Source organism: Epinephelus fuscoguttatus, linkage group LG7 (assembly GCF_011397635.1).
Source record: "Epinephelus fuscoguttatus linkage group LG7, E.fuscoguttatus.final_Chr_v1".
Classification (NCBI taxonomy): Eukaryota; Metazoa; Chordata; class Actinopteri; order Perciformes; family Serranidae; genus Epinephelus; species Epinephelus fuscoguttatus.
In genome coordinates, this window is record NC_064758.1 from 36,379,990 (window position 1) to 36,440,937 (window position 60,948).

General features: G+C 39.9%; 5 protein-coding genes across 6 annotated transcripts; all 5 read left to right on the top strand.

The window, feature by feature from the left end:
* The first annotated feature begins 597 nt into the window (after nt 1-597).
* Nucleotides 598-2,174, top strand: tcf15 (transcription factor 15). The gene is made up of 2 exons (XM_049580873.1): nt 598-1,268; nt 1,842-2,174. Exons 1-2 carry the CDS (start codon nt 792-794, stop codon nt 1,902-1,904), a joined length of 540 nt encoding a protein of 179 aa, XP_049436830.1. The 5' UTR covers nt 598-791; the 3' UTR covers nt 1,905-2,174.
* Nucleotides 2,175-16,056: 13,882 nt separating this feature from the next.
* On the top strand, nt 16,057-24,448 carry LOC125892223 (uncharacterized). The gene is made up of 5 exons (XM_049582064.1): nt 16,057-16,124; nt 16,266-16,401; nt 16,563-16,779; nt 18,476-18,651; nt 20,666-24,448. The coding sequence occupies exons 1-5, from the start codon at nt 16,099-16,101 to the stop codon at nt 20,717-20,719; spliced, it is 609 nt and encodes a 202-aa protein (XP_049438021.1). The 5' UTR covers nt 16,057-16,098; the 3' UTR covers nt 20,720-24,448.
* Nucleotides 24,449-26,261: 1,813 nt separating this feature from the next.
* Nucleotides 26,262-42,404, top strand: slc13a3 (solute carrier family 13 member 3). Of its 2 annotated transcripts, none has more exons than XM_049581505.1 (13): nt 26,262-26,487; nt 28,763-29,028; nt 29,782-29,960; nt 30,776-30,845; nt 32,896-33,075; nt 33,170-33,295; nt 33,563-33,655; nt 33,754-33,858; nt 33,998-34,095; nt 36,539-36,651; nt 38,934-39,095; nt 40,913-41,050; nt 41,136-42,403. In XM_049581505.1, the coding sequence occupies exons 1-13, from the start codon at nt 26,380-26,382 to the stop codon at nt 41,316-41,318; spliced, it is 1,821 nt and encodes a 606-aa protein (XP_049437462.1). In that variant the 5' UTR covers nt 26,262-26,379; the 3' UTR covers nt 41,319-42,403. The 2 variants fall into 2 exon arrangements, with proteins under 2 accessions (XP_049437462.1, XP_049437463.1); XM_049581506.1 differs by having other exon boundaries at nt 26,337-26,487; nt 28,815-29,028; nt 41,136-42,404.
* Nucleotides 42,405-46,702: 4,298 nt separating this feature from the next.
* On the top strand, nt 46,703-49,831 carry LOC125891772 (osteoclast stimulatory transmembrane protein). The gene is made up of 3 exons (XM_049581268.1): nt 46,703-46,740; nt 48,307-49,306; nt 49,387-49,831. The coding sequence occupies exons 1-3, from the start codon at nt 46,703-46,705 to the stop codon at nt 49,732-49,734; spliced, it is 1,386 nt and encodes a 461-aa protein (XP_049437225.1). The 3' UTR covers nt 49,735-49,831.
* Nucleotides 49,832-57,462: 7,631 nt separating this feature from the next.
* Nucleotides 57,463-60,152, top strand: LOC125891559 (thyrotropin-releasing hormone receptor-like). Its single transcript, XM_049580929.1, has 2 exons — nt 57,463-58,239; nt 59,754-60,152. Exons 1-2 carry the CDS (start codon nt 57,463-57,465, stop codon nt 60,150-60,152), a joined length of 1,176 nt encoding a protein of 391 aa, XP_049436886.1.
* The last annotated feature ends 796 nt before the right edge of the window (nt 60,153-60,948 follow it).

Consider the following 60,948-nt stretch of genomic DNA (forward strand, 5'->3'; position numbering starts at 1 on the left):
CTTTGCTGTCTTCCAGTGTCTTACAGTAACTCAACAGACAGTTATTAGACCCACATTAATAACAGAAAATGCACACTTGGATACATTTGGTAAACACAACTTTGAATTTAAAGAGATTTCTGAACCAAACCAACAACTTAAAATTTCTAGTAGTCTAACCTAGAGTGGTCTGACCAAACAAGACTTTCACTTTTAATGGAGTATTTTTTTTACTATGTTGTTTTACTATCTTTATCTTAATATTTCTTCCACCACTGGATACAGGTATAACTTTTTGCTATACTATGTCTTGTCATACTACAGTCTGTTACAATCTATAAATCAAATAGAATCTACAATGGCTTCAAAACTTGTAAATAATGACACAAAAAATGCCAAAAGAAAAGGTGCTACTGTTTAATAGTTCTGCAGTTTAAACCACTTTATCCATTAATGTATCACTGTAATATTCATGTGAAATTATTGTGTATTTGTGCTTTATAAGAATTTGGCTTGTTTATGCTGAGTTCCTATTTGTGAGTCTCCACTGGAGAGGTTATTGTAACACTGTGTGCTGCAGGCAGCTCCTCCCATCCCGCTATAAGAGCCCAGCTGACCAGGTAGTCAGCGTCCATCCCTAAAATAGGCCATTTCAAACTGACTTTAAGAAAAGTCGGTCAGCTTTATTAAAAACCTCTTTTTCTTCACAGGTGTTACACGCAGCCTTTGTGCCATACTGAGATGTAGGATTGGACCCTGAGTTTGTTTTCGGTCTGATCTAACAGAGGATTTGGAGCCGGAACATTCTGAAGATGACTTTCGCCATGCTGCGGCCTGTGGCGACACACTTGATCTACTCAGACTTCACCATCACGTCTGAGGATGATGAAAACCGCAGCGAGAGCGACGGCAGCTCGGAGCAAAGTTACTGCGGCTCCACCGTGAAACGAAGGAGGATTTCGCGCAAACTGGAGGGAGAGGCCCCGATGGTGGTGAAACAGAGGAGCGCGGCTAACGCCAGGGAGAGAGGCAGGACCCAGAGTGTCAACACCGCGTTCACAGCTCTTCGGACTCTCATACCCACCGAGCCGGTGGACAGAAAGCTCTCCAAGATTGAAACGCTCCGACTGGCATCCAGCTACATTTCCCATCTGGCCAACGTGCTCCTGCTCGGAGACGGCGGCGCTGATGGACAGCCCTGCCTCGGCGCGGTTCATGCGCAAGGAGAGAGCGGGGCGCAGCAGCCGCGGACCATCTGCACCTTCTGTTTGAGCAACCAGAGGAAAGGGGTAAATGCTGTTTTACTCTGTATTCATAGTCAAAGCGGGTTAAAACCAAGTGCAGCTTAAATACAACTGATGTGTTAAATCTGCGAAAATTATCAAAGTGACAGGAAAACATTAAACCACAGCCCAGATACTTTTTTATTTTTGTCTCGATCATGCTTTTTCGGGAAGCCTTCGACTCATGCAGCATCTGTTTATGTTTCAATGGTAACCACTTTTGTGTAAATCCATTATTTTGTCTTGGAATGTGTGCGTAAAAGGCGCTTTTACGCACGGCACATGTCTTGGCGCTCGCTGTAAATTCCTCAGTCAGCCACAGATGTTTTTTTATTTTTGACCACTGTGAGAACTTCACTGCAGTGCAAAACATAATATGATACAGTACAACATAATTACTAGCTTCCTGAATTTGGACATTAATGTGACATCACACAGTGACGCTAAAAAATGTTGTTGATTTGTAGGTTTGACATGAATTATGTCTTTATTTCCCTAAAAATTACAATGACTTCTGGTGCAAGTAAAGTAAATATTGTTGAATCTTTATATGACTGAGACATTTCTTTTTTGTTACAGATTAAGGATGGAAAAGACTGTTTAAAAATGCGAGGGCTGGGTCCGCTGCGAATGAGACGCTGACTGAAGACCAGTGAATGATTAGCAACCTGAAAATCCTCAAAGACTTTCTCAGGGAAGAGTCAAAGCTGGTGTTACATATCACACACACACACACACACACACACACACACACACGCTGGATCAAATGATGGAACCAAAGAAGGGGCTATTTATACTTGACTGGGAAATTTAAGCATAAGCCTTTCAGAGATGCAGTGCATTTGTTTGAAAACTTATGAGTTCTTGTTCTTTTTTTCTTTTTTTTTTACCCTTCAAAAAGTTTAAATAAAATATATTTTATCAAAATAAAAGCAGTTATTTTACTGATTCCCAGGTTTGTCCTATGACAAGAAGAAATACACCAGTGTCATGAAAACAAGCTGTCAAACTGAAAGGAGTCAGTCATGTCAAAATATATTTCAGATTGTGGTGATGGGTGGGACACTGTTGTAAAACTAAATACATGCAGAGGTATTGGCTGAAACTGGCAATAGAAAATTAATTTTTATTTTTGTTTTTTTTTTAAAGGGTGCTTTATTGTACAAAAAAAAGCTCAACTGCAGTTTGGAAAATTACATAAATGACAAAATTGAAATTGAATTTCTAAGGAAGAAAGAAGAAACTTTATTTGTTTGACACCTAAATGCTGAGTTAACAAACTATATTTATCCTCAGCTCCTTTTGCAATATATATTTTTTTTATGACCGATTTAGTGGTATTGAATGTCTTTATGGAAATATGTCTGAAACACACACACACACACACACACTTTCCACTGTTTCCAGTAACGTTGCCAGGATGGTGTTTATGAAACCCACAGAGCCTCAGCAAAGGTTCAAGGTTTCTGGTGTCAGTGACTGGTGTATTTTTTTTCCAGAACTCACGATTGGTGTTTTTTTGAAGTCTGTTATCGATTAGTCACGGCAAATAGTAGCCCACACTCTGCTTGGAGCCCCCAACACAGCTGTTGGTATGTCAGAGGGATAAATCACTGCTGTGGGCCCAATGGACGGGGAGAGATGGGGTGAGGGGTGAGAGGTCACGGTGGAGCACAGAAGTGGAGCCCTGCTGACGTGTAATCATGTCAAATGACGCAAATGTAATGTCGATCCCGAAAATAACTTCCTGTGATTTTAATTTTTTTTTTTTTTTATGAGTGGATTAGTTCACGTATCAGCACATGTTGAGGACTCACCCTGAATCTGATACTCAGGCTGTTAACCACCGCTGTCATCATAGTAGAATTTTACTGTCTTATTTACTTTCTTAAAATCAGCTGCAAATATTTGTTGATTTTATAGTTTCATATTCTTTTGCAACACGGTCACTGCAACACAGTTAAATTCAGATCTCTTTCACTGCAACCCAACCAGCAGAATAAATGTTGGCTTTGTACGTTTCTGCAAACCATGGATATGTTACATTTGTGTGTTTCGTATGTAGCTGATAAATGTTGAAACTTAACATTTCCTTACATTTCAGTTTTATTTTGTGACAACACACTGGTTATGGCTGCAACTCATGATTATTTTCATTTTTAACTTTTATTCCAATTATTTTTACGATAAATCGATTAATTGTTAAGTCTATAAAATGTCCAAAAATGGAGGAGAAAAAAAGCTGAACACACTTTCCCAAAACCAAAGTGACGACTTCAGTTTGCTTCTTTTTTCCAACCAACAGTCAAAAACTGAAATACTCTTCATTTACTATTATAAATGACAAAGAAAGGCAGCAAATTTTTGACATTTTATGTTTGAAAAATGACTGAAATGATTAACTGATTATCAAAATAGTTTATTTCGACCAAATTAATTAATCGACTAATTGTTGTAGCTCAAGCTGTGGTAAATGTGTGGATATGTTTGAGCACAAAAAACACTTGGTAAGGGGACAGGAAAAAAATGTTTTGGTTTTAAAAACCTAGTTTGGTTGGCACAAATATGGCTGGAAATGTCCCGGCGTTTTATCAAAAATAACCACTGATGTTTGTTGGTCTTGACCTGTGGTCTGCTTTGTTAGGGTTAGGTAAAGATCATGGCTTGGCAAAAACACGACTGGAAATGTCCTGACCTCTCTAAAAAATACCCAGTTTGGCAAAAACATGGCTGTAAATGTCCCAGCTTCCTGTTAATAAATACCCCACTGAGTCGGCACAAACATGGCTAGAAACGTCCCAACCTTTTGTGGAAGACACCCATGTTAAATGTTTCTCTGTTTTGTTAAAAATATATCTGCTTTTGCTGGTCTCAAACTGTGTGATGTCTGCCGATGTCTGCTGTTTGGTGGCCCACTCGCCTTGGTGTCACGCCATCCACCATCCCTTCCTCCTGATGAGAAACTCAGCTCATAATCAGAACTTCTTAACTTTAGAGGCAATACCATACATATGAAACACACAAATGATACATATCTGTGGTTTGCAGAAATGTAAATGCGAACATGTTATTATGGCGACTGGGCTCTTCACTGGGAAACATTTCATAACTGCAGCCCAGTCTCTGCGGACCTCTCTCTGTCTTCGGTCTGAAAAAGACGCTGTAGCAATCGGTCCAACAGGCGGATTGCAGCTCAGACACACAGACAGCTGAGCCCAAGTTCCTGTCTGGCATCGCTTTGAATCACGCTGCAAACTCAGTCCTCAGAATGACAGAGGGAGGCTCCCCGGCGACACAGGAGGCTGTATGGAAAGTGAATTTTAAGGCAGTTAAAGGTGCATGCTGGGGGTCCGAGCTCCCCACCACCACCCCTCCCCCATCTGCCCTGTCAGGCTAATTGGAATTTGCTGTGCTAAGTCCTCCATGCTCAGGGCCCCGGGGCCTCCTCAAATGGCTCCCCGAGGCTCCCCCCGGCAGGAAGATGTCACGGAGGCACAGGAAGGAAAAACAACGCACAGCCGACCTCTCCGAGGAACTCTCTGTGCGGCGGGCTTTGGGTCAGTGCCAGTCTTGACTTCATCCGGTGCTGAGACCCAGATGTACAGCTCTCTGGTGATGCTCCTCAGTACGAGCACACCAAATACTGAGTTTTCAACCAATTCGGAAGTAGACAGGTTTTTTTTTTGTTTGTTTTTTTTTTGCCTCAAGATGACAGGTAACAAATTGATGGCGGAGAGCATCAGAGGAGAGGAGGGAAAAATAAGGTCAGCGTGGATCTGTTTAACATGTCTGACAGGCGAGGATCCACCTGGGGACCACTGCAAAGGTTTACTACTTCGCTTTGGTGAGTTTTCCCTCTTCCTCGGACGCTCGCATCTCTTAATCCCAAAAGAGGTTTTGTGCAGGAAGAATTTCAGCGGAGATGAAATGAAGCTAGACGGCAGTTCCTCCTCCTGCTGCCAGTTTTATGACCTGACATGAAAAATGACCTCAACTGTCTGAAAGATAGAAAAAAAAACAAGAATAAAACACTTGTTGCTTCGCTTCAATTATCTTTTTCTGCTATTTTATGCCATGTCTTTGAAGGATGAAGCCTGAACTCACCCTTTAATTTTACATAAATAAACAAAGCACATAAACAAAGAGGAGACGGAGAGAGATGCTTTTTGTTTCCATCCTGTGCTGCACAGTAAAAATCTCTTGGTTATAAATATAACACCAGTGCTATACTAAGTAAACTTTACTTAGCACCAATTGTTTGTTATGACCCAGTGTTAGTGTTTTTTATGCTTTATTTTTATAACGGTTCTTTACCCAAACTAAAATATAGTTATTAAATATAATTATTTTGGCCTGATGTTAAAAAACAAACTCAAATTTTACCTTTAAAACTTTCAGAAATGTACTGTCAGCTGTACATGTGACATTAAAAGCTCCAAAAATCTGTAGCAAATAGTGACATGTAAGCAGACATGTAAGTTCTGTACTTAAGTTAAGTTTTAGGCTACTTCATTATTCCTATTGTATGCTAATTTGTATTTCTGTTCCACATTTCAGAGGGACATGTTTTACTTTTCTCTGCACTACTTTTTTTACACTAAGAGTTACTTTTTACATCTAAAAAAATTGAATACATGTTTGAGATATGATTCAATACTTGACTACTAATCAGTGATGGAGTCTAACTGAGTGTATTTACTAAAGTACCTCACATTATTTGCACTACTCCTCTATATCTCAGAGGAAAAATATTGTACCTTTTACTCCACTACGCTGGTGACAGCTGTCTCTCTCATTTTAAATGTTGGTGATAAAGTGAAGAATGAAGTGTTCCTTTATAGGCTGAAAAAAAATCCTGTTTCTTCAAATAAATAAACTCTTTAAAACCCTCTTTGATCAGCTGGAAAATGCATCATCACAAAGATGAAAACAGCTGTTTTTCTGACACTATAAAAAGTTTTTAGAGATACCTGGTTCTCACAGGACAGCGACGCTTCAAACATACAATGATCTTATAGAATATGATGCATTGCTGCAGATTAAACTACCCAGCAGTTTATAAAGGAGTTAAAATTAGCACAACTTTAAACATCTGCAGGCATAAAATGCAGCAGTGCAGCAGTAATGTTAATTCTTAAACATCAGATATAATAGTAAAACACTGACAGGGAAAGTTTTACTTTATTGTGGTTAGGGTTTGAATGCAGGACTTTTACTTGTTGTGGATTATTTTCACAGTGTAATTATTTTGTTGAAGTAAAGAATCTGAATAACCTTCCACCACAGTTAATGATCTACGAAGTTGTTTACTATATATATATATATTTTTTTAGAGATTTACCAGAATAATGGTATACTTCTACTCCACTATATTTCTATATTTTATAGGTACATTTGGCAAATAATACAGGGCTTTTACATTATTGTATCGGTACTTCTACTTAAGTAAAATATCTTACAGGTTCTGTATGCAACATGTAATGCATTAATATAGCAGCAAATAGCCCGGCACTATTTGCTATGTAAAGATATAGTGGAGTAATGCTGTCCTGAGCAGAGAATGAAGTCATGGTAACACAGCATATCCTAGCTGTACAGGAGGATGTTATAATAAAGTGACACTAATTAAATATAATAAAATATTATACAATGTAACTAAGGAAAACACCCTTGGATGTCCATTACTCCCACTTACAGTGGTAGGAAGTTAGGGCTCATATCAATGGATACAGGGGCGGCCACATGTGCATGTAAGTGAATGTGTCTAGTTTATCGCTGCTGCTTTGCACTGTCCTCATACGGCAGTTACTGCTGATATCGGGACAGCATTGTGGCAGAAGTGTCCACTCTCCGGTTCCCCCAGTGAACACCGTTAGCTCTGTCAGTGCTGTTGCCGCTGTTTAGCACTGTTTATAGCTGTTAGGCGCTAGCTCAGCCACCTCCATGTCAACTCGGTGTCATTCTAAAGTCGTTGAATACCAGTGCTTGGGCAGTGACTTCGGCCATCACAAACTTGTGAAAAAAGCCATCTTTTCACTTTGGCGTGATACACGGGCGGTTGCTATTAATGTGGAATGGCGCTTGGTAGCCTCGGGGGAAATGCAACGGATGGTTGGGTGCAACAACCACTGACTTTCACCCCGGAGGCCTGTGTTTGCTTCCTGTCAGAATGAAAAGCCAATCCCTGTTATTTCTTTCTAAACCTAACCACACGCTTTTGTTGCTTAAACCTAACCACATGCGTGTGCTGTCTCAATGTAACCATGTGTGTTTGTTGAAGGAAAACATGTCAATTTGAAAGGACAGACACAGGAAGTGTCCATGCTCAGCAGTCAGACAGGAGTCAGGTTAATTTCCAGGGCTGGTACCTGCGGTTATTCCACAGGCTAGTTAATAACATGTCGGGCAGGAAATCCAAAGTGTGGGATCATTTTGAGAAGGTGAAGGACGAACCCAAGGTGATATGTAAACTCATCTTCATTGGTCGACTACAAACATGACGTATCATCTGAAACATGGAAGTAGCTACATGCCCATTAGCCCACAGCGTCATTAACAGGCGGCTCGCTCAGTGTGTGACGTGCACTTGTAGATAAAATATAGGCCTATATTAATGAAGGTTCATTAGTACGGTTTTGTATTTCTCTGTAATGTAGCACAGTGTTAACAACATTACTGATACTATTCTTTCTCACACCTTTAACGCAAACCATTGTGTTGCCCCGCCCAAAATATATCAGTTAATAATCAAATTAATATCTTAAACATGCAAGCGGGTAGTCGACTAATGGCCCTAAATGACGACTATTGGTCGACTCGGAAATGTCTTAGAAGGGGCAGCCCAAACTACTACGATCTGAATTTCTCTTAGAGCCCCTTTAAAATTCACCACTTCATGTACGTTTAAAAAGAGCTACAGTAGTTTATAACAGTTCACAGCCATCCCCTATTTCAGTTTGTTTAAATAACCCAGCAGTAATATAACATAACACTAACACTTGCTCAGAACAACCCAGTCAATGTCCCAGTGATTTTTAGTGTGTGCGGATTTAATGCTGAAAATAAACAAGACACATTTTACAACTATTTCAGAAGATATGTGTTCAGGACTGAGATGCAAGATGGCTGCACTGCAGCAATGAAGTTCAATAAAGTTTAATTGTACAATAAAGTTCATTTCGGAGTGAACCTAAAACAATGTTGAGTGTGTAAGAATGTCTCCTTTATGATACTCAGTGCTTTATTGTACATTACAGGCTGCAGTTTAGTGTTTGCAGAGAGTTATTTGTGCCTAAATGTAGAAGAAACTGACATAATGTAACATCTCAGCCCGTTCACGTTGACTGACTAACTGTTATTGATCTAAACAAACAGGAGAGGAAACATTTAGGAAACACTCCTGTTGAGCAATGGCTCCATGAAAACATCTCTGCAGATTAAACACAAATCACTGCTCTGACTGCTCAAACGTGTTCCCGTCGCTGCCTCCCCAAAACAAGAAAAAAAAAAGCTGAAATAGATGATCCAGAAACGGGAAGGATGTAAAACATTTTTTCAGCATCATCTGGGAGCGCAGTCCTGATTCCCAGATGGGTGCTTACCATCAGGATTTTGTAGTCTTGCCAGAGCGCTCTTGTTAGAAACAAACCTGCACATGGTAATATTTTTAATAGCTCCTGCTCTCACAGTCTGTTTCAGCATGTTTCAAACACTCAGTGGCTGGGGAGATGGCCCCTCGCTCCACCTGCATGTCAAAGATATTAATGGTTCTGAGTCACTATGTGGCTCAAGACTCAGATAGCTCGCTTCCGATTTTACTGAACATGACCACTTTTCCGAACGGAGGAGGAGGATGTCTGCCCGACAGTCAGCTGAGCCACTGTGGGGGAGAAAAAAGCCTGTCTGAGGAGGCGGTTTGTCTCCTCAAACATACAAGAACAATTGTTTTCATGTGCCAGAGAGTTTGGCAAGGCCTCCTTCAGACAGAGGGAGGATGATGGAGGGCTGTACACTGGATAGGATGGGCGGGTGTGGGGAGCTGGTAAGAGGAAATCCCCGAGAAGAAATTAGGGAACAATACAGATCGTCGTAACACTGTTCTGCTGCAGGCTCGGACAATCAACCTCCAGCATTCAGCAGCCTGCCAAAGCCCAGAGGCCGAGGTGAGACTGCAGTAATACAGACTGAAAGGGTTTTTTTTTTTTTTTGCTTCCTTAAACAAACAATTGAACAGGCAGTGTGATGCAGCTCCGCAGCCTCACAAAGACAGGAATCATTTCAGCCAGTTACAGCCACATTCAGTACAGAACAAATGTTATCAAGATCAAACAGGAGAAAAGATCATATCATGCTCTCAGGCATGTGTAACTGCATGTTTGTATTGTTTGTCAGAGTGTGTGTTTATCTAAATTAAAACAGGAACACCGGTTTTATCAGTTTACATATTAGGCTTTCTTTAGGTTGTCTTTGTTTTGGGATTTTTAATTTTAAGGTCGTCATGATCATCAGGTCGTTCTCTTCAATATAATGGAACTAGATAGCACTCAGCTTGTGATGCTCAAAGCGCCAAAAAAAATACGGCACGACAGCAAAGTCTCTTTCCAGAAATCATGACCTGGTTACTCAAGATAATCCACAGACCTTGTTGTGAGCGGTTTCTTGCAGGAACTATTTTTTCTTCTACCGAACTACACCCACCAACTGTATCACTGTGCAGAAGGAAGTGTGCATCCACTCACGTACGAGAGGCTTGTGACAACATGAGATGTAAACATCAAAGGCTACCGTTAGATAGCTCAGTGGTGCTAAATGAGCTATCAGTAGATGCACACTTCCTTCTGCGCAGTGATTGAGTTGGCAGGTGTAGTTTGGTAGAAAGAAAATAGTTCCTACATAACACTGCTCACAACAAGTCCTGTGGATTATCTTGAGTAACTGCGTCGTTCTGGATTCCAGTGGATCCGATCTTCCAATTGGTGGACGACCCGCTCTGCCTCTGAGCCAAAGCCAAAGTTTTGGACGTAAAGTCATAATGCAGCAAGTGGTCAATCAGCAATCAAAGACAGAGTCCCTCAGTTCCATCATCATCATGTTTACCATGCACATTAGCTTTCTGGCTGACATGAGCCACTTAGCTTTGCAGCAAATTGTAGTAAGCTAGATCATTATTGAAATATCATATCAATGAATCAGGTCTCCGCTGGACCACTGTGTTCCAAAATGACATGTAATCAATAATAAGATGATGTGTGGCAGAAAAAAACTGCTGTTGAACCATTAGGAAAGGATGAGTAAGAAAGTAAGTTATATTGGCAGATAGCTTCCTTCCTCTCTGGACTAAAAATGTATTTAAGATGTCCTTCATCCAAAGTGCCATCGGTATCCTTAACTCAGTGACAGTGAGCTAGTGTGATGTGTTTAAGTGTTTTGTGATGACTTTATTTGCTTGTCTTTCTATTTGTCTGCTTTTTACAATGTTGTCTTTTGTGTTTGGTGAGCTGAAGACAACTTTACACCCCTGGTGGACAATGAAGATATATTCTATTCCAGTGGTTCCCAACTGGTCCAGCCACGGGTCCAGATTTCTGCTTAGTTATAACTGGCTCAAGGTCCACATTACATTCAGCATCATACTTGTGTTTGGACATGTCACTGAGCTAGTGTGCTGTCTCTGCTAAGTAGCTGAGTCACTCCCTCTACAGCAGGAAATAGCACTTCAAAATAAAAGCTCTGTGCCAGAAATTCACTGTACATAAAAATAAAGCTTTTTAAGTTTTTTACAAACCTGACACGTTTCAGAGTCACTTGCGGCCTGTGGCACTATTTATTTATTTCAATCTACATCTTCTTTTTGTCAGACATTTTTCAGAACAAATCTGTGCTGTTCTGCTTTTGTCAGCAATACACATCTTTAAGGATGAGATGAGATGCAACAGGTCAAAATGTTAATGTATCCCATGTGTAATAAATGCTCTTAATTCTTGTATACTCTAAACTGCCTCTTGGTTCTCCTTTATCCTGTCCCTGTTATTATTGTTGCAGTTTTTCTCTGCTTTTATCACCATAATCATGTGCTGTAGTCTGTATTGTGTGTAAAATACAAGACTTTTATTGTCTAATTGTGTTTTTATTGTGTTTATATTTTATGTTTTTATGCTTCCTTGCTCCTGAAAGAATTTCCTCTTGTAGGACAATAAAGATTTGAACTGAACTAAGAAAGAATTGGCTTTGGGTTTTTTGGTGTTAAATTCTGGGTTAAATTTTTTTTTAAAAAGAGAGAGAATTAACTCAAAATGTCACCAGTCAGCCTCTCCTGCAGTGACACACTGGCACTGTTAGGGTCCATCAAAGAGCTATATATCTGTCAAAGCCCTGTAAACATGCACACAGTCTTCATGGGAAAGTCGCCGTGTACGGGGCCTGTGGGAGAGACGGCGGAACCATTGGGACGTTTCATTTCAGCAAACAGAGGATTTCCTCAATCAGAGGCTGAAGAGTGTGCAGTGAACAACCTTGCTGACAGAAACATGGAGACCTACGCTAGCAGCTGGGCGTGCTAACAACCTCTGGGATTTACTGTGGCGTGCAACACCCTTTAACTCCAGCATGGAGGGCCAGAATCAAACATATACATACACACATCACACATGCACTCACTCACATTTACACCAACAATTAAACCTTCAGAGAATCACAGCTTTGATGAGACTCATGCACTTCCTTTATATTTCCTAACAACACATAGTTTGTATAACAGTTAAACTCCCTCGTGCTTGGTTAAGATGTTTTGATGAATGCAGCACAGAAACATCTGCAGTGACCAATAAGTGAGAGAAAATGTGCAGTGTCATGCTTTTGCATTTCTCCTGCTGAGATTACTCCTTGTCATAAATCTAAAGCCGCTCACAGCTGCAGTAACCGGTGTCCACTATAGGAAACGGCAGAAAAACCCTCATTTCCACTGATGTTCAGTGTTAACATCAGTACATTTCTGCGTCCCTGCTCTCGCTGTGCCAGCTGCTGCTGAATGAGGCATTGTTTAATGCAGATGGTGGAATCCAAAGGCCTCACTCTTCCCTTTTCCATAAAGACAGCCTGCTATTAATAACCATATATCGACCTCTTTTGTCAACAAGAGCGACACATACAAATAATATGCTTGAAGGAGACAATGGGGAGTTCCCTGCGATGAAAACAACAGGATGAGCTAGCCTGTGTGTGTGTGTGTGTGTGGGTGCATGTGTGAGTGTGTGTGATTGATGTGAGCCTCCAGTATGTAAGACATTCAGTCTCCTGAAGAGACGTCTCACTGACCAGCTGAGTAAAATCTGTTTTTAGCAAACCCATACCATTTGTGAGCCCTGTTGCACAAATACAAGGTTTATTTCTTCCTCTGTTACACATGGAACATCTATTTTATTCACATATATATATAATAAACTGCCTTGATTCACATACAGCCTAACATTTTAAATTATCTTTATCTTTATTCTTCACTTGTTACAGTCTAAACGCCCAGTCCCGGTGTGGCGACACATTTTGACAAATAAAGGCTTGTCTCATTTAGACACTTGGTCTGGTTGCCAAGCAGTTCATTTTTTTTATAGGAGTTTTTTAGATGTATAAATGTGGGTTGTTGGCTACCTCAAATTATGTGTCCATTCCTCGATTACCCTGTAAGTAATTCATATTCCTTTGGTACATGAGGGTCCTCAGATCAAAAGAATCAAAGGGATTTTTCCATTAAAATGAATCCAAGTTGTGAGGATTGTTTGAACAGAATAAAGTGGCGTTGTGTCGGTATGCTGGGTGCTGTAACTCTCTCTCTCTCTCTCTCTCTCATGTGCTGTCTGTTGGAGCTAGATCAAATAAATGATTCATAATTAATATGTTATCTGAAGCCTAATTTTTATACAAATAATATTCATACTGGTTTAAATAAACAATTTGATTGTACAACCTGGTCTCACTCCAAAGTCGTTGAAATCCAACGCTTGTCCGCAGGTGGGAGGGGGGTGGTGGATGGTTCCAACAAACACCAACCTTCACCTGGGAGAGTGGTGTTTGCAAGATTCTAAAGCCAAACCCTGTTCTGTTTTCCTAAACCCAACCACGTGTGTTTGCTGTTGAAGGATGAAAAAGTCAATCTGCGGTGTTGTACCAACGTAGTGTGTTTATTTTGAAAGAGACTGTATGTAAACGTTAAATTTCCTGTGAAAACAGAAGTGTATTTTGAAAGAAGACAATGCATGTAACAGGCAGAACTTGACACGGTGTCCCAGAACGTCAACAACCAACACACCCAGGGTACCTTTCACGCTGAATCTGGACATGGAAAGTCCATGACCAGACACTGATATGTGACGAGATCAGAGTGAGAATGTGTTGGATTGTATTTCCCATCTCTGCTGAGCAACAGTTTGGTGTGAAAGGCCCCAAATATAGACCTGCTGATTCAAGTGATTTAAGCAAATAATAGCAATAGTTTTACATGACTTGTACAGTGTTCACACGTCTGCTGTCGCCTTATTGTGTTTTGTATGCTTGCTTACAACCCTTCAGACAATTTGTGGCCCTGGGCACAGATATGCAAAAGGCCCCACCACCTTTTCTATGTAGGAGGGAGACACACAGATTTGTGGTTATACCTTTTTTTTCATTGCAGGTCTTTTGTTTCTCTTTGTGATCATTTTGAGTCTCTTAGTACGTGCTTATTTCAGTGACATTTTGCAGGGGAAGACTAAGGGGCCCCTGATATCTCGGGCCCCTGTGCTTGTGCCCAATAGGCCCGTTCAATAATCCATCCATGGTTGCACTTGTAACCACACCCAACAGTAATGTCAATGCACCTGCACACCCTGGGGTACACTTCACTGCAACAAGGAGAGAAGTTAAGCTTCATCAGAGCTGCTTGTCAGACGTCAAATAGCTTCAGAAATGACTCACTTTTCATGTGAACAACTGAGTGCAACAGAAAGACTGTCTGACAATGTGTGTCATTATACCCATATTTAAACAATTATGGCATTTAGTCTGTCTCTATGACGACTTTGTGTCTAGAACAACTATTAACACAACAACAAGCATGGTCTGACAGCAAGTTGTATGAGCCACTTCTTTGAAAGCATAACTACAAAAATTAAAAGCCCAACAGCCAGAATTAATGTTGTCATTATATATTTCTTCAAACCACTGATGTGTAACATTTGCATGTTATAATGTAGCAGATATGTTTAAAACTTGATGGTTCTACAGCTCTGTGGTTATGTTTCGGTAGAGAAACTACTTGGTTATGTGTGAAAATACCTGCTTTTGGTGCCATTACAGCTGGAAATGCTGCAGATGTCTCGCTAAATAACAACCGGTGTTGTTACCTGTTTCTCTCGAACAGCTGTCTGCAGCTTGGCAGCCGTCATGGCAGTGGAAGAAGGTAGTTACAATGGACCCTATTGCACGATATTATGCACATATTGTCTTGTCACATGATCAGAGACTTGACATTGGATAACATCAACATACATGTTACCCAGCAATCATCATTGCATATCTGTATATAACAAAAAATAAGAAATTAATGATTTAATTTAACAATTTTAATTTGTTAATTTATACTTATAGAATAGTTGATGTACAGTTATAGAATAAGCATAGAATTGTGTTATAGATGTTATTGACTGTTTTACAGATAAAGTAAAAAAAAAAAAACATGACAGAGTTAAGTTTGCCTTTTTTCAAGGGCATAAATAGCAAATGACACTGTATTAACACAGGCATATGTTTGAGATGGAAATCACCCACAAGGGCCCATTCTCTGCCCAACACATTGTTGGAGGGTCCATTGTATCTGGGGCTCCCCCCACCTCATGCACCCCAGTGCAACCGCCCTGCCTGCACTGTCTATATTTACACCCCTGCGTTATGGCATCCATCATCTCCTCCACCTCCTGATGACTGAGTCACCTTACAGACTGCGTTGCTTTAGAAACGTTGATATGATATGTATAAAATGTACACATGTAACCTTTGCAGAAACGTCCAAAGCCAGTATTTTCTCCTGGGCTGCCATTAAACCACTGGAGGTCAGCAGAAACATGATGTTCAGTTGACGTTAAAGGAGCAATCCAACAATTACAGCACTGTACTTTCATAAGGTTGAGGCACTCACAAGAGACTTTAAACAATTAAAACTGAAGCAGCAGAGGCCGAAAAACTTTTTCTTGTAGTCTCTATTAAGATGCAAAAACATTGGATCCTACGGCTTCATTCAACTCATCATTCAACCCCCCTAAAACCCCAAAACTCTGTAATGCAACCTATTATAATTCTTTTTAAGTATAAGCTCAAATATTCTCTCAGACTTAAGGAATCTCCCTCCAGAGCCACAGAAGACATTATACACTGTTGTTTCCACCAGCTGACTCTCTGCACGCTGAACTACCTGTGTAATATTGGTGGAGCGCCCTTTAAGTTACTGTCTAAGCCAGTTTGCTGAAAAAGAAAAAAAATCTCCTGTGGAAAAAGAAAAAAAATCTCCTGTGGAAAAAGAAAAAAAATCTCCTGTGGAAAAAGGTCTGAACTGAACTGAGGGCGTTCAGGATGTGACTCAAAATTCAAATGTTTTGTTGCCCTATAGAAACATTTTATGAATATGAGTTACAGTGCTAACAGCCATGATGCATTGCTCTGAGTAACCACTTGGTGGTATCCTTTCTCTGACAATGACTCCCAAGAGAACCCCCAGTTCAAATGTGCCCCTTTTACAGGAAACTGTGAGCACATTTAATGTGAAGTGAGAAAGAAAAAACACCTGTTGTTACAGCCACATGAAGATGAAAACATGTCCCAGAAGGTTCTGTTCATTAAGGTGAGTTCAGTCTGATGTTTATGTGATTATAAAATTCAAGCTTGTAACATCTTATTGATATTTTATTGTTGTTTTCCTTCACTAGACAAACTAAAGTAGTTCAGTGTGTTGATGCTGTTTGTGGTTTGATTATCATAGCTGCTGCTGCTGCTGCTGCTGCATTACACAACCCAGAGTCAGTTTGAAATTAATGCAGACTGCAATACAGATGTTTCAGTGAAGTGCCCAGGTGTTGACTTGGGCAAAAAGGATTTCATCTCTTTGGCATGGTACAAGGTCAGTGAACCATTTCAGGATTTTAGACATGGGCCTAAATATTGTTAAATTTAAGCCATGACAAATGCCAGATAAAAAGTTTGGTGTTGTGTTTCAGTGACTTTCATTTAATTTGATCATGGAAATATAATAGTGACGTTTAGTGATGTTTCTTTGAGCAGTTCAACAACAGTGAAAAAGTTGGCATCATCAGGAAGGGTAAACAGAACAGCATACAGGACTACGACTTCCCTCGATCACCCAAACCTGAGTTTGGGGAACAATACAGTCTGTTCCTTGCCCGGGCTACACCTAAAGACTCGGGCATCTATGAGTGTGACATCAGTGCAAATGTAGGGGGTCAAAATCTGAATCTCAAAGTCAACCTAACAGTTCAAGGTAAGATCTGAGTTTAATTTACACCACACATAAAGCATCTGAACTGAGCCACACACATATCTGGATAGTATACTGACAAGTGTTTGATACCTCATCTCTAAATTTAGGATTTCTGATGACGTGATATTTATGGCAGCTGCAAGTGAAACAGCTTATTTCACTTCATGTTTGACAGCTAAAGATTTACGGGAAGCAGAGTGCATGTTGCCAAAGTATTTGGAGTCTACAAAGTGACTGTTATTAGTATTTAAGTTTTTCCGTGAGGTGCCCCAGCAACAATCAAATGAACACATTCAAAACTGGAACTTAACTCTGTTCGACCATGTGTCATATTTAAAGGAATACTTCACCCACAAAAAAATAATTTGCATATCAGTTGCTCAGCCTGTGTTTTGTTGAATTTGTAGAGACACCTTTGTTTTTCTTGCACGCCTCTGGTGAACAAAGAATCTAAAAACAGAGAAACAGCAAAACCATACAAAAACAAATGTTTACAAACTCAACATCCAGTTAAAACGTGTTTTAAGTTGTAAGGTTTTAGTTTTATCTTTTGTTTGATTATGCACCAAGAATTCATTAATTCAAACCTTTACTTAAGACTTGGAAAATCAATTCAAGGAGACCCTGATTTTCAACAATGCTGAGCCTGAACAGATATAAAAAATGATAAATAATTAAACCTTAAATAGGTTAAAACAAATATGTAAAACAGTTAAAATAAAATCATACAAAACAAAAAAATAATAATAATAATTTATAACAGCTAAAAGTTAAAATACAGGATAATAAAAATGGCACAGAGTGGATGGATGGTTAAAAGCATTCACAATCAACTAAATCAAGATCTGAAATAAGGCATTTAAACAGTCATAATGGTTGCAGAGTGTCTAAATTTGAGGTCTTGTGCAGATTACTCCATCTATACGGTGCACTGTAAGGAAATAACATTTGGCCAGGTTAAGGGAAAAGGAAAGCAACAACTGATTCTGTGAGTGAGCACCAAGATGATGTGAGTTCAGAGTTAAGAAGGATTAAATATAGGCTGGGGCATCTCATCAAAGCTTTATAGATAAATGAAAACCAATGCTGGTTTCGTCTCACAACTAAATGTGGCCAGACAACTCTTTGGTAAAGATATCAGTGGTGGGTGCTGTAAGGATAAGCAGCTGTGACCCTTAAGGCTGAGAGGTATTGAGAACTTTTTCAGTGTAATCTGAATTATTCCAAATAGTTTGACAGACAAAGCAACATGATCTTTTAAATCCATCTGACAAAAAGAATTCGTACTTTAACCTCATTTCTGCATCTGCAACAGAACACGCTGAGCCACATCAAAAAGCAGGAAATACCCCTTTTTTCTCGTTTATCCATATCCTCAAACATGCATAATATTTTCCTTTCCACTGTGACAGTTATGCAGTTTCCATACACTGATATTCTACCATTCATTTTAAAAAGGCTACCAGTGGACAAATGTTGCCTCTGCTGGATAAAATCGCTACTATATCAGGAAAAAAAACATCAGTGTAGAAATTTTGTGAAATTGTCTGCTGAACTTTTTGAAAAAATGAAGTTTAATCACTGATGAGATGAAAGTATCAAACAACAGTTAATGCTGTGACAGATTTCTACCAATCTGCCCTGAAATACTGAATCTTTTTATACACTGAGTTCTTCTGTGTTTATCTAAATGCAGCATGTGTGATCCAGACTGACCTGACGACAGTGTCAACAATGACAACTGTGTTGAACACAAGTCAGCTCAACCTGCCCTGCAGCAGTCAAGGGGAGGACCTGCCAGTCATGTGGAGCATCCTAGGCTATGTGGCAGTAGGCCTCGCCAAAATCATTTTTTCTCTGATCAGCATTCGGGTAAATAAACTCTATTTATCTTCACTGGGTGGATTTGTTACAGACTATGAGGCAAACATGATGAATTCAAGTTATCTATTTATTTATTGTGCAAATAACCAAAGTGCTTTCACTGAAATGAAAATAAATGGGAATGTGTAGTGGGATGATACACCCCACCCTTAGGCGGCCCTATGGGGAAAACGAAACTCCAACACTGACCCAAAATAACCGCATAAACACCTTTAAAACACTCAAATCCATGGGATTTATTAGAATCAAAACAAGCAAACAACACCAGAGGCCTCTTTCCTTTGCTGCTGGCACTGGAGCTCTTAAACACCTTCTCCATGCCAGACACCTTGTTAACTAATGCAGCACACCTGGGCAGATCTGCAAGGGAGGGAAAAGGGACAGAAGCACAGAACGCACACTCAGTCGTAACATGGGATTAATTGATGAAAAGATTCAGGGGGATATATTGGCAGAAATGTATGTTTTCTTTAGTGTATAATCACCTGAAAATAAATGAGAATTGTTGGGTTTTTGTCACCTTAGAATGAGCCATTTATATCTACTAGGGAGCAGGTCCTTGTCCATGGAGTCCGTCATTTCAGAAGCCCAGAATGGACAAACTAAACACTGACTCTAGATAGGGCTATTTGAGTTTTTGTATTTTTGCGTTAGCCACTGTAGTTAGCAGCCCCTCTGAGACAAGCAGCGTCAGAAATGCAGATTTTTTTTTCATATGAAACAGCTTCATTCACTGTTCTTACTGGTATAAGTCTCTTTCAAAATAAACGCATTACGTTGGTACAACACCGCAAATTGCCATTTTTTCCCCCTTCAACAACAAACACACATAGTCGGGTTTAGGCAACAAAAGGAAGTGGTTAAGTTTAGGAAAAAAGAACAGGGTTTGGTTTTAGAATCTTACGGAACACGAAAACCGCTCTTTCGGGTGAATGTCAGTTTGTTGGACCCATCCACCACCTCTCCCTCCCGCTCCTTAACTTGCGTCCCACTGCGTTTCACTGACTTGCAGCGTCAGAAACCAAGCGCCGGATTTCCACAACTTTGGAGTGAGAGTGTGCTCTTAAAGCAGTGTTTTGAAAACATATGAGATTATTAAAACTTTTGTTTTAGAGACAAAATTACTATAAATCTACAAAATTTAATGCAGAATTCAGAGTGATGCCAAGATTTCTGTGTCTTACCTCTGTTTTGTGAGAAAAAGTTTGTCATCCAGCGTTTGACACTGAAAACCCTACCTACCTTACCTGGTTTGAAGGGGAAGTACAGCTGCATAACAGTGTTTTATTTAAAAACAGCCCTCTGTGGAAGCATTATTAAAATAAGATAGGACCTAAAATGGAGCCTTGAGGAACACCACAAGAGACAGGTGCAGTGGAAATAAAACGTTTTCATTCCTAATCGAAACTCATCCAACTTAACGATGAGAAACAAATCGCTCTAAACCAAGTTGTTTTTGTAACTGAAGCTCATCTAACGATATTGTTGCGCATCATAAACAGGTTTACTTTTCATTTCTAAAGGGTCTGGAAGACACTGTCTAATGTGGACAATTCATGGCTGAGCTGTGGTATTGGACTGCATTAGACTTTGTGGATATAGCCTGCATGCATTATTATAAAACTGTGTCTTACTCCACCTGACACTGAAATTATTTTCTTATCAGTGAATTATTATGCAGTGTTATTTATTTTAGTGTTAGTGCTTTTGTGTTTGCATATTAACTGTGAAAAGCCTAGCCTACATCCTGTGGATGAGTAATGCTCTTTGTCTGTGTGGGAATCTGACACCTACTACAATATGATGTCTGCTATTTACTCATGTTTGTGGACAGATTGTAGGCGCGCTGTCTCCTGCTTTGAGGCACCATTTCCTCCAACACCAACCTGTCTCCGCCTTGAGGGTTTTTTTGTTACATATATTGTGGGTTGACCTCTTTCAGTTGAGCAATTAACTGAACTGATTTGTTCTGTGCTGTTTTGTCTCTTTCTTGAATGTCCAGGTTATTCAAGCTGTCCGTATGAGGTCTTCAAGACGACGGCGGCATAGGTGGTGAAGCTGATGTGAGATCATGTAAATAGGCACACAAATCTCCTAAATCTGCACGTACAAGTGATTGTATTTGCGCATTTCTTCTTATTTATTGGCCTTTACTTGTTTTTTAAAGATATCTTTTTTTATATTTCCAGTAAATTGCTTTTCGGTTTGTAAAAATGTGTCACTGTGTTGAATCAAACCACTTGTTGCTTTTTTATAGTGATAAAAGAGGTCACCTTAACCAGAAACGTTTGAAACCATAAACTACACAGGAACAGACATGAGAGGATGTAATGCTTCTTTAGAGGAACAAAAACCACCAAACACACCATGCACACACTGCTACAGCTGTAAACCACATATATTGTAGCATATGACAGAAAAGAATAGAATAGAATAGCTCTTCATTGTCCACCACGGCGGAAATTTGTCTTCGGCCCATCAGAAACAAGAAACAGATGAGCAATTTATAAAACAAGCAAATAGACAAGATCATTAAAAACACTTTAATCCTGAATTTATCTGGAAATCACTTTGTGTCATAATTAAAACTGTCACCATATTCTAAAAGAAGTACATGTGACAGACAGTTTGTAAAAAAAATCACCTCCCTCTTACTAGCAGTGACTCTAATAGCATTTAAACAGGAGAGACAGATGAATGAAGTAAGGATAAAGTTTAATACAGAACATGGGTGAACAGGTTAACTGATGATTTGAGCTGATTAAGATTTAACAGAAAAATGTTGGCGCTTGGACACCAGAGGAAGACTTTTTCTGATCGAGGGGCATCTGAGTGGCAGCAAGAACAATCCTGAAACCCGTAGTGGTGGTGGTGGTGGTGACTGATGACTCTGAGGTTGATGACTGGTGGGACAGATGAGGCGGATTAATCTGTGAAGATTATGCAGTGATGGGGAGGATGAGGGTGCCCACGACTGCATTATGGAGGAACTACAGGCAGAAAAAAAACATATTTAAAATGAGAAGCACTAAGATGATAAGCTTACAGAGAAGGTGTGTCACTGTATTAATGTACAGTGAATATACTGTGAATTAGCTGTCAGAACAGCTGATTCACAGCTGGTCTACGCTGTTGTGAGCATTCATACTTGTGCTGTGGTGTGTCTGTGTCACTCTGCAGTTACACCTCCAAAATGTTAGTCGGCGGTTGGTTCTGTGAAGTGCTGTAGAGTTTAGTTGATTCAAAACACACAATTAAACACACATTAAACATGGTGTATTAGAGACAATTTCAAACACAAGTACACAAATCAGCTTCACTATGACTCGCAGCATTCACAGACAAAGCATTTGTGTTAATCCGGACACATTTTCCACTCAAATAAAACATGCTAATGTTATTAGCACAAACCTATGGCATTTTACATTGTATATATTAGCCTAGCGACTAGTGGACTTTTCCTCTGCTCATATGAAACCAGGGACAACAGCAAAATTTAACAAAGGTAAAGTTACAAAATTTGGCTCCATTACAGCTCACAAGGTTCATTAACAAAATAACTGTCTTATACTAAACACGTTTTCCAAACAAATATAACATGCTAATGATATTAGCACAAGCCTATGGCATTTTACATTATATATATTAGCCTAGTGACGAGCGGAGCATTCTTCTACTACGAAGCCAGTATAAATCCCAAAGTATAAATCACACACAAGACTTAAAATGCTATTTTGTGGAGGCTTTATTGTCTTCACAATTTATTGTTTCTTATCTGTTAAGTAAAAGTTAATGTAAATAAAAGCTTCCTTTCCACTGAGGGAAAAGGTTTCATCTTACAGAGATAGACAGGTTCTGGGATGCTGCAACCAATGCTGGGACATCAACAAAAACACATGGTTAGATTTAGAAAAAACAACAACTCTACGTTCATACAGGAAGCAAACACCAGGCTCCCACATGAAAGTTCAGGGTTTGCTGAACTCACCAACACCCCTCCCACCCATCCTATAGGGACTTTCCAGCTCCTTATGTTGTTACTGGCAGTATTCAACATGAGACTCTCAAGCAGCGTATCATACTGCTGCAATAGGTGCTGTATGGTCATGTTATGAAGTGGCGCTGCCTGTCTGCATATTATATTGCTGCAGCTGATGCTGTTTGGGTTGTCAGGGTTTCATAACACTGTGAGAGGTTACATTCAGCCAAGTTACAAACTGACACTGCAAAAGTGGCTTTTAGCCTTAGGTGTCTGACGGCAAAATCACTGACAAAGCAGTGGTATTTGAGTTTTATTTGCTAGAATCTGCAGCAGCACACCGAAAACAGCCAGTTCCAGCTGAAGAGTTTCTAATGCAGCCGTCAATCATGTCAATCACTGCTTGTGAACTGCAGTCGAACTGTCAAACTAGGCAGTGCTGATCAAATATGAGTCAGAATTCTGTCACTGCATTGCCTATTACAGTTTGAATGCTTTTTAGAAACATATTTGAGTGTACTGTTAAGCTTTAAAATAAGGACAGTCAGTCCAACCAGTGGGCAGGGCTTGGTACTTGACTGTATCCAACATGGCGGCACAAACCTTCTCATTTTACAGCTAAACAGTTTCTAAAAATGTCTTAACTGTAAAATAAGAAACCAAAGTTTATCAGTATGAGATTCCTTAACAATTTATATGAACATCATTTTCAGCCTATATTCTTCAACAGCATGAGTAAATTCCTGGTATTCAGTTATGGTTTCTGGTTTTGGTGTGACACTCTAAGATTTTCAGTGGCCACCCCTGTGAAAAAATCCTGGGGGCACCACTGAGGCCAACTAGGGCCGAGCTGATATTGTAACATTAAATGTATGTGTTTACATTGTACAGACATTTAAACTTCTGAGATGCTGACAGTGTTTAACTGATAAAGTGCAGGGAATTATTCATGTTTTTAACTGTGCTGTATATAAATGTAAAATAATGCATTTACTTTTTATTATAAAACTCAGTAACTGCATTTCACATCTTATGGTTTTTATAACCGTATGTTATATTTCAGTTCCTGTCAGGAATCAGCAACTCAAAAAGAAGTGATACCACTCTAGAGAGAGTGGCACCACAGACACCAATAAACATATCAACAAAACTTTATCAAATCTATATCTGTCATTATCTTTTAAGCATCTCATGCTACAGTTTCACACCTTCTGTGTGAAAGCTGACGGCCTCTTGAGGTGAGAAGTGAGGTGAAAATGCAGCTCGGTATTTAAAGACGCTGTATTCATGCTCCCCAGTCTGTATTGACTTGCTCAGTCAGGGATGTAAAGAAATCCAGCAGCTTTTATCCTGCAGACACCTGCAGTAACACCCAACGATCACAGAGGAGGGAACTTGCATCTACCGCTGAGTTCTCCTCCTGGTTTACAAAGTCAGACTAATACAGGAAAGGCATTAAATGGATCAGTGCCTTTTGAAAATATTGATTTGAGATCATAAAAGAGGCGAGGCGTCTCACTGAGAGCAGCTCAGCAGGTACAGAGCAGAGAAAAATGTGCACAGATCACCACCTACTGGCACATCCTCAGACAGCACAGTGGTGATATACTGTTTTGATGATAACCATATTTAAAACTTGAAATATTGATATCCTGTTAATAAAACACATATGACAATATCCTGTAAATAATCCAGCACCTCTTAAATAATCTCCTTTTCTTTCTGTTCTCACTCTGTTTCCCTCTCCACCTCCCTACACTCGAATTTTAATGCAATTAATTTACCAAAAGAAAGACAAAATGCCCAATAAACAAAGATAAAGATTAAATAGATTGATAGCATTGTTATTGTTATTGTTATTTTTTTTTTTAAAAGATATCATGACAGTTTTGTTATCATGAATTATTTTGTCCACAATAACAGTACAGTGAAAATGTGATATTGTGCCAGCCTTAGTCTAAATAATTTCAGTCTGTGGGCTTTAGTCTTGGAATATGGTGTGTGCGTGTGTGTGTGTGTGTGTGTGTGTGTGTGTGTGTGTGTGTGTGTACAAAGTTAAACAAACCTAACAAAAGAAAAGTAAAATGAGCTGAAAATTGTCTTTATTCTCTCCTTATATGATGAATTGATCATTTAATTTTAAAATGAAATCACAAGCTCACTAAAGAAACAATAAAATAAACAATAAATAAAAAGAATAACACATATGAATTGATTTAAAGGCCCAGTGTGTAAGATTTAGGGGGATTTAGTGGCATCTAGTGGTGAGGATTGCAGATTGCAACCAGTTGAAACTTTCTTCATTGTTCTTTGTTCTAAACAAACAGATCAGGTGATTAAAACTGGTAAAAACACTGAATAAGGTGAATTAAGTTGCACTTAACAAATCAATGTTTACCTGTGCGCTCACCTTTTTTCTCACATGTTCAGGAGGTTTTTACCAGGAGCCCAATTACCTGCAGAGGTTTCTTCTTCTACAAATCAAACAGACCAGGTGATTTAAACTGAAAAAAAACATCTAGCAGTTTCACATTTAAAAAATTAGTGTGTTTTTTCTTCTTTTTTTTTTTTTTTTTACACTACTCGGCTCAAAAGAGCTGTTAACTACGGTGGCCGATTCGAAAACGGAGACAGTGTTTGGTTTGTCCGTTCTTGGTTGCTTTAGAACCATGGCGGACTCTGTGGACAAGGACCCGCTCCCTATGTAGATATAAACAGCTGGTTCTAAGGTAGCAAAAACACAATTCTAATTTCAGGTGATTATACACCACAGAAAACATACTTATTATAATATATTCCAAAAACCTTCTCATTGTTTGATTAAAAGAGCTAATTTTTCGATTCTCTAAAATCGCCTTGAAGTTTTTCCCACCATGATTAGCTCTGCCAGTTTCAGATCCTTCTGTAGATTATTCCAGGACGAAGGAGCCGCATGTTTAAAAGCTTTTTTGCTGAGTTCTGTTCTCACCCTCGGGACCAGCATTTGTAGAATATTATGAGAGCGAAGGCCATATTGATTTTGGTTTCTACACATGTATGGAGGAACCAGGCCAAGAATAGATCTATATATAAAAACCAACCAGTGTGAGAGCCTGCAGACATATAAAGACAGCCATTTAGCAGTGGCATATAGAGTACAGTGGTGTATGCGATTTCCACAACCAGTAATAAAGTGCAAAACACAATGGTACACAGTCATTGCATTTGTCATTGCTAACTAAACTCGACTCAAGAACACTGACTAACGTTATACAGTAGATAAGACATCTCAAATTTTCACTTTAAAGAAAATTATATTCTGCTATCCCTCTCCCCTCTTCTAAATTAAGAGCAAATGTCTTCCATCCCTACACACACCCCTGCTCCTACACATTTATTCACTGATTCATCATAGCAAGGTGTTCTTTAAAGTGCACAGAGAAAAAAAGTGGTGTCACAAAAGTTTGGAGATCAACCAAAAACACACGATCCTGCAGCACCCTGTTGGCACGTGCAAGATCGTGTGCAGACGTCGTCCCCACTTCCCCAAAGTGCATCCCTCCTCTGGGGTTTGTGGGAAAGGCCTGACAGACAGCTCTGTCCCTCTTGACTATTTGACACCACCCTGCGAGGAGTTAACCTGTATGACGGCGTGTGGTTAATCTTCGCTGGACTGGGACAAAGTGCGTCCTAACAGGCTCCTCTCAGCCAGTCTGGAGCTCCTTCTCCTCTGAACGGACCTAAACTTCACTGCGGAGATGAAGCTATCAGTGGTGTCCAAGAAGCTGTGGTGCGTCCACAAACAGCTGATCCTCCTGCTCACTCCACTCGTGTTCCTGCCCTTACTTTTTACCCTGCCGGAGAAGGTGAGTGATTTCTCTGCTAGATTAGATTTTCTCATGAATAAACCTAATGAATGAATTCATCTCATGCAGGCTCAGTGGTGGAAGAAGTGCACACATCCCTTAGTTAAATTAAAGTAGAAACACCATGATCTGAAAATAATCTATTACTAGTAAAAGTTCAGAATTCAAAATGTTGCTCATGTAAAGTAAAAGCATGAGTTTTATCAGCAAAATGCACATTAAAATTAGCCTACTGATTCTGCAGAATGGCCCAGAAAGTTCCATTATCATAAAGTAGGGGAGACCGGGGATGGTTGTAACATTTCAGTCATTATTGTCTGTATCTTGGAGCTTTTTCAAGACAGTGTGTTCAAATTGTGTTATGTCAATCAATCAATCAATTTTATTTATAAAGCCCAATATCACAAATCACAATTTGCCTCACAGGGTTTTACAGCATACATCCCTCTGTCCTTAGGACCCTCACAGCAGATATGTGTGCTATTAAATGGTGTAGGTGTTACCTCTGTAACAAAAGCAGAAAAGGCATGGTTTGTTCATGGTGTGTGTGTGTGTGTGTGTGTGTGTGTGCGTGTTTGCTGCGCTAACGTAATAATAATTAACTTTGACAAGAGTGTTTAATAAAAGCTACGTCAAACAAATGATAGAAAAGACCAGTAAATTGTTCTTTATAAGATCAACTGATCATTTAATTTTAAATATATATATATATTTTTTTTTTAAAATAAATGAAAAGAACAGCACATATGAACATATGAAATTACATTATTTCACATGCTATTAACTTACCCAGATGTTTGTGGCCACACTAAGCTTACTGTACAGCTAACAGCTAAAACATTAGCACTAACAGATTACATGAGAGATATCTTTATAGACACACAATACATGTGACATAAGTTTGATGAATTAAACTTCAAAGCAGGCAATGATATTACATTATAAACTTGGCTGTGTCTGCCACAGGGTGCTAATTCCTCACATAAAGAATAAGGACTAAACTGAGCATGTGCAGAGTGAAAGTGTTACAACTACAACTCTCCTCCATATCCTGTTTTTATTGTGTTTTATCACAAACAAGTACACATGGGAGAGATTTAATTAGAGGTGTAGTACTGCATCATACCATAAATCTTAGTACAACAGCTCAGAAGTATATCAAATGTTTTTAATGTAAACAGAAAGACAAAAGATGAAGTGGAGTAAAAAGAAAAAATACAGTATTTCCCTTGGTAATGTAGAATGGAGTAGAAGAATGAAGCAACTTAAAATGGTAATATTCAAATAAAGTACAAGTCAATACATTAGCTGTGGCACTAGTCTCAATGTATTAGAAGAAGAAGAAAAAGAAGAAGAAGAAGAAGAAGAAGAAGAAGAAGAAGAAGACATACTGTATTCATCCCTGGAGGGAAAATCAATGTCTTCACTCTGTTCTCATATACACACAGGCCTGAAATACATATACATGCATTAAATGGAGAGGTGTCAGAGTGAGGCTGCCTATGGACAGACACCCCGAGCAGTTTGGGGTTCTGTGCCTTGCTCAAGGGCACCTTGGCAGTGCCCAGGATGTGAACTGGTGCCTCTCCAGCTACCAGTCCTCACTCCATATTTGCTCTGGTTGGGGACTTGAGTGGGTGACCCTCCAGTTCCCAACCCAGGTCCCTGTGGACTGAGCTACTGCCGCCCCAATTATGTTTACATTAAACCAGGGATTAGTAATTTGCAATTGTGCCACACACACACTGTACACTGTTCTTTATGCATTTTATTTTAGCTTTATTGTTTCATACACAAACATGCCTGTTATGCACACAGATGGACATGTGGATGCATTTTCTTTGTGTCTGACACACCCTTGTTACACACATGTAACGGGGGATTTGAGTGTCCACTGCCAGAAAGTTTAGAACATCAAACACTGAATTTCCTGCGTTCTGGCGAATTTTTCTGCATCAATATATGCTGTAAATGTCTTTAATTTTTGTCCAATCAAAAGTCCTCTCCTACTTTCATATTTGTATTGTGGGGAGGACAAATGTTCTTAATATTAAGAGGTGGACGTGGCCCCCGTGTACCCCAAGACATCTACACCTATGTAGCACACACGCACAATAATTTTTTTTTTTAAAATAATGCTAAATTGCTGACATTCTCAAAAATATACTGTATAATCCATCAGCTGCGAAACACAGTTTATGTTGCCTTCTTTTTCCCCCTGTGACATTCTGAGGTTTGTTCAGACATTAACGGCCACATGTTGCTTATCTTTTAGGAGGGAAAATGTCTTTATGTGGTGGTGCTGATGGCTATGTTTTGGTGCACAGAGGCCCTCCCTCTGGCCGTCACTGCGATGCTCCCGGTCTGCCTCTTCCCAACACTGGGAATTCTGCCATCCAAACAAGTCTGCCCTCAGTACTTCCTGGAAACCAATTTTCTCTTCCTCAGTGGTCTTGTGATGGCGTCGTCCATCGAGGAGTGGGGCCTGCATCGCAGAATCGCCCTGAAGGTCCTCACTATTGTCGGAGTGAAACCAGCCTGGTGAGAAAACTTATAGGAAAGACATTTAAGTGATGATGATATTTTATATTTTTCTTATTTAAAACAAATACTGCAACAATTCTCAACATACATCATCGTGCTGCAGATAATAATCACTGGAGCACCCGTTGATCCGCAGCTGAAAATAGTCCCCAACAAATACGCTATTCACTCCTGTGTGAATAACAGCTGCTTTAGGAGACCATAGGATGTTTAATAAGAAAACTATATATTTGTGGCCCACTTTAAAAATGCATGTCTTCAGTCTTATTGTCTTTGAGCCATAGGCACAGTAGGGAAGCTGGGAAGTGTTGAACACATTGCTGGTCTGGACTTTTCATGGAATTTATTGACAACTAAAGAGACACACAGCGAGCACAGACCTCTGCCAAGGCCAGATGACTCATCTCGCAATGTTAACTTAAGCGAAAAATAGTTTGTGTATCCCCCGTAATTCGCATCTGCTCCAAAACATAATGGATTTTTCCTTGGCTCAGGCTACACCTTTCCACCAAGTTACATTAAAACTGGACTAGTAGTTTTTCTGTAATCCTGCTGACAAACAGATAAACACACAAATGGCACCAAACACATGACCAACATGACGGAGATAATTAAAAAATATAAGATATCGCCAACCTCACCCTGGAAGTGAGAGTGCTCCTTATTCCAAAAAGAGTATCTTCCAGGTCAGCAGCCATGATAAGGATTTAAGTTACTAATTTGAGATCTTGTGTTGAATTATTTTCCTAGGCTCATCCTGGGAATGATGCTGACCTCGTCCTTCCTGTCCATGTGGTTGAGCAACACCGCCACCACAGCCATGATGCTCCCCATTGCTAACGCCATCCTGGAGAGTCTGTTTGGAGACCTGAAGACACTTAAAGAGAAGTGCAAGTCAACAAATGACCCTGAGAATGACATTTTAAATGGTATGTTGTTTGTCCTTTACCTGAAATGGAATGTGACTAGTTAGAGCTGCTCTAATCAATCATTTGATTTGAACAATGGATGAAATGTATAAAGTGACAGGTATGTCATGGCCCACATTTTTTGTTTTACTTGCGGCGGCAGGCAGCTAAAAAGCTCTGATAAACTCTCTGAGCACTACCTGTTCAGCACCTAACAGACAGGCAGACAAAGATAGCAAGTAGCTGGTGAACATAGTGGAGCATTTATTAGCTAATGACCCAGATATTTTCTCAGGAGATGGTGGAGACCAAAAGCGGAGCTAAAAGAGAGTAAATTTTAATTGCATTTAACAGGTGACCAGAATCATGACTCCAAATAAATGATCATGTTGTTCTGTAACTGCTGGATGTGTAAACAAGCAAGAGTTTGCTAGAAAAATCAACTTCATAAGGTGATCATATGTCAATCTTGTGTTTACAGTTTTTCTGCTGTCCCCAACCGACCAAAAAAAAAGAAGCCTTTTTTTATGTCGTTGTCAAAACGTGACCTTACAAAAATGTGTACGCTCACAGCGAAGATGGTTGTATTATTTTAACTTTGTCCTCAAAACCTTTTAATATGTAATCTAAGTGTGAACTTTGTACAGTTTTTCCAATACAGTGAGTCCCCAGATACAAAGTTAAATATTCAAGGGGTAAGTGATTGATGATGCTGGAGGGGAGCTGAAGTCTATATGAACATTACAGTGGCCTTCATCCCCCCAAGAAAGAGCTGAAACTCATGATTCGACTCATGTACAGTACATGACACAACTCTTTGTTTCACTCTCTTTCAGGTCAGTCTACTGTAAAGCTGCAGTCGTTGCCCTCAGTGCCCACTGAAAAACAAATTCTGTCAATAGATGGGTGAGAAAAACATTGAGAAAATTTGCCACAAACATCCTTCAGATGGTGTTTGGAGGTTTTTCTTTTTTTATAAAAGGAAGTTCGACATTTTGGGAAACATGCTGTGTTTTCCTACCAAGAGTCACTTGAGAAAATTGAAACCACTCTCATGTCTGAACGATAGAGTAAATGACTACAGCCATTAGCCAGTTAGCCTAGCTTAGCATAAAGAGTGATAACGAGGGAGCAGCTAGCCTGGTTCTGTCCAAAGGTAAAAAACAAGACTACCAATACCTAATTCTCACTTATTAACATGTTAAAATGTTGCTTATTTGTTTTTTGGATGTTTAAAAAAAATATTAATTTGCTGAGCTTCAAAGGATTTTGCTACCTTCAAACAGAATGAGGCTAGCTCTTTGCCCCAGTTTTCAGTCTGATGCTAAGCTAAGCTAACCAGCTGCCAGCTGTAGCTTCATATGGTGCGTTCCATTTGCACTGGGCAATCAGAATTTCCAGGTTCCCTGTTCCCCATAACAATCCCACAATGCAGTGCGGTAGACAGCAACGTTCATAATGGACAGTGCCCGAAACAGCTCTGTCACGTCAATAGCTCCAGTTTAAGTGACTATGTAAGAAGTGTAAGATTTCACTTTTTTAGAAATGATATAGTTTTACAATTATTTTTAAATAGCTGGTAGAACTAAGGTTGGCACAGATTACCGTGGTTATGCATCTCCATCTGGCAAGGAAGCTCTCAGGAAGGGATTTGGTAATTACCATTCAGCTCTGTCTGAATGTAACAAAATCCAAGAAATAGTCTGTGACATAATGTCCTGTAAAAACTACCACTTGTCGCTATTTCACTTTGTTTTCGTGCAGATTTTAAAAATGAGATATAACATGTTAATTATTGATCTTTAGAGGTGCTGGTACGTGGATTTCATTAGCTTTGGACAGAGCAAGGTTAAATGTTTCCTCATGTTTTCAGTCTCTGTGCTAAGCTAAGCTAACCGGCTGCTGGCTGTTACTTTATATCTATTTTACAGACATGAGAGTGGTATTGACAGGGCTGTTTCAAGACACTCTGGGGCCCCCAGGCAAGAGGCACCTTGAAAAAAGATAAATCACTTTTCTATAGGCCTAATGTATCAATGATATTTCAATGGAATAAATTACTTATTGACTTATTCATACTTCAAAAACAGCATCAATAAGTGATTAACATAGGGGGGATCAAAATAAAAGAAATAAATTAAATAAAAATCAACCAGCCACCCTCCTCCCTGACAAGTAAAGAACAGTCCCTAAAGTGCGGTGAGGTTTGTGGGCCGTTACCTGCCACAAAGAGAGAAATGTGAAAGGCTCGTTTCTCCTCTGACACATCACATACCTGTGTGCCGCCACGGCTCGGCTGTTCAGGTATTTCTGGGCAGTCATGAAAGCAGTATATTGGGTGCCAGGTGGCCAGCATGCGCCGTTATTGACTAGCGCACACCGTTATTGGATGACGCATGGACACTCACTCTCTTGCAATTGGACTTTGAACTTATCCCACAGTAGTGGTACTGTGAGGTACCGTAGTATAGGGTACTCCAACAATGCTAGCGCGGGTGGCAACCAATCATGCGGGACATGGTCTCAATTTGCGTGATGTGTGAAAAGAGACAGAAATGCTGTGCAGTCCCGCACAATGCGGGACATCTGGTCACCCTACTTCCACTGCCACTCGCAAGCAGCAGCTAGTAGGGGGCCCCATTAGGGGGGATTCCAATGTGTTGTCGTTGTTGCAGTGTCTAGGGGTTCCATCATATTGTCATTAATATGGACCAATGTAAGCCGTCTCTGGGGGCCCCCTTCCAGCTCGGGGCCCTAGGCAATTGCCTAGTTTGCCTGTCCGGTTGCGACGGCCCTGGGTATCAATCTTCTCATCTAACGCTTAGTACGAAAGTCGATACCTGTAAGTGTATTTCGCAAAATGTCGACATCTTGTGTCAAACTCTTTTCATGAAAAATAATTCATGTACTTACCACTGTTCATTGAAAGTAATAGTGTCTCTTAAAACTTCAAAAGGACGGATGGGATGGAGCAGAGCGACACAAGGACGGCAGAGGAGATCCGATTGGAGGCGGAGTATCAGATGAAGGTGTGGAAAGGATTCTTGATCTGTATTCCCTATGCAGCAAGTATTGGTGGGACCGCCACGCTGACAGGAACTGCACCAAACCTCATCCTGATTGGACAGCTGAAAAGGTAACTTGCAACATTTATGCAGTGAAAACTTTGCATCATTAAAAGTAATCCTTTTCCAGCAGTTTGACAAAAAAAATTTCCTTCTGCTTTACAGCTACTTTCCAGACTGCGACCTCATCAATTTTGGCTCTTGGTTTGCGTTTGCTTTCCCGCTCATGCTTCTCTTCCTGTTTTTGGGATGGATTTGGATCGCCTTCCTTCACGGGGGATTGAATATGCGGTAATGGCGTCAGACGGTTCCTTATTGCAGATTTAAAAATTGTATGCAGTCATGTTAGAATTATATTTGTTCTGATATCCGTACCATTTCTTGCCAAGACAATAAACACCAGATTTCATGATGGTTTTATGTTGATATGAGGAAAAATGCTGATAACTGTACATTCAGAGTTACCAACTTTTGTTTCTCTTCCTAAATATGCAGTAATGTTCCTCTCTCATTTCCTTTTCTTGAAATATGTCTCACATGTGGTTTTATTTTATGCAGATTATGTTTCACAAAACATGACCAGAGAGCCCAGGCAGAGGCCAGAGCAAAGGCGCTAATACAAGAAGATTACAGAAAACTAGGGCCAATAAAGTGAGGACTTGTGTATCTTCAAATCTCATGCAATATGAGGTGAATGAGTAAAGTTTTAATCACAGAGCATTTTTACTGACTCTCAACTTCAATTTCAGTTTTGCAGAGGGAGCGATCTCTTTCTTTTTCATACTGTTTGCCGTTCTGCTGTTCACAAGAGATCCTAAATTTGTCACCGGCTGGTCTGTTTTTTTTAAAAAAGGGTAAGAAAGGATGAAAACACAAAGCAGTTTGCTTGTCATGATATATTTTTCCTGTTTGGAAATGATCACAGAATCCATGTATTGAGACGGTTGTTAATTATCTATCTCTGTTAATGATCCCCACCTCGTTGTCCTGCAGGTACGTCTCAGACGCAGTCACTGGTGTGATCATTGTCTCCATATTGTTCTTCTTCCCCTCGCAGAAACCTTCACTGAGCTGGTGGTTCGACCCTCAAGGTCAGTGAGCCATCTGATTACAGTCATAATTAATATGTAATCCGGTATTTTAATGACAGTGATAATTAGGTTGTTGTATAAATAAAGAAATGCTGTAAAAATATCAAATAGTATAACAAATGGAAGCAACCAAGTCAGCGGCTTGTGACGTTGCATCAGGACGAGTTAGAAGTTAATACTGATGACCAAATATTTGTCAAAGTTTCAAAGACATTATGTCTCCAAAACAACTACTGCAAGTACTGAAAGTGAGGTGAGGAATGTTAATAATGTAGATTAGAGAGTCTTAGTAAATTTCCTGTCTGGAGCTTAAACTGTAGAGTCTCTGTTTCTGTGATTAGAATAATCTCTCAAAACTATGTTGTCACACTTTAGGGTTTTTATGTGTGTGTATGTGTGTATGAGCATGCGTACAAACTGTTTGCACATGTTATGTGTGTGCTGGAGACACGTGTGAAAGTGCAATTGTGTATATTATGTTCAGCTGGTCAAATAAACCACTGGACACAAGCACACAAAAAAAAAGAAAGAAAGAAAAGCAACTCATGGGGCTCATTTGTCCCTCTAAATGTAGGCCAGGCTTTTAGAATAAAAGAGAATACCAGAGTGCAAAATTGTCTTTATCACACCAAAACATAACATTCAAAATCAGTACGTAATCATATTGTTTGTATTTGAAAACATTATCTGGAGCTAAACACGATTTTCAAACATGGCAGGTGAGGAGGGGTCACAACCAAAGACCAGTGATGTATAAAAACCTGTAATGTATAGAGCTGTATCTCACTGGAACAATTTGATATGGTTTATATCTCAAGGAGCTACAGCAAAGGGTTTTAAAAGGCAGCTAATGACCTGAAAACATGCCAGTAAAATATATAAAATAGGTTTCCTTTCATCTTTGTATGATGGATGTTAGATGGACTGAGATTGTTAGGGTTTCTTTGAATGTATGATGTATGGGTTATGTATGGGTTTGATGCAATGGCAATGTTGTAATTTAATTGTGTATTGCATAAAGTGAAAACATTTTTGAATATGACTAAATGTAAAATATCTGTTATTAACAACCTGGATAATCCTGTGTTGCGTGGCTTGTGTGTTAGTGTACCTAACCATATTACTAACCTGTACCTGCACCTTTAAAGATTTTATTAAGCTCTATGTAATGACTGTTGTATTGTATCTGTGTTTACTGTGTGTTGCTGCTCTGTGTGTCTGCATGTGATGCTTAGCTGTGTGCTGTTGCTTCATGTTGCTTGCATGGCTTTTTGCGTTAACATGCTGGTTGTTGTGCTGTGTTGTTGTATCGTACGTATTGTATGTTGTGCTGTTTGTTGTTTATTTGCATGGCTTGTGTTCTATCTTTCTGTTTGCTGTCGTCATTGCTGTCTTTGTCCTGTGAATTTTATCATCTGAGAGGTTTTAAAACATCTTGCCAAAGGACTGCAGTTGAAAATTATCCATTTGTGTTGTCCTTATAAATAAAATAAATGAAAGATGAAAACTAAATTAAATAGACCAAATCACAGTGTTTATTCACAGTAACTTCCAGGTAGAAAATCCTTGCGTCACGTACATTAAAATCAAACAGTGCTGAGCAATCGTGGCCTCGTTAAACTAGTGTTTAGCTTCCTAAAAATGCTCACCAAAAAAAAAAAAATCGTATCAGCTGAAGTGAATGCTATATTCAGAATACTTTCACTGCTTTACCTTGTCCTCAGACAGCCTTGTCCAGCAGGGAGTTGAAGCCATAATATCAAAGCCATCAGACTCCACTAACAAAAACAATAATTTCACGTAGCAAAACACTGAGTTGCTGGTCTACTGTAGTATCATTTGGTTAATGTGTAAGGTAAAGTGGAGCAAATATTTAAATGTAGCGTACTCTTACATGGATCTGGATTTTTCAGGTGGCTAAAGTGCTTTTTGCTTCGGCCCTGTCCACAGCAGTACATTGTTTAGCTTCTGTGCCAGAAGGTTTCAAAGATCAAAGATGATCAAAGATGACAGCAAAGTCATCATCAATGTATAAAACATACAAATGAAATATTTAAAACAAATAATAAAACATAAACACACAAAATAAAACTCTGGGTCTCCTTTAGATTTATAGTTTCAGCTCAAATTACTGCTATGTTGTAGAAATATGAAAACATGCCATTAGTGAAATCTTTTGGAGCTGTGACATAGGCCTACTTTATGTACAGGAAGTAACAAGACATTGCTTATGCTGTTCATAAAGTTGTGAACTACCAATTTAAGGAATTACTGAACTAGCTCATATTGAATCAGCAGACGCCAGTGATATTGTAGGAAACATTGTGCTTATAAAACATGGCACATCCTGAATATATATGGAGGTATTTTATTATATCTGATATAAAAATGATGTATACGTAGAGGTTCTTCATTGAGTGTTTTCTTCCATGTTTTTCCTCAGCTACAAACACTCCTTATGTCCCTCTCCTATCGTGGAAGAAAGCCCAGCAATCTGTTCCCTGGAACATCATTCTGTTGCTCGGAGGCGGCTTCGCTATGGCAAAGGCTTGTGAGGTAAACATGTTGGCACATAATGGGCACTGTAATTATGTTAGTCATAAACTTATGAAATGAAGGGAGGTTAGGCTTTCATGTTCTGCCATGTTTCTTAGTTTTACATTGTGGGAAATATATGTATTTGGTTTCTTGCCAAAAGTTAGATCAAAAGATAGATATAGTGCCGCTCTCTTGTCTGTGTGATTAATGAAGCTACAATCAACAGCAGATCCATCATGCTTAGGATTAAGAAGCTGGGGGAAACAGGCTCTGTCCAAACTGAACAGAATACACCTACACTAATCATCATGATATGCCTATAGTTGGGTCTTTCGGATAAAAATGAAAAATATGGTTTTATGGGGAGTTAGGTGCTAGAATAGTTCTTAGCTGGTAGTTGTGACTTCCTGGAGTTTCACAAGGTAAAATAAAAGAAGGAAAGGCCATATGTTCGAGGAGACAGTCTTTGGTGTCAGTTCTACTTGAGTCCATGGGGTGAGCACAGCAAATCACACTTCAACCCATCGTATCTTTGTTGTTTCACCTTTGACTGAAAAATCCTTCACCCAGATTAAAAAACACACATTACATGATGCTTACTGATGTTTCTGATCTAAATGTGTGATTCGTATTCCTTGTTATTGGTCTGAAAACAGATCATGGCTTTGTCTGTCAGCTGTATACACCTAGCTCAGCTCAAGCCCCTGTGGGGTCCAAAGTAGCTAACCTACCTGCTGTTAGCAGGTAGTATTGAAGGCTACATTTATTTGATTATCAATAACTAATCAACCTTCAAACTGTTGATCCATCCATCCATTTTCAATGGCTTATCCGAAGCCGAGTCGCGGGAACTGAAGGCTGAGCAAAGTATTCCAGACGTCTCTCTATCCAGCAATGCTTTCCAGCTCCTCCTGGGGGACCCCAATGAGTTCCCAGTCCAGACGAGATAAATAATCCCTCCAATGCTCTCTGGGTTTGCCCCGGGGCCTCCTACCAGTGGGACGTGCCCGGAACACCTCTAACGAGAGTTGCCCGGAAGGCATCCTGATCAGATGCCCAAACCACCTCAACTGACCCCTTTCGACACGAAGGAGCAACAGCTCTACTCCGAGCTCTCTCCGGATGTCCGAACTCCTCACCCTATTTCTAAGGCTCAGCCCAGCCACCCCACGGAGGAAACTAATTTCGGCCACTTGAATCCGCAACCTCATTCTTACCCGTACTTGTTAGCCAGCAATATCTCTGATGAGTCATCCTACGTTAATCTTGAACGTTAACGTCAGTAAGCAATAGAGCTATTAAAGAAATAGACAGGGAGCTGTGGTGTCTGCCTCTCAAGCTCAATCATTGTCATGACTGTTACGTGTGCTAAGTAATTAACGTTAGATGATTAACATTAGCACGAAAGTAAATCACTGAGGCAAACTACAAGGCATTGTAGCACACGGTCAAGTCCACATTTGGCAGATATTAACCAGACTGACAGGCCATATCATTAAGTCCAGCCAGAATAATAATCAGAAGCATTAAGAACTGATCTGGTTATAATGTCTGGTCAGTGATAACAGGTTGGACCTGCCCCATTCACTTATGTATACTCATGATGTAGTGTTAGCTCTTTTGGACCACACAGGATCTTTAAAAGCAGGTGCTGGACAGAAACATGATCTGTTTGGAGACCAGTAACAAGGAAAACGAATGTGCGTATTTAGATGAAAAACATGCGTCAACATTACGAAAGTTAAATCATCAAAGACACGATGGGTTAAAGTGTGATTGACTCCAACAGAACTGACACCAAAGTCTGGCTCCTCGAACCCTGTCACTGATGTCATGACCTTTCCTTCTTTCATATTTTCCTTGGCAACATAACAGATTCCTGTAAAACCATCACATGACATTTGTACCTTTTGGCTTTGTTCAGATTAAACAAACTAGATATAATGTGTTACTTGGAGAACTTTGAAGGTGCTGGTAGGTGGAGTTTTCTACCACACGGCAGAGCCAGGCTACCTGTTTGCTCTTGTTTCCAGTCTTTATGCTAAGCTATGCCAACTGACTGACTGACTTTTAATCTTCTACTTATCCAAAAAGTTGAACTATTCCATTGAGGTTTCTGTCCAGCTGAAATCAGGATTAGTGACTCTAGCTTTGAAAAATTTACGTTATTTGTCTGTGTAGTTCAAGTATCTCTCCTGTCAGCTCTGTGCTGCTCCGCTCAGTGTGGTGCTGTTCTCTGCGCTTTATTATGTTCCAATTTGATCTCTGACCTTTGACTCTGATCTTGTGGCGTTTGGCAGGAGTCTGGACTCGCCTCCTGGCTTGGAGGCCACCTCCAGCCTTTGGCCGAGGTCCCTCCTGCTGCAGCTGTGATGTTGATCACTGCCTTCCTGGCCTGTTTCACTGAGTTTGCCAGCAACACTGCAACAATTATCATATTTTTACCCGTCATTGCTGAACTGGTAAGACTGGTGTTCAACTAAAAGACATTTAGCGACTGTGTAGACTTATTTAAACTGTGTGCTCCTCATGATGAATTGGCCAAATGTAGATTATGTGACTTAAAATGAAGCAGAAACTTCCTGTTTCCCCGGCTGCATATTTTGGCTAAAGGATACATTTTCATATATTTATATTCCAAACTCGATTTAATCAATTGTGCATTTCTTGCAGCAATGACAATATAATTAGCCTACCTCTGAAAGCCTTTTAGTACACTGCAGGTCTCACATCAGTTTATAGAGTAACACACTGACAGTCAGGTGTCCAAACACAGAGACTCAGTTTCAAGACAAAACAGTGGAATCTCATGAACTGGACAGAGAACAGAGGTTTGTTCCTGACCTCGTTCTTTGTGTTAATCAAAGGCTTAGTAGGCTTGTTAAACTCTTGCAATAGATGTTCTTGTGTTTGTTGCTTGTTGGACATTAACTGCTGTTGTCAGTAATCATTATCTGGAGATGTGTACTTTGCAGCGGTGCCTATACTGCAAAGCACACACACGGAGAATAGTTTGCAGGATGTATAGGAGGCTTAGTAAATGTGTCCAGAGTTCTTTACGTTAAAAACTGACTGAACGATGGCCACACAGAATTTTTCTTAAAGATCACCCACATTACTTTCGGCTAGTGATGCGTGGTCATGCAGGTAGTTTTGGATTTATTTGCTGAGGTTTTGGGATGACCCCTGGAACCTTTTCTACTTCTTCCTTTATCAAACAAATAATCTCTCCATTGCTTTTAATTGGTTTAAATGTAATTTTTAAATCAAAAATGCAAGTCACCTTAGTTCTACTGGGGTAGAGGCAGAAATCTTGGAGATATATATCTCTAAACCTGGATACATTAAACGAAAACTACCTGCATATCCCAAGGGGTAAGTGTAAATTGTGTGTGCAATTTTGTGAGCTGAACATTTAATCCCCCTCTTCCTCTTTGGGCTTGCATTGCAATTCATTTTTTTTAATTGAACTGTAATAACTTTGGTGAACTAATGTAATTGGAATTTGTCAATTTCCCTTATTATATATTATATATGACTAAATTCCTGCAAAACTGATAACTAATTTTTAGCATTTTTACTAATGTGTTAGCATGCTAATCTTAGCATTCACCTAAAAGCATTGATAATCCTAAGAAAAGTCTCACAGTTGTCAATCTGATGTCAAGATAGTTTTGTCAAAACTATTGATTTATCAATAAATATCAATACTTAATATGTCACACCTTTTTTAATACTTATTTTCAGCAGTATTGATACATCTGTACCAGCTGCACATTCTTGCTCTCTCTTATTGGTGCTGCTCTCTGCTACTAACCAAGAAAAGCTGTCGTTGTCTTAATCTTTTCATAAAATTTAAACTTGTATTCCCTGAATGTCAGCTTTTCTCTATGGTAATGAAAATGATATTGAATATTTTAGATTTTCTAAGATAACAAAGATAGAAATTCCAGTACAGGGGCACCCAGTAGTTCAGTAGGTAGAGCAGGCGCCCCATGTACAAAGGCAGTGTCCTTGCCGCAGAGGCCATGGACTCGATTCCAGCCCACGACCCCTTGCTGCATGTCGTCCCCTCTCTTCTCCCATTCACACCTGAAACTGTCCTATCAATAAAGGCAAAAAGCCCAAAATATAATCTAAAAAAAAAGAAAGTTTGGTGGGTTTAAACAATGTTTTTCCATATGAAACATGTTTGCAATAATGGTGCCACTGAAGGTATGAAATGATTTACATCCTCTCCTAAGAATATGCTGATCTTTTTTTGTCTTCATCACTGTAGGCTTTGCGCGTCTCAGTGAATCCCCTGTACTTCATGATGCCTGCAACAATAGGATGTTCATACGCCTTCATGCTGCCAGTGTCCACACCACCCAACTCCATCGCCTTTGCCTCGGGGCATCTCATGGTCAAAGACATGGTGAGACCCTCACATCAGACACTGACACATATTGTTATCTATCATCACTTCAGCATCTTCATGTTTTCTGCTCCTGTTTTCTCAGGTGAAAACTGGCATTGTGATGAACATCCTGGGCATCCTCTCAGTTTCTCTGGCCATGAACACTTGGGGCGTTGCCATGTTTAACTTAGGCACGTTTCCAGAATGGGCCCAAGCAGCCAATAAGTCTACTGTTGTTCCTGATGTGCATCTATCACTGGTCCAGTCGCTCAATGCTACGCTCTGATTATTCACCCATTGAGTATCAGAAGATTGTACAAAGTTCAACACTACATAGGGTCTGTAGATGTTTATAATGTCACCAAAATATCAGAAAACACTGGGACCTTCAGCTGTTACCTGTTGAGATGAATTTAATGAGTTTGTGATACTTAAGTGTCGTTAAAAATGATGCAACAATTTAAAAACCAGCTATATTATTTCACCTTCTGCCATCTTAAAACCAGACGGGAGAGATATTTAAGCTGAACAACAGAGACAGCCAGAGCTCTGGAGTATTTTATACATATTCTAAAACTGTCAGTCTGCAGAGTATGCTGTTCTCACTGACGCTACTGGACTGACCTCTGCTGGAAGAATAAGAAAAACCTGTGTGAATAATTCTTATAAAATATATATTTTTGGTGAAAATCACTGCGAGATCATGTTTGTTGTTTATGTATTATCGGTGCCTGTCTGAAGCCATAGCACATAAACAATATTTTAAATCTTTTCTATATTAGAGTATGAATCATGACCAATGAATGTGTAAAATTTGTAACTGCTGTTACAAATAAATGTGTATGATGATAATTGAATTGCACGTGGTCTCTGTATTTGCCTGTAATGATTGCACAGAGGTGTAATGTTAAGAGAAGGACCTTGCTAAGTTGTGTTTGCATAGAAACAATAAAGCGTGACTGTCAGTGACTTTGATGATCTGTGGCTGCACCTCTGCAGATTTAACACATATTTTAACATGTTTTTGCCTCTGCAGACACTAAGAGAGCCATGAGAGAGCACACAGCTGTAAATTCCTAACAGTGTTTGTTTGCTGTAGTAAACTGCCTGAAATCAGGAGGCCCACAACAATGGTTAACTTGTGCACGGCTGTGGTCGTTACTGAGTGTTATAAAATACTCAACCAAAACCCCACATACCAGGACAGGATGTACCCAGCAGTCTGCACAACCATCGATCTGAACCAAATCTGATTGATGTCATTGCGTTTTGAGAATACAAAGGCAGATTAGAAATATCTTAGAGTTTTCAGTTGTGATAATAAATGTAATTTACCTGTTTCTCTGGAATTGTAATTCACATTAAATCCTATTTTTCTCTAGTGAGATAAACGATTTCTTATTTCAAACACATCCTAAAATCTTGAAGACAACAGCAGATGAAGCGCTCATGTGGGTTGCAGTATCATGGTGTACAGGAAGGTGCTCTTTGGTCAGGATGTGTAGTACAGCTTGACAAAAAAACAAAATCCAAGGCAACTCTTCTCTGGTGTAAAAGTTAAAAGGCCTTTATTAAATGGCTAGTTCATGATGAACATTAAAATCACCAACATGTTTCGGCCATGCTCACTGGCCTTCATCAGGGCATAAAGCTGCAGGGTTCACAGGTGGTCTAAATGAGGCCCTACTCAGACAAGGGTGGAGCCTATCAGCACTCCATTTGCCAGACTGCAGGCATATAAGCAAAACTCCCTTTACACAATGCATTCATAACTAGAAACCTGCATTATAGGGCCAGTAGGCAAACAATGACAATATAACAGATATAATTAGAAAAAAAAAATCACAATATCCTAAAATCTGTTCACCAATGTACATTAACAACCTGGACAGGTCACCAGACTATCACAGGGCCGACACATAGAGACACACAAACATTCACACCTATGGACAATTTAGAGTCACCAATTAACCTGCATGTCTTTGGACTGTGGGAGGAAGCTGGAGTACCCGGAGAAAACCCACGCTAGCACAAGGAGAACATGCAAACTCCGCAGTGAGGGGCTCCCCCACCTCAGGGTTTGAATCAGGAACCCTCTCACTGTGAGGTGACAATGCTAACCACCATGCTGCCTCAGCAAGAACAGTAACAAGGAAACCACAATCACTAAAGTATAGACTTCATAGCAAAGTAGCGTCACTGTCTATCATGTCATGATGAAAAAAGTACCACCAGCTAAAGAACAACATTAAATCCCAGCAGTAATAATCAGAGTCCACACACGAGTGAAAGTAGTAGACTACTGTTATCCCAAAAGTTACTTAGAATGTTGCATTAGCTATACATTACCTCAGGAAAGCTAGCCTTGGTTAGCAGCAAGCTAATAAACTAAATTCTACTAAATAACAAATCAACAATCACACAACAGCTGATAATTCTCAAGAGTGTTTGGGCAGTAGATAAAAATGTCTGTCAATATTTAGCCTGGTCACAGATTTGACAGCATGTAACAGTGTCTGTTAAACTGCCGTGGAGCTCTGGAAATGGTGGTTGCCACTAGCAACAGAATGTCAGTTAATCTGCTGTAGGACTTTGCCAGTCGTGGTTGCTCCTAGCAACGAGACACCCAGCTGAAACCAACTGGTGTCGGCAGAACAAATGCTAATTCATTCATCTTTTTATTGATTTCTATCATGATAAAACAAGTCTGGGGTGATAGTTCTTTTTGCAGTTTTTACTTAGGTGGAAAAAATGCATCTGTCAACAGTTTTATATTTGTGTGACAAACTGGAGGAAAGAGTGTAAACATGCTAGTGAAACTAAACTAGCAGCCTGAGGTAAGAGAGGACTTAAACGCACAATTATAGAGACAGTTCAGGTAAAACAACAGTTTTTACTGGTCAAACGGTAGGTTCAGTTCACAAAAGGACAGTCAGTGAAGGTAAACAAATTCAACAGGGATGAAGCAGAGGCTGTGTCAATCAACAGACAATAGGAAAACCAAGAGTCAACTGAGGTAGTTGATAACCAGCTTTGTAATACCAGGGGGGTATTCCAGAAAGCGGGTTATGCGAAAACTCTGAATATGTTAACCCTGAGATGAGGGAAACTCTGAGTTATCCGTTCCAGAAAGAGGTGTAACTGAAACTCTGAGTCAGTCACCATGGTAACAGACTCTGTGAACATAACCTGCCCGCTGACAGGTTTTCTTCAATAAACCCTGAGTTTTCCTCTGCCTCCTCCCTCTTACACGCTGTTTCATTTCCTCATTCATTCAGTCCGTGTCGAAGCTTGTATCGAAGCGCATTCATTAGCGGAGATTTACCGTCTGTCACAGTCTAAATCCTGCTGGATATTAGTTTGTTCCTCAGGACTGTCTTACGTTACTGAATTTATGCACATTAATCATTTCTTTGGACATCGGTTTTTGTCATTACATTCAAATATTACACAGCGGGAATTCATCCTCAGCTCGGAATCAAACCTCTGTCCTTTTTATATTTAGGCTATTATTTTTTATAACACTGTGCACAAGGATCAGACACAGTCAGTCTGTTAGAGCAGCTCCCAAATGTCTATTGCACATAATGTAGGCCTAATTATTTAAATTTTAAAAATCGGTATTTAGCTTTAGACACGTAGTATCAATGACTAATGATCTCTATCACTGATGTCATTGGTCGCATTGATGGAATATAATTCCTATAGCCTAATATTGGGGATTATGTGTTAATATTTCTGAGTGAGTAATGGTGCAGCATTTCAGTGTCTTTAAATTTACTACATTTGTAGCTGAAATAAAGTCACTGAATGCTGTTGAGTCAAGATACAAATAGATGTGCAACATTTTAAAATCTACTGTATCTTAACCTCAACGTCTTTTCAGGTGCAAATCACCAAACATATTATTACTGGGTCAGACTGTGAGTTTACAGTCATGTCTTTATGTCTTTGATCTATAGCCTAGCCTATATGTTTTAAATCTTCCTATTTTTCAGTTGCTGCCTCCTGTGTTTTCCCCATCAGATTAAATCTGAACAAATATATTATTATATATAATCAATATAATGTAATGTATCTACAGCCTGATACACAGTCAGATTCCACCACTTTATCTTCATTAAGGAAATGTAAGTCTGATAAATGATGAATTAACAGACAACACTGAATAAAACTTTTTTATTAACTTTATGGTTAACTTATTTACACTTTCCTCGCTCTGACTCACACTCTTCTTTCAAAGATAAACGTGCACTGTCTGCTACACATGCATTAATATCTCTACATCCACTGGATTAAAATGGAGGTGCTGTCTTTTATTTACCTGTTGCCATGGTGAATCGTGGAGTCAGAGCTCCATTGATGATGGCTTTTTATTGTCGGTTTAACTCAGAGTGAACACACTCAGAGTTGACTAAATTAACTCAGATCAGCTGTTCTGGAACCGGTAACTCAGAGTTTCCCATCTCAGGGTAAATCAACTCAGAGTTCAGGGTTAGACTCAGAGTGTGTTGAACCTCCTACCTGGAATACCCCTTAGCTATCCAGATGGCCAATGTTAGGGGTTAGCTAAGCCAGATAATGTAAGATATCCGGGGTAAGTTGAAGTGGCTTCATAGTACAGGCCTCTAGAAAAGGACACTGGGAAACAAAAGCCTGGACATTAGACACACATGAAACTAAGACGAACTGGCACTGAGAGAAAACAAGACACACACTAAATACTCTGAAGGATAATGAGACACAGGTGAGGCTAATCAGGGCGGGACAGACAATCAGACACAGGTGAAGTCATCAAAAGGGAGGGAAAACACAGGGGCAAGAAGTGAAGTGATCTGAAAAGAGAGGAGATGTGAGTTTCAAAGTAAAACAGGAAACGACATGAAGAAATGAACTTTAAAAAAACAAAACCTAAGAAATTAGAGCTGTGACACATGGGCAAAATGTGGCCTGTGACAGGGTGCCGTGTGGCCCTTCAACTATTTTCTAATTCACAATGGAAATAAGCTGATTCACAATGGGCAACAGGGTGCCTACAAAGCATCAAAATAGAGCTTGTTTATCCAAAAAAGAGCCAGGGGAGGGTCTCTTGTGTGACAGTTTCCATAATATTTCATCTGAGATGGAGGTAAATAATTAATTTCATTAAATAAGCTAATAATTAGTTAAAAAGTCAGCTTATAAGATTTGATTTAATTCATGTTCATGTAACCATGATAGTTTTAAGTCAGTTCATGTTTATGAGTCAAATGTGGTCCATTCAGAATGGACCCGCGACCCACTTCTGGACCACGACCCACCAGTTGGGAAGCACTGATTTAGATTATCTGTGATCACACTGGCATCAACATAACACTCAGTGAGCTGAGTGAAACAAATACCAACTGCATGAAATTTCCAGATTTTATGTCACTCTGAGAGTGTGACCCCTGTCACATTGTATGTGCATGCGTGTGTGTGTGTGTGTGTGATTACATCATGCCTCTACATATGATTTTGTGTCATGTATGGTTTACATAGAGAACAGCTGTCTTTTCATTTCCCACGTGAGAACTTGTAGGCGACCCACAAATACCAACATGACAGTGACTGTTGTGAGAAGTTCCTCTTTGAATGCTCAGTCTTGAAACAATTCCCAGTCCTCTTTCATCTCATATTTTCACAGTGAGAATGAAGTTCATCAGAGAGAGTATTATTGCGCCTGTCAGGTAAGAACTGTTATTGTTACTGTTAACTATTTTTAATTATTTTTAATAGGGCCTTATTGGTCCAATGATTTCCTAAAGGACATTACAAATTAAATTATCTGTCTATGGATATATATATCTATCCATCCATCTTGTTAGTCCTGTAATGGCTGTATAATGGTATGTGGTTTATAAATTTTAGGATCTACATGACTGACAAATGCATGTTTAGTTTAATTACTCATTTCACAGTCTTATAGTGGTTAAAGGTGATCAGTTGCGTGTGGGAAAGTATCTTGTGCAAAACTGTCGCCCCTCTGAGTTTTTCATTTGGTGGAGTTAAGTAAATTGTTAGACACTTTGGGGAAATAAGTTTATTTGTTTTCTTGATAAGTTACAAAAGGGGAAATGTCTAATTGTGGTTTAACAGAGAAGACACAGCACAGAACAGAAATAAAAAACCTGACAACTCCTAAAACTACAAATTCTTGTTTTGCATTTGTTTGTGGGCAGATTAAACAAACATACACTGTGCTGATTAGTAAAACTGTGAGATGTTGTTAAACCTATTTTTCAAACTCTGGGGAGAGCTAGGCTGTTTCCTCCAGTCCAGTCTTTATGCTACACTAAGCTAATCACCTCTGTCATAGCTGAAGTAATAGCGTGACATTTGGGGAATTTTGCTCATTTGCTTATTCTGCCAAGAGATACATGAAAGGATCAATACCGCCCTCACGTCATAACGGCTGAAATCATCTTTTTTGGAGCAAGAAAAGACCATATTTGGACAAGAGGCTCGAGCTGTGGAGGAGTGAGGGGTGGATCTGACTGAGGACAATGTCAGCAGATAGCCTGTCACTCAAAACAGCCCGAATTTAATTATGCCACCCAGTTAAAGGAGGAGTATTTAGGATTAAGTGGCATTCAGTGGTGAGGTTGCAGATTGCAAGCAACTGAATTACATTTCTGCTCACTCCCACACCTCCTACCAAGCGTGTAGTTGAACCTACAGTAGCCTTCAGGAAACCTACAAACATGAAAGCATGGATGTATAAACAGAACATGATACAGCCTTGCAAGCAAGTGCCCGTTCAGTTCTATGAAAGTTGCACAATGGCGTAAACATTCAACTTCTGGTTATAATATGACCTGGATATTCTACATCATTGGGCCCATAGAGCGAATGCACTGGAGACTTTTGCCGACCAAGCAGCTAACTTCTGGTTTTACCCTCCACTAACCTGAATAGGAATAAATAATCATGCAATGCTTTTAGACATTTGAAATGTTATCAGACCAAATGGATCAAATCCCAATAAGTGAAACGATTCATTTTGCAGGAGATGTGACGCTCAAAAAAATGTATCCACTGATTAACACGTCTTTTTCATATTTAAGTTAATGGGAAAAGGTCTTTTTGGGCCCAATGGCATCATATAACAGACCCAGAAGTTGTAATTCCATGGTTTGGCCACTATGATAAACTGGCGCTGTTCCTAAGGGTTTGACTCCCAGCAAGAAAGCAAATATTTCCCAAAATGTCAAACTATTGTGTAACTTAATTCAGGTTGTGTTTTCTCTCCTCAGGAACAGGGCAGGACCCTGCAGACAGATTTTAAAATCTGTCCTGCTTTACCTCTGGGATGTTTACTCTGCACCTGCACCTTCTGGCAGAGACATACTGACTCAGCTGTCTCTCTGTTTCACACTCGCCATCGTCACTGGCGGCCTGCTTCATCACTGGCTGTCAAAGACTCTCAAATACAACCATGACGGGTCCATTCAGACCGCCTGCATCTACAGCGTGGCCATGTTCCTGGCCTCATTCCTGTGTCACCCTCTGCGCTGTGTACTGACCATGATTCTACCCACTGTCTGCACCAAACAGGGACGCAAACTCCTCATCACAGCCTCTGTCATGATTCTAGTGTTGAACGTCATCCCTAATATTTCAGTGAACGTAGGGGCGGTCACTCGCATCCTCAAGTGTACCGCTGAGGGTTTCACAAAGACTTTGTTAAACTCATCTGAACCTTTTAACAAAGCAAAGAAAGACCTTGTTGAGGAAACCATCAAAGCAAGGAGGGAAGACTTGAGCATTGTCACCAACTTGAGGAAGTTGGATCATTTCACACATGTTGATGTGTCAGAAGTCAGAGGAAGGTTTACTAAGATGATTGGGCAGATAGAGGTCAACTTCTCACACGCCAGGAACCTGCTGAAAGAATACAAACTGCTGTCAAACCGGATCCTTGCTGCCATTTTTGTTGCTCTACTAATCTTTGAATCTGCACGCTACTTGAAATCTTATCTGGCATCAGTTCAGTTTGATAATGACCACATCTCCAAAGAGCTCTGGCAGAGAGCGAATGATAATGCTATAGATAAAACTTGTCTCCCAAGCTGCAAAATAACAAGTCAGGAATGTACCTCCTGTTTCATATCACTGGTTCTGGTGACGTTATATTTCATCGCAATAGCTTTAATAGTAGCCTTGGATTATGTTGTGTATCACATAGTTCAGGCGATTCTGCCGTGGATTCTGGACTTTCCACCAACAACTGCCAGCATAAGTGTCGATTATAAGGTAAGACATTTTACTGTGCCTGCAGTATTTGCTTCCTTACTTTTAAGGCTTTTCATCTCTATTTTTTAATCCTCTGATAGGTGCAGTGGTTCCCCCCTGCCTTCTGTATCATCCCACAGTCTTGTGTCACACGGGAGCTGACAAACTTCCACAGGGATTACAAGTGGACTTTCGATCCCGAGCCATCGCTCTGTGATGTGACAACCTCGGCACCCAACCTGGGAGTCACACTCCTGCTGGGATGTCTGTGGCTGATGAGCTACTCTCTGGTGTTCCTCGAGGTTTACGCCAGACGGCTGCGCAAGAAAATCTCTGCATCCTTTTTCAGAGAGCAGGAGGAGAGGAGGATGGCGTACTTGATGGAGAAAATACAAGTGAAGCAGAATAAAAAGGAGCACAAGGAGATGATTTATGTGAAGGTTGGGTGAACATTCACCGGACCTGGCAATGCTTATCCAATTTACTGATGATATTTTATTCATGCTAGCTGCTTGGCTTCAGGGATGGGAATGTTGGCCTGTCAATAGGGGGTCTGGATCCAGCCACGGAGTAGTGATACATTTGATAGCTAAAGTAAATACGCCCGTCCCTAAATACTATCTGGTATTACTCCAAGTAGTGCTATCGCTGAGCGTTACATATATGTTGTCCCAATAGGTCATAAGCTTTTGACATGCCCAGAATGAATGGACATAATTTGCACAATAGTACAATAAGTTTCCATCTGAATTCTCTCCATGTGTTTGATCTGGTGATCATGTGGGACCCTGAAGAGATCTTATTCCAGGTCCGCCACTTTGGTATTTCAACAACTATTTAATGGACCGCTGTGGCATTTTCTACAGATATAGTTTGGTCTCCAGAGGATGGATCTTACTAACTTTAGTGATCCTCTGACTTTTCCTCTAGCACCACAATGAGGTTGATATTTGTGATTTTGACTCAACACAATCGCCATAATTAATGTTGCCATTGTAGGTGTCTGCAAACCAGAGACATGTAACACTTGTACATCGTTATGTGGAGGAAATGGTGAAACCATTTCCTTATGTTTTAACAATACTGTGGTTCATGTGTGGTTATGTTTAGGCACAAAGCACTTTGTTATAGATAGGGTTAGGGTTGGGCTGGCATAGATCATATTTTGCCTTTAAATACCTGCCTTTGATGCCACAATCACAGCTGGAAATGCTGCTGATGTCTCAGCATCATGTCTCGAAAAAACACCTGCTTTTGCTGGTTTTTAATAGACTGCAGCTTGGCAGCAGTCATGCCATAGGTGTCACACTATCCATCACTATCCACTATCACCTTCACAATGACAAAGTCAGCTGTCCCAAACTGGCTCAATGAATATGCCACACAAAAGACTTAAAACAGGCATAATGTGTTAAACTAAGATTAACTTAAATAACCAGGTCAGCAAAGTCAGTAAACCTAAAACAGTGGTGCAGGATAGATGTCTGCTGTAGGGAGAAAGTGAGTGAAAACATGAAGGAGCTTTAACAGCCTGATAGGCCCAGGTGAGCTCAATCAAGGTAACAACCTTCCCACCTCAGCCACCTGATGAGGTTGGCTGGAACATCCTCAAAGGCAGTGGGAGCGGCGTCATACAGCTCATATACATGTCATCAGAACTATGTCACTTCAGAAAAGTCGATATAATATATATTAAATGTACAGAGTAACATACATGTAACACAATGCCAGCATTTTCTTCTGGTGACTGGGCTGTGAGTGAAAAGTCTCAACAAATAATGGATGGACTGCTTGGCTTTTGTAAAAACATTCATGTTCCCTTCAGGATGAAGTGTAATAACTACGCTTGTATATTAGCTTTTAATCTAGCACCATCATCAGGTCAAAATTTCATCATCCAGTACTTTAGTTAATGATCAAATATCTGCAAAACTAATGACATTCCCCATCATCATCAGCTGTACTTTGTCTTTAGTGCTGATCACCATGCTGACACACCAAACTGAGATGGTGATCATGGTCAATAGTCTGTTTGTTTGATTGCTGATATTTTCTGACTCACAGTGCTGTTGTGCCAAAGTTCAGCCTTACAGAGCTGCTGGTGTCAGTGGACTCATCATTCACTGCTCTTATGCTGTTTAAGTTTCTGTTTTTGCAAAACTGAAGATAGAGCATCCTGTGTAATAACACCTTTTCCTGTGCAGGCGTGACAGCCCCCGACAACGTCTTTCTTAGGCGCTCACACTCAAGCCCGTTGTGGTTTTTATAGATGTACCACCACGTCTGCTGAATTTGCATCCCCCTTGTTTGTGTCTGCCAACTTTTTTTTTTTTTATTTCAACCCAAATGTCACAGAGCTCATGTTTTACTGTATATTTTCTGTACAATGTGTGCAGTGCTGTCTTTCTTTTGTGTGGCTCAGCATAAACCTGTGTGTTATTTTACCCCTCAGCCCCACTAGATGCCACTATGGTGCTGTAGACAGTGAGTGATACAACCCCTCCTGTCAGGAAATGAACAGCAAACGATTGTCTGATTTTTTGAATATTTTATTGGCCTAGGTGAGTTTAATAGATTAAATGAATCTGTTTCATGAACATCCACATCCAATAATTCACCAGCCTATTTTAATCAGTTTGCCCTTACTAAAAGAAAAGAAAAAAAAATCACTTCCTTTCTCTGAAAAAGTCCTTTGCATTTTATCGCCTCCTGCTTAAAACTCCCATGAGCCCTCTGGAGTTTATTTTAAGACACATCCCAGAATAATAATAGAACACCTCTTTATCATCTATTTTTAATTCTGACTTTCTGTCCACTCTGTGGTTGACTCAGAATTCGGCAGCCTAAAGATGATACACAGGAATCATAAATTATTCATGTGTTTTCTGTTATCATGAGTTCTCACATCAGTGTGTTGCTTACTGTGTGTGTCACAGCTCTGGGCTTGTTGTTGTTGGAAATGCAGTGAACTGAAAAACTGATTATTCTTAAAATGTAAATAAAATGCACCTCTTAACATCCAGTTTTCCCATTGTCTTTCTTATAGTAGTTTTAAGGTTAGAAATATCAACTTATACCCTATCTGAGAGTATAGCACGGTGTATATTCTGTATCAGCTTGTTCCAGCTTGAAACCAGGTGTTCCAGCTTACATTGAAGCCAGATGATGTTTATTCTTGCTGAAAAATCTAAATATTCTAGGTTTAATTTTAAACACAATACCCTAAAATTCAGCCTGGCATGTTTAGTACCTTTAGAAACTTTTGGTTCTCAGCTGGATCTTGAAATAAATGAGCAAGTTTTGGATGCACAGCATGAAAATGAGCACTAATCATCATATTTGTTCGGACACAATGCAGGATGGGCTTCTTAGCATGCAGCAGATCAATCAAACAATTACCTGGACAGAAACTGCTCTGTTCGATTTTTCTTCTTCGTTGTCTTTGAAGCTGTTATCTATTCATTAGAGGAAGCCTGGTGGACTGAGCGTTCTGAAACTATTTGAAATGATGAAAATGTATGCATCTGTCACGCATTAGCATTCACACTGTCAGTCCTGTCCACAGAAAAAGGTTTAAAGAGCTTTCCAAGCACAGAGTGGTTTGTTAGGATCTATTTAAATCTATCGTAGCTCTGAGAAAAGATTTTCTGGACGATCGGTTTTGATGTTACTTAATGTTTTCAGCCACTGGGAGCAGGTTTTAATAGTATCAGCATCCACCGTACAATCAGAGTGCTGGAGGCTGTGAAAGCTTTCACAGATCTGCCTCAAAGGAATAGCATGAATCTTAATCTTATGATGTGTGTTCCTATTAGTGCCTCGAGAGACTTTTCGAATTCTACACTTCTGAATTTGTGTGAAACCAGAAAATTCAGATGAAGTGTTAACTAAATGATGTCTGCTAGTGGCAAAAATTGTCTGCTTCGTAATTAGTGCCATCTTAATTCAATGGCTGAACACTGCAGTGGATGATGTGTTGAATTGCAGGCTACCTCCTCTGTTCTCTCAATAATTACAGGGCTTATGGTCACAGCCATGGCCTCAGTCGTTGACATGACGTTCTGAGCTTGAATGGGGAGGTGGAATTGATTTCTAAGTTGGTGGCTGTACAAGGCAGTGTGTTGCACTGTGGATGTAATGGTGTGTGATGTGAAGGAGAGGGAGGGGTGCACTGGAAAGACAGGGAGAGGGAGAGAGGGAGGGAGACATGTGGACGACTGGAGGGGCTCTGGAGAAAGAATGAGCATTCATTCGTGCACCTGAGTGCTGCTGCCATGCCAGAGTGAAAGCCGCCTCTTGCAAATGATGGTAAGCTGCCCCTTCTCTTCTCTTAAAAACATTTGTTTCATGTTTATTTACCCTTGCACACTTTGATTTTCTGCCTCTGAATCATCTGTAAATGCTTTAGTAAATTATTCCTTCTATACAGAGATGTAAAGAGGGACGGTGATGCATTTAAATCTTTTTGCTGCAGGGATAGTCTGAGTTTTTTGGGAGAGCAGGGGATGGTCTTTCATTTTTTTAAAAAAATCATGGCTTTATGTGCACAGTGGGTCGTTAAAATACACTTTATCATTCACAAAGGAAAACAAAGGTTTAACTTTTCCCTTCACAGTCAACTTGCTAATGGGACCAATATGTCAGTTATGAGAAACAGAATACACATGGATGTTTATGGATGTTAGTGATTAAATGTTATAACTACCAGCAGTCACTACTCCACCCCCACTCAACCCTTTACTTTAGTCTGCATCATAATAGAAAGTTAAATATAATGTTGACCTATATTAAAATTCAGGTTAACCTTTTATTTGGCATCTCTTTGTTCTGGAGTGTAGCTGGAATATTCATAATTTTGTTGTTTTCCATGAAGTTGGAAATTACCAATTCCACTTTTAATGTGAGCTTTGGAAGCTGTTGTGTAAACTCATCAATGTATTAAACCTGCAATAACTTATTGGAAGAATGAGTGCTTTTTTGGCCACTTGGGGGCAGCAGAAACAAGCTTTAAAGACAACACTGACATATTATCACTTTCTGAGTTGATATCAGGCCCCTAGGAAGTGCGCTGGGCTTTGAAGCCAATTTTCATAGTGGCTTAACAGTGGAACCACAATGTCTAGGTCCATCACGTGATGCTGTTGGGCCCAAAAAAGTTTTTTCCTGCAGATATACATTGGGAATGAGACGTCTGTAAATCAGCGGATACATTTTTTTGAGTGTTACAACCCTTGTGACATGACTTGTTTCACTCTTGGGATTTGATCCATTCATTCTGATAACAATTTCAAAGTCTAAAAGTCACACGACTGAATAATTTCAACAAGTTAGCGAAGGGCTAAACCAGAAATTAGCTGCTTGGCTCGCAAAAGTCTGTGATGCACCTGCTCTATGAGCCCCACAATACAGAGGATCTATCTTGGCTTCCTGTGCCACTGAGCAACTCTCATGGGAAAGAACAGGGCCCCGCCTAAATTGCTGTATCCAGTTCTCTTCATACATCCATGGTTGACTGGAGAACCTGTTGGCAAACAGTTGCTTGTTTGCACCTACAGGAGCAACATTATCATTCAGTCTTGTTTGTGGCCACCTGATGAATGTAAATCCAATAATCACATTGCCCACATTATGTTACAGTCATTTCGCTCACACTTTTATCCAAAGCGACATACAATAAGTGCAATCAACCACTGGATACAACCCAAAAACTGCAAGAGTCATGCTAGTACATCAGCTGTAATAAATATGAACTGCTCCAAGCGCTACATTTTAAAACAGTAACAGAGAAAGCTATTGTTTGCTTGCTTGTTATTTCACTGACCTAGGTGCAGTCTAAACAAATGAGTTTTCAGTTTGTGTTGAAATATATGTGTGGAGTTTATTCCATCTTGTGAAGGGCTTATTGCATGAGTGAAGTATACTCTCAGTCAAAAAATATAAAATGCAAGCCTCCTTCAAAAACAATCCAAGGCACGCTGTAGGGTTTGTGCAAAAATGTGTATGCCTTTGTTTTACATGGCAATATAGATTAAAAAGACCAAGGCGTTGCAACAGTGTCATGACCCTTACAGAGTGTGCCAGTAAACCCGGAACTCCATTAGTGCTTTTAGCACTTCTGGTTCTCTCGTCTAAAAGTCAATACGTTTATTGAATGGGATTTTGGTAAAATGCCTCAAATAAGGTCTGTGGTTAACAAAAGCTTAAACGAGTTTCAGGTTTTGTGCTACAACATAAAACATGTCAGTAAATACCCTACTTGTGAATTTTGAAGCTTTTACGTGTTGTAAAAAAGGCGGTTGCTAACAAGTTGCTCAATACGACTACAAACCCTGTCGGGGACATTAAACGTCATCACCCCCGAACAGGTGAGAGTGCTGGCAGTCCGCCATTACAGCTTCTTATTTAGCTTAAACAGTCCAATTTCCCCATTATACAATGTTTTTAAAATAAAGCGGCTGACATCAGTTGAAAGCTTAGTGGCGGTGACATCAAGAGTCATGCGACCGTGGAGTAGTCATGTAGTCCGTTAAAGCCTAACGTTAGCTTTTTACTTCTGGCCATCGCATTTAAGCTTCAAATGCGGTATGAAAGGTGTTCATATGTGAAGATTATCTCGCTGAACAAAACCTGTAAGTATCATAAACTTGTGTTAGCCACAGAGCTTATTTTCTGACATAATCCAAAACGCAATACAAAAAATCACATTCACTCTTCCGGGAACCAGCGCGAGGCTAAACTTCCAGGTTTTGACGTCAGCCCTGGCACGCTCTATTAAGACCTGTGAGATCCGTTATGACCTGTGAGTCACAATGCATTGGTCTTTTTAATCTATATTGCCATGTAAAATAAAGGCATTTTAATTTAAACCCCAGTGTGCCTTGGATTTGTAACCATAATTACTGCACATATTATATTTTGGGGTTATGTTTTTATACTTAAGTCACTGTGTTTTTAGGTACATTATTTATATTTAAGTAGTAATAGATTCAGTAACTGGTTAATTATTCTTTCATTGTCATTTAAAGTACTTTGTATATTGTTTCATTTGTATTTTCATGTGCGGCGTTTAAGTGGAGTCATTGTGTTCCCTTGGTTATAAGCCAATTGGTTCCTACCTGCCCTTGTTTTGTGTGGACAGGTATGGGTGATACAAGAGCTTGACAGTGAAGGGAAGTTGCTGTACCCCCAAGTTGGAATGTGTTAGTATTGTCTTGTCATGCTGGTAAAAATTAAACGAAGAGGAAGAAATAAATGTTTTAGCCCAGAAGAACTGGGGAACACCAACAATCAAAAAAAGAGGGTTTCAGATTGTTTTTGAAAGAGACTAACATTTTATATCTTTTGATTGAGAGTACACTTCACTCCTGCAATGAGCCCTTCACAAGATGATATAAACACAGTGCACCTCAAGTATCCAAAGAGCACCTGTATGTGGCAACTACTAGTCACGGCAGTGCATCTCCTTTGTCTTCATGTGTGGAGTTTCTGATGTCCAAATGTCAGGACCTTGTTCCACCATTGAACCAGGACAGCACTCTCTTTGAGCTCTGTATTTGGTCTCCACCAACTCCTGAGGGAAATATCTGTCTCTTTAGCTGATAAATGCTCAACTGTGTCCACTAGATAGTCGCTTACTGTGTCTGTCTGCTGTTTGGTGCTGAGCAGGTAGTGCACAGGGGGTTATTAGAGCTTCTTTTGCTAAAACAGCTGCCTAATGAAGCTGAAAATGATGCTATGGGAGCAGTGCAATGAGAGAGAACCAAAATAGTACACCAGCTCACTATAAAGCTCCAAAAAGCTGAGGGAAGCTGCAGATTCAGGTGATAATTCTCAAGTTTGTCAGTACACGTGACGTCTTTCACATTGTTTTTAGATTATCATTTGATTTGTTCATACCATAAAAATTTAGAGAGGGCGTTTCAGTTTTTATTTTTGTCCCTTAGACAAGGGATCAGCCCAAAGACAATATGAATAATGCAGGGAAGTGTTTTGCTTTTCCCCCCATTTCATATGTGCTTCCCCAATGTTGAAACAAAACCTACATCCCTCCAAACCCCCTCCACAGCCAAATCCTTTTCGCACAGTCCCTACCTATTGTTTCTCTCCATTTCTGCCTTTAGGATTCTTGTTTTGTGCCTCTGGAGATCAACTGAATTGTGGCTGCAGGACTTGACACAATGGAGAACAACACAACCGTATTTCAAGATGCCACTCAAGTTTTAAATCTGACAGAAATACCTCTGAACCCTCTTGAAGAGCAGGTCATAACAATATTTTTGACAGTACTCATCTGTGTAGTTGGGATTGCTGGGAACATTATGGTGGTGCTGGTCGTGCTGCGCACTAAACACATGGTGACCCCGACTAACTGCTACCTCGTCAGTCTGGCTGTCGCAGACCTCATCGTGCTGCTGGCGGCAGGGCTGCCTAACATCTCTGATGTTGTAGCCTTCTGGATATACGGGTACACGGGATGCTTGTGTATAACTTATCTTCAGTATCTGGGCATCAACGTGTCGTCCTGCTCCATCACAGCCTTCACCATCGAGCGATACATCGCTATTTGTCACTCCATAAAGGCACAGTTCATATGCACCGTCTCCCGGGCCAAGAGGATCATAGCTGCCGTCTGGATCTTCACCTCACTCTACTGCATCATGTGGTTCTTCTTAGTGGACACAGATGAAACCGTCTACACCAATGGCGTGGTCGTCACTTGTGGCTACCGTGTCTCCAGGAGCTTCTACATGCCGATCTATTTTCTGGACTTTACTTTGTTCTATGTGATCCCTCTCGTTGTGGCCACTGTGCTGTATGGGCTCATCGCCAGGATTTTGTTCATGAGCCCCCTGCCCTCGCATCTGAACGACAGAGCTGGAGGAGGGTCGGTTCACCAGGGTCACTCCAACAGCACTAACAAGGCCAACAAGGGTGCAGTCTCTGCAAGGAAACAGGTACTGGACAGGCTGATACACACGATTCATTCATTTCCAAATCTTGATTGTTCCCTCAAATTTATCTTTCTTTAACATGGTCACAAAAATCTCAACAACTGGTGGATGGTTTGTACAAAAGTTCATGGTTCTCAGAGGATGAACCCTACTGAATTTAGTGATACCCTTACTTTTCCATTAGCTTTACCATGAGGATGACATTTCCAGTTTTGAGTGCAATGTCTTTGATTCAGAAAGTCACCAAAGTGCAGTAACATGGTCATCCTTTGACTTTTCCTCCAGTACCACTGTCAGGTCAAATACTTTGGCTTATGACCAAATACCTGCAAACTGATGATATTCCCATCAATTTCAGCTTTACTTCCTGTTCATAGTATACCTCCCAAACATCAGCATGTTAAGCTGCCAGTATGCTTCTTCTTGCTGGTCAGATGGTTGAACGGCTTTCGAAACCACGACAGTTTTCTGACATCAGAATTTGGGGGCTGTGCACGGCAATTTTCTGAACTTTACAAAACCGACAGTTCGACACACACGCAGTCATTTCGCACCTGCCTCTAACTGTAATTAGCTGGCTCTGTGGAAGTAAAAATAGGGTTTGAATTTCTCTCTCAACCTTGCTTATTTTATGTTTGACAGCACTATTTCTCTCACTATAGATGACAATAAATGCATTGATAAATTCACAATAAAAAGCCTACTTAAGGGAACCTAAATTTACTAGCATTTCGCTACGAGGCAACTCAGCAAATGGCTTACAATACTGAGGATAGCTATCAATAAGTACCAGGGAAAGCAAAAACTCTATCTCCTTCCTGTTTTGTTTGCACAATTGTTGACATACTTGTGCAGTAAATTCGAATTACAAATTGAAAGCAAAGTTTATAGGGAACCACTCTAAACGCTGATGGTGTCGTTCTACAGCTATTACACTTTACAGTCAACATTTACCTTATAGCAATAAGTTAAAAACTTGTCTGTCTCCACTTTATACCAATTACCTTTTCCATGACAGGTGCCTTTTTACCCCACCCTTAAATATGGTTGTCCAGGAAACAGCCACAAACGTTTTTGCCTTCTGCAGCAGCATGACCTAGGCCGTAGCATTGTCATAGTTGGCATGTTAGCATACTGATGTTAGCATTTAGCACAGCTGGCACAAGGACAATTCTACCCACTCTGCCTTACTCTGCCTCTGATTGGCTTACCCTGACATTCTTGTCCTAACCCTAACCAATCCAACCAACAAAGGCAATCAGCCAGTCAGATGGAGAGTAGGGCAGGTCATGCCTTTGTTATCCCAGGCAAAGCCAATCTGTGTCCTGAGGTAAAGCCTCAAGCTGAGCTTAGCATAACAGTAGACTCTTGCTATGAGACATCTTCAACATTGACATGATGTCAAACATGTGCATGTAAAGTTCATTATAATTTTATTCTTCCTCATTAAAACCACATTATACATCTCTCTTGTTCCTTGTTTCCTTGCTCCTCTGTCTCTGTCTCTGCATCAACAGATAACAAAGATGCTGGCTGTGGTGGTCATCCTCTTCGCCTTGCTCTGGATGCCTTACCGAACCCTGGTGGTGGTCAACTCCTTCATCGACCCTCCTTACACCAACACCTGGTTCCTGCTCTTCTGTCGCATGTGCATCTACACCAACAGCGCAATCAACCCCATCATTTACAACCTCATGTCTCAGAAGTTTCGCGTTGCCTTTAAGAAGCTCTGCAAGTGCAACTGGCAACAAAAGGAGAAGGCGGTGGAGTACAACGTGCCGATGTATTACAGCGTGATGAAGGATTCGTCCCACGAGAGCAACGAGCTGGTCACGGAGCAGGAGGACGTGAGCGGCCACACCAACAAGAGGTTCAACGAAACAGATGATGACGCAAGCACGTTTAGTGTTTCTTAATAAAAGCTTTGATGAGTTTGTTGGCTTCATTAGAATTAGGAAATTATCTGTGAAAATCTTTTGTTTTAATGTTTAACGTTGTTGTTATTTCCACCTGTTAGAAAAAAAAAGTATTTACTGACCAACATCTGAAGATATTCCTCTTGTTTGCAGGTTGTATTTGTGGTGTGGTAGTCGTGGTACTTTTGCATTAGTATTGTAACTGTGTTGTAAATATAGTATGTGAGACCAGGCTTTAATGTACCTCACCCTGGGACATAATGTGCATCATCATGTGCATTACCATTACACATAAACAAGTGGTTCTTTGAAGTGTTTTTGGAAATATTGTACTCACATGAAAAGAAGAATGACTGGGAAAAATGGATATTTAATGTGATACGTAAGATGCTGTGGTTGCATATTTTGAATTTATGTCCAGACTTTTTGGTCCAGAACACTGAACTAAACAAATTGTCAGCGTAATGTGTCTCTAGATAACAACTACACTCATTGTTTTTTAATGGTTACACTCTCAGGCTGGAGTGTACTCAACTGTATCACACACAATTCAACAGCACTGATAATCACACAGTCAAATATTTATCTTTTCTTTTAACACTTGTTTGTACATTAATCTCATTTTAACAAGACAATATTTACAGTACAGACAACAACACAGAGAGAGAGGTTTAATCAAGCTGCATCCACCAAACTATTCTGGTATTCAATTAAAAGGTTCCATTGGTGAGGTTTACCTTGGTGAAGCCAAAGAACCACTTTTCTATGAATAAATTAAAATATTAATTAGAATATT

Excerpts from the sequence above, each read along its gene's own strand:
- tcf15 (XM_049580873.1), top strand. The coding sequence starts at position 792 with ATGACTTTCGCCATGCTGCGGCCTGTGGCGACACACTTGATCTACTCA. Across the intron at positions 1,269-1,841 it reads TGAGCAACCAGAGGAAAGGG|ATTAAGGATGGAAAAGACTG; the intron begins GTAAATGCTGTT and ends TTTTTGTTACAG.
- LOC125892223 (XM_049582064.1), top strand. The coding sequence starts at position 16,099 with ATGTCCCAGAAGGTTCTGTTCATTAA. Across the intron at positions 16,402-16,562 it reads TCTCTTTGGCATGGTACAAG|TTCAACAACAGTGAAAAAGT; the intron begins GTCAGTGAACCA and ends TTCTTTGAGCAG. Across the intron at positions 16,780-18,475 it reads AGTCAACCTAACAGTTCAAG|CATGTGTGATCCAGACTGAC; the intron begins GTAAGATCTGAG and ends ATCTAAATGCAG.
- slc13a3 (XM_049581505.1), top strand. The coding sequence starts at position 26,380 with ATGAAGCTATCAGTGGTGTCCAAGAAGCTGTGGTGCGTCCACAAACAG. Across the intron at positions 26,488-28,762 it reads TTTTTACCCTGCCGGAGAAG|GAGGGAAAATGTCTTTATGT; the intron begins GTGAGTGATTTC and ends CTTATCTTTTAG. Across the intron at positions 41,051-41,135 it reads ATCTCATGGTCAAAGACATG|GTGAAAACTGGCATTGTGAT; the intron begins GTGAGACCCTCA and ends CTGTTTTCTCAG.
- LOC125891772 (XM_049581268.1), top strand. The coding sequence starts at position 46,703 with ATGAAGTTCATCAGAGAGAGTATTATTGCGCCTGTCAG. Across the intron at positions 46,741-48,306 it reads AGTATTATTGCGCCTGTCAG|GAACAGGGCAGGACCCTGCA; the intron begins GTAAGAACTGTT and ends TTCTCTCCTCAG. Across the intron at positions 49,307-49,386 it reads GCATAAGTGTCGATTATAAG|GTGCAGTGGTTCCCCCCTGC; the intron begins GTAAGACATTTT and ends ATCCTCTGATAG.
- LOC125891559 (XM_049580929.1), top strand. The coding sequence starts at position 57,463 with ATGGAGAACAACACAACCGTATTTCAAGATGCCACTCAAGTTTTAAAT. Across the intron at positions 58,240-59,753 it reads CAGTCTCTGCAAGGAAACAG|ATAACAAAGATGCTGGCTGT; the intron begins GTACTGGACAGG and ends CTGCATCAACAG.